This window comes from Malus sylvestris, chromosome 6 (assembly GCF_916048215.2).
Source record: "Malus sylvestris chromosome 6, drMalSylv7.2, whole genome shotgun sequence".
Lineage (NCBI taxonomy): Eukaryota > Viridiplantae > Streptophyta > Magnoliopsida > Rosales > Rosaceae > Malus > Malus sylvestris.
Window position 1 is genome coordinate 21,652,017 of NC_062265.1, and position 52,688 is coordinate 21,704,704.

At 36.9% G+C, this 52,688-nt stretch overlaps 2 protein-coding genes and 1 long non-coding RNA gene across 4 annotated transcripts; 1 reads left to right on the top strand and 2 right to left on the bottom strand.

The window, feature by feature from the left end:
- Positions 1-2,314: 2,314 nt before the first annotated feature.
- LOC126626512 (respiratory burst oxidase homolog protein A-like) lies at positions 2,315-11,642 on the top strand. Of its 2 annotated transcripts, XM_050295864.1 has the most exons (14): positions 2,315-3,331; positions 3,530-3,689; positions 3,919-3,967; positions 4,846-4,959; positions 6,459-6,881; positions 8,202-8,588; positions 8,692-8,787; positions 8,921-9,036; positions 9,165-9,332; positions 9,409-9,568; positions 9,714-9,911; positions 10,011-10,139; positions 10,520-10,598; positions 10,688-11,642. In XM_050295864.1, exons 1-14 carry the CDS (start codon positions 2,635-2,637, stop codon positions 10,795-10,797), a joined length of 2,886 nt encoding a protein of 961 aa, XP_050151821.1. In that variant the 5' UTR covers positions 2,315-2,634; the 3' UTR covers positions 10,798-11,642. The 2 variants fall into 2 exon arrangements, with proteins under 2 accessions (XP_050151821.1, XP_050151823.1); XM_050295866.1 differs by lacking the exon at positions 8,692-8,787.
- A 21,677-nt stretch (positions 11,643-33,319) lies between these two features.
- Positions 33,320-34,180, bottom strand: LOC126626858 (late embryogenesis abundant protein At1g64065-like). Its single transcript, XM_050296259.1, has one exon. It carries the CDS (start codon positions 34,100-34,102, stop codon positions 33,551-33,553), a length of 552 nt encoding a protein of 183 aa, XP_050152216.1. The 5' UTR covers positions 34,103-34,180; the 3' UTR covers positions 33,320-33,550.
- Positions 34,181-38,101: 3,921 nt separating this feature from the next.
- LOC126625245 (uncharacterized) lies at positions 38,102-39,118 on the bottom strand. The gene is made up of 3 exons (XR_007624363.1): positions 39,023-39,118; positions 38,828-38,891; positions 38,102-38,731 (listed from the first exon to the last, which is right to left on the bottom strand). It is a non-coding gene; the product is annotated as an uncharacterized LOC126625245 (long non-coding RNA).
- Between the last annotated feature and the right edge of the window lie 13,570 nt (positions 39,119-52,688).

Below are 52,688 nucleotides of genomic sequence, written 5' to 3' on the forward strand. Positions count from 1 at the left end.
GGGAATTTATGATAATTGGTTTGCCAATGATGAATATGGCAATGATGGTAAATAGTTTACTAATGATTGTGATTATGATGCTAGTATTTATCTAACCAGTGGTAGATGTGGTTGACAATCTAGTATTTATTTAGGCCTTGAGGATTATGGCTTGATGCTTGGTATTATTTTGCCAATGTGTATGGCTAGATTTTCCGATATTTATTCTACCAATTAGCGTGGTAGGAAACATGAGATTGGGGTTATGATTTTATTCACTATAGGAATGATGGAATTAGCGTTAATTACTTTTTAGTTATTCGAGGGTAGAAATCTCAAGGATGAGATTTATTTTAATGGGCTCGAATGTAATACCTTGAAAATTTTTAAACTATGTGGCTAGGTGAATTTTTTTTTTGACAAGTGGAAATGACAGAAATGCCCTAATGGGGAGGTTAAACGTAATTTTTTGAGGATGTATTTTATCCTCATGTATTTTGTTATATTTCTTGACATATTTGGATAGAGTTCGATCCTACGATTGCGTAGGCGAAAACCGTTCATGAAACGGAATTATAACGAAAGAGTTATTAACGTTTAAAACGAGGGTTGTATTTGTAATTTTTGCTTCATCTTAAAGGATCTAGATTTTTAGCCATTATCTGTGATGACACGTGGATGGCTTAGATTAAAAGAAAAGAAGAGAAAGGAAGAAAAGAGAGTGGTGGATAGGGATTTTTTGCCCAATGAGGAAGAGGGAAATGAGAGACGGGAGAAAAGAAAAGAAAGGGAAACTGGGTCTCCCTTAACCCGCGTGACCCGACCCAAATAACAAAATCCCGACGCCAATTCCAGCGTCCTCCCTGCGAATTAGGCTTCGCCACCACCCCTAAACAACTCCTAGTCATCCTAGCATCCATTTCCACCCAACATTGAAGACGGTGGGTCACAATTTCACGAAGAACAAACCCCGTTCTCTCTGGTGAATCCAAGGGCACCCACGGCGGTTTCTGCCGTTTCTGAAGCTACCACCATGGACCACCACCATGAGTTGACTTCTCTTGAACCCAGGAATATTTCCCAAGCTTTGGTTAGGGCAGCGGAGCACCGATGGTGGAGGATCAAGGCCACTCAATTTTCTAGGGTTCCGATAGGTTTTGAGTGAAATTGGAGCTTTTTCCGGCCAAATTGGACTTGGCCGCAGGTATAAAGTTTGTTCTACTATTTGAGATCTTCATTTCTGTAAATTTTGAGAATTTTTAGAAATAGTTGGAATTTTCCGGCAAGTCGGGACGGCGAGTGGCCAGAGGGCCGTCAATGCTATATTTAGGCTAATTCGATGTCTTGAATTTAGGTTTGATATTCTTATGACATAGGTTGATCGTTTGAACCTAAATTCACTACGATATCATTCCTGATCAAATTGTGAAACGACGATTTGACTGTTGGATTGTCACCAAACTTTGATACATTGAAATATGTAATATTTGAGGACCTTAGGAACTTACAGATCGGGAATCCGACATATGGATCTTCCCGAATTGGATTTGTAATTTCATAAAATAAAACATCGACCACCACTTGATGTTGTGATTGGCGGAGATCCGACCATTGGATCGAAATGAAATTTTAGTATGTTGATCTAGAAGTGAAATGTGAATTACGAATGACTTGATCTCTTAGTGGCGTATGTAGGCAGTCTAACGAGAAGTTTAGATGCAACCATAATGAAATACCTAAGATTTTTCTTTTAGTGAAATTTTGGCTAAGAAAATAATTTTGGGCCTATCTTAGTAATTAGCTTCCGAATTAGAAATTTCGGGTTGTTACACAACATGTCATTCTATTTTGTAATTTAAGTGTTCCAATACAATGTTGTATTTTTTTAAGTACAAGTGGACAATTATTTATAAGGAAAACTAATGAAAATAGCTTGAAAACCTTGAGTTTTAATGATAAGGACAAAATAAAGGGTAAAGTGAATAGTACCATGATTGACTTTTTAATGTAAAAATATGATTTTTCGTTAAAATGAACAGTATCAATAGCTTTTCATTAAAGTTCCCATTATTTATATGGTAAAAATAAAACTACCTAGACCCCCACCTAGGCCCTGCCTAGGCTCCGTCTAAACGTTTAGCCGCTAGATGCTTGTCCGCCGCCTGACTAATGCCTAGCACCTTTTGAAACCTTGCGTGTAACACATTCAAACGAACCGTAACCACATCCGAATAGAAGTTCATAACATAACAAATATCAATTTACATAAAATAAATAAACAAACGTACATATATAACACATAAATATGTACATGTATAATATACTTGTGGTGGTGTTATTGTATGGCCCCCGGAGATAATTGAGTACTTTTAACTTTCTTCCTTCTCTGCTACAAAGCTTTGTCTGCTTCTCTCTTTTCTCTGTCTAATGCTGCGCTCCGCGTACATGTCTTTTCCCTGAGATTCCGAACAAACCGCGTTCCACGACCAATTCACCCTCTTTTCACAAAAAAATAGAAGAAAACAAAACTCACTCAACACTCTCCTCACCTCTGCATTTTTACAACTCTTATAAACACCACAACCTCCCCCCACTCATTTTTAAATTATATACAACTGTTTCTGTTTGTTAATTATCATTCTGTTTTATTCATCAATGAGGGCTGTTCCGAGGCACGAGCGCCGATGGGCCTCGGACTCCGTCCCCATGAGATCGACGGTCAGCACCGGATCATCATCTCCGGCAATGACCGATGACTCCAACTCTGGGGATCAGGAGTTCGTCGAGGTAACTCTCGACTTACAAGATGACAACACGATTGTCCTCCGCAGCGTCGAGCCTGCCACCGTCATTCACATCGACGAACTCGCCACTGCTGGAAATGAAACTCCGACGTCGGCGTTGGCTTCGGCTTCTCAGTCGCCATCCACGATACGGCGAAGCTCGTCCAACAATCGGATACGGCAGTTTTCTCAGGAGCTCAAAGCCGAGGCCGTAGCGAAAGCGAAGCAATTTTCTCAAGAGCTCAAAGCCGAGCTGAGGAGGTTTTCGTGGAACCAAAGCCACGGCTCGAGAGTTCTCTCCGCTTCGACTTCTCAAAATGCATCGGTCGGTGGTGGCGGAGGCGGTGCGTTTGACTCGGCGCTGGCCGCTCGTGCTCTCAGGCGGCAGCGAGCGCAGCTTGATCGCACTCGCTCCGGCGCTCAGAAAGCGCTTCGGGGGTTAAGGTTCATCAGTAACTGCAAGAGTTCGAAGACCAATGGCGTCGATGCTTGGAACGAAGTAGAGGCCAATTTCAACAAGCTCGCCAAGGACGGTCACCTCCATCGCGCCCATTTCGGTCAATGCATCGGTACTACTGTTACTAAAACTACAATTTATCTTCACATTATGTATGCAAGAAAGATTTTTGTAAAATGATATTTCGGGTTTCAAATGATAAACGATAAAAAATGCTCGCGCAGTTTGCTGCAGTCAATAGTATTATGTTTATTTTCATACACTATTGATTTTTGTGTGTTTGTTGTTTTGTTTGATTTTGTTTTTGAAGGAATGAGAGATTCCAAGGAATTTGCGTTGGAGTTGTTTGATGCGTTGGGTCGTAGACGACGAATGAAGGTTGAGAAAATCAGCAAGGACGAGCTCTATGAGTTTTGGTCCCAAATTTCCGATCAAAGTTTCGATTCGAGACTCCAGATCTTTTTCGACATGTACGCAGTAATTCATAAATTATCTAATTACCTTTTGACAAAAAAAAGAAATTTTTTTTATCTAATTACAATCATTGCTCATTAATTGTTTGCTCAACCTTAATTGTATATTCATGTAAAGCAAACACTTGGACAAATAATGCCAAATCGTCATGTCGTATTGCACTTTTTCTGAAGTATTTAAACTTAAATGGAAATATTTTAATTCATAATTTATATATTCCAACAGGGTGGACAAGAACGATGATGGTCGAATTACAGAAGAAGAAGTTAAAGAGGTATTTTAATTATATTGATCAAAGGATTTTATTTTTATTTTATTATATTTTTTCTAATCAACTTTGAACATGCTTACGCAACCACGTTAAATTAATAATATAAATGATGTTCATGAACTTGCCTAACTCTGCGCCGACCAAACTCAATCGTCCATGAAATTTGATCTCCCTAATCTAATCGTACAAGTAATGCATGAGCTTCTTGGGGGGTTTCATATTTTCATGGTCAACATGGTGTCATTTGTTTTATTATAATTCATGGTAGGCAGGATTGGGTGACCATAAATCAATGAAAATTTCCAAAACTAACTACCACACTTAAATTATAAAATAAAAATAAAAAACTTAATAATTGAGTTAATTGAAACGTCTCTTTTTTCTTGGTTCGTAAGCATCTTTATTCATTTGTAGTTGACATATGACACCTCAAATTCTCAGATTTTACCAAATTTTTGGGAATGGTCTAACGGAGTTTTAACGTAACACTCCCTGTACTGTTCATTTTTAACAGAAAATCATAATTTTACATTTCTTTAGTACTATTCACTACACCTTTATTTGTCATTTTTTATTAAAACTAATTTTTTTTAGACTTTTCATTAATTTTCCTATGGTCCTCTAATTGTTTTCAGTGGGGTTGGTGAGGGCTTTGTAGTCAATATATGGTAGTAAGTATTTCGGTCGTTGTTTGGAAATTTCCTTTTTTGTTTGGATAGTTTTAGCTAATGTGAACTATAAATTTCCTTTTTTGTTCGGATAGTTTTAGCTAATGTGAACTATAAACTCAGTGTTTGCTGGAAAAAATTATAATTAAATTCTTATTTAATTTCTTGTAAAAAAGAATTATTATTTTATTTATTTTATTTCGAATGGTTTAGATCATCATGTTGAGTGCTTCTGCAAACAAGCTATCAAGATTGAAGGAACAAGCAGAGGAATATGCAGCTCTGATCATGGAAGAGTTGGATCCTGAAAGACTTGGCTACATCGAGGTAGGTCCCAATTGCCACAACTTTTAGTTACACAACCCTTTTATATATTTCTATGTATGTATTTATATATATATACACAACCCTTTTATATATGTATATATGTATTTATATATACACAACCCTTTTATATATTTCTCACTGGCCATAAGATAAGCATATGGATGATTAAATATCCAAATCTTGGAGTCCGTCATTGTTTGTAGTAGACTTTTTACTTTTAATGAAAAATGATTTATTAATGATAAAGAAAACTAGAACTGGTAGGAAATTTTGTTTAAATAGTCTTGGGCAATCCAACTACACATTCTTGAGGCATGGACTTTTATAATTTAATTTGCAAATTAGTTTTCCAAGTAATTAGTTGGGTTTACATGTCAAATAAGGCATTGACACAGTTAAAAGTAAGATGCATGCTTAAATTTCACCAACCAGAATTCCAGTTAATTATCAGATTTCCTTGTTTTATTGACAAACTTATTGACAAACATTTGGGATGGTTGAACCATTTTTTTCGTTACTGTTGACTTAATTATCAGATTTCCTTTTTTTCTCATTCCTTACTTATCTTGCCTGAATTTAATTATGTACCTGCTACTAAGTGTTTTGAGACATGATCTTTTTTTCTATGAAAAAAAATTGCATCAATAAGGTCGAAGAATAGTGGATGAATTATTCCAAAGGAAAAGCTAGTGAAATTTTTTCTTAAGCTGGTAGTTATATAGGTCATCATCCTTGCATCTTTTCCATTCTCAAAAGCCTTTCATGACTGTTTCAAACAATTTTCTTCTATCTATATATGAAAATAGTGTTTTATTTTTATTTACATCTTAAGTGCAGAGAAATATTAATTAAACTAAACTTAGTGGAGATGTTCGAACGATTGGAAGAGATGTGACTAACTATTACACATCATATCTTGTGAGGGTACTATCGTAATTTAATCATACACACGGAAAAACATCTTCACCTACTACACTTTGGCGAGTGCTATTCTGACGTACACATATAGTTGTGTGAGGATACTGTACGGATTAGGATCCATATGATCCTTTAATCGTATCCGTTTATCGTGAATTGTGCGATCAGTTTTCGTCATGTATTATTTGTATTTTATTTTAAATAAAATTTTTAAAATGATTTTTGACCATACAATATACAATAAATTGACAAAATTAAAGAATTCTCAGGATTCTCACCTCATCCTCCCACGTGGACCTTCTACTTCTACGCTTAATTCTCACCCAAACACGTAGGCACGCGTGCAGAGTTATGAGTTGACATCATGCAGATTTCTTGAAATCTTTCCTGCATTGCATGGTAGTCATCTTCATTCTCTGACAAGTTTGTCCAAAGTGGGTGTTACTAGTGTAGTTGAATATGATTTTACTCTTGAACTGCGTTTTGGATTCAAACCTTTTTTTTTTGTCTTAAAAAAAAAATGTGAAGATTTTGTTGTTAATAATGCGGATGATGAGGACGGCGATAAAATGTTGATGCAGTTATGGCAATTGGAGACGCTTCTACTACAAAAAGACACGTACTTAAACTACAGCCAAGCACTCAGTTACACGAGCCAAGCACTGAGCCAGAACCTCCAAGGGCTGAGAAGTAGGAGTCCAATACGCAGAATGAGCACCAAATTACTCTATTACTTTCAGGAAAACTGGAAGAGAATCTGGGTTTTGACATTGTGGGTTAGCATTATGATTGCGCTCTTCACATGGAAATTCATCCAGTACAAGAGGAAAAGTTCTTTTCAGATAATGGGTTATTGCCTTCTCACGGCCAAAGGTGCTGCCGAGACCTTGAAATTCAACATGGCTCTTGTTCTGTTGCCTGTTTGTAGAAACACCATCACTTGGCTCAGGTCCACCAGGCTTGGCTTCTTTGTGCCTTTTGACGACAACATCAACTTCCACAAGGTAACACGTGCATAACACACTCATTATACGAAAATATTAGCTAACTTGGTCCCACTTATCTTCGGACACATTTAGAAAATATTAGCAAATTTTTTTAGTATAATTATACGGAAATTTAGAATTTTGGGGCCAATAACACATTTATTAACCATTTCTTTAGTATAGTTATACGAAAGTTTGGAATTTTGTAAGCCAGTGATGACATGATCTCACATGGACAGCCGCCGGTCTATGTATATCTTCGCCCTGCATCTAGGGCAAACTTTATAATATTTAGTGCCAACGCAAGGGTATACTTTAGCCCTTGGAAAGCACTAGTTTCATCTAGAGACTATAGGCAGCAGAAGTTGACAAAATAAATAGCATTCTATACCTTTCTTTTGTTAGGGCAAAGGAAAGGAGAAAACCATTTAGTGGGTGGGAACCAGAAACGCATTGACTTAATTTGGGAAAAGTAACCAGGCAACCCACATGTTTAGGATATATAAGGTTCAACTTTTTTCTTTTCTTTTTTTTGAAAAATAAGGTTAAAGTATTACTACTGTATTTATACTTGATTCGTAGATATCTTTCTTCAATAAAAATAAAGGGAATAGGTATCAAATCACATGTCACCGAAAAAGAAATATAAAGAGGTATCACCGTCCTATGAGCACTGGTAGATCCTAATTGCTGTTGAGGTGCCAAAACTAATATAGTAGAAATATTAATTTAAATTTGTTTGTAGGTTAACATAGTTCTATGTGAATGAGGATCTTCTCCGGATCCTCAAATTGTGTCCGTTTATCGTATATCATGCAGTCATAATCATTTTAAATATTTTTATTTTAAATTAAATATGAATAGTATTCGATGAAAACTGACCACACGATATACGATAAATGGATACGATTTAAGGATATTCATAATCCTCACAAAGAGGCTCCAGAAAGGATCCTCCTGGGTTCTATTTTTAGGGTTTAGGTGAGGGGAACTCACTTGACTACATCTGGTTGACGTAATTATAGATGATTTCCTCTGTGCACTTTGATTTCTCTACAATATAATCGTAAATGCAATGTGCCTCATTGTGACTTAGAAACTTTTTTTTATGTACAAAGGCTTGGCAAAGATTCTTGAAGTAGCATCACATGACACATCCAAGTGAGATTGTTCAATGCTAGAGTGCCAAATTACTTGATTTGTAGAGGTCCCGAATTTATTTATTAATTAATCTTGTTAACTGAATCCCCGGTTGATTAAACTCAATTCTCACCTTCTGAAACGGATAATACTATGTGCCATCCGCTAAAATGTGCTTTCCTTTGAGAACCTTTGCAGACAATTGCTGCAGCCATCGTAGTTGGTGTCATTCTCCATGCTGGGAACCATCTTGCTTGTGATTTTCCGAGGCTTATAAAGGTTCCCGAATCAGACTACGAGAAATATTTGCATCATGACTTTGGAAAGCATAAACCCACCTACCTAGATTTGGTTAAAGGGGCAGAGGGGGTGACTGGAATTATAATGGTGATATGCATGATTATTGCTTTCACACTCGCTACACGGTGGTTCAGGCGGAGCCTCATTAAGCTTCCCAAGCCCTTCAATAGGCTCACCGGCTTCAATGCCTTCTGGTATTCACATCACTTATTTGTTATTGTCTACATCTTGCTCATTATCCATGGCGTTTTCCTCTATCTCGAGCACACATGGTACCTAAAGACGGTAATTATTTGATATCCTTGTATTGATTAGAAATATATCTTTAATTTGGGTTGTTAACATTGTTTAAGTTTCTCAATAAAGAGTGTTATATTCATGCCTTCAGACTTGGATGTATCTTTGTGTTCCTGTTTTACTATATGCTGGAGAAAGGATCTTGAGAATCTTTCGGTCCGGCTCATATATTGTCCGTCTTCTGAAGGTGAACATGTACACTAGCGCATTAATACAACTTCTATTGTTAGGAAACTATAATATATATATATATATAAGGCTGCTTGCTAGTAAGTTGCAATTATGAGTTATTTGATTAGATATTAATTCTGAACCTGCAGGTTGCTATTTATCCTGGAAACGTTCTCACATTGCAAATGTCTAAGCCACAACAGTTTAAGTACAAGAGTGGTCAGTACATGTTTGTACAGTGCCCAGCAGTTTCTCCGTTTGAGTGGTAAGTCACCATGGTGATACCAATTTCCGAAAAACACTCAATTTTAGTCCCCTGCCTCTAATTATTGTATGGATGTTGTTTCTGATTTGCTCATCCCGAGTGCTAATTTGTTAAAATATTTATGTCAGGCATCCATTTTCGATTACATCTGCTCCAGGTGATGACTATCTTAGTGTTCACATTCGTCAGCTTGGTGACTGGACACAAGAGCTTAAGAGAGTCTTCTCAGAAGCTTGCGAGCCTCCCTTAGCTGGGAAGAGTGGCCTTCTAAGGGCTGATGAGACAACCAAGACAAGGTGTATATCATGAAATTATTAGTATTTTGATCTCAATTTTAGTAAGATATTTAAACACAAGTTTTCTGGACACCAGTTTGCCCAAGCTTTTAATAGATGGGCCTTACGGTGCCCCAGCACAAGACTACCGGAAATATGATGTCCTTCTGCTTGTTGGTCTTGGAATCGGTGCAACGCCATTCATCAGTATTTTGAAAGATTTGCTCAACAATATTGTCAAGATGGAAGAGCAGGCAGTAAGTATATGTATAACTTGTGCAGCCATTCTGCTTATTGTGACTGCTACTTCACTATCCCAATGTTATCATCTAAATATGTGTTTCTTGGTCACCAAGTCCTTTGCATCAATGAGGACTCACAAATCTACTTTCTTCTTTTCAGGATTCCGTTTCAGATTTCAGTCGAACATCAGACCTAAGTTCTGGAAGTATAGGTTCTCCCAATCACAACAAGGTTTATCCGAAACGAAAAAAGCCTCTGAAGACCACCAATGCCTACTTTTATTGGGTAACGAGGGAGCAAGGGTCATTTGATTGGTTCAAGGGAGTGATGAATGAAGTTGCGGAGTTTGATCAAAGGGTAATTAGACATGTTCCCGTGGAATTGATTGCGTATATAGATAGATGACCATAATTAAGTTACTTATAACTTTGTCATGACTTTTTTATTTACTTTTAGGGTGTCATTGAGATGCACAACTACTTGACTAGTGTGTACGAGGAAGGCGATGCTCGATCAACACTTATCACCATGGTTCAAGCTCTCAACCATGCTAAGAATGGGGTGGATATTGTGTCTGGCACAAGGGTAAGATATTTGATCTCTTTCATTCTATAGCATCTCATGAATGTTAACCTTTCAAGCATTGGTTTTTACACCACAGAATTTTTGTGGCAATGAATCTGCAACCAATGCCTTAATTTGTCATTTTCTTTTTCTTCCAATACATAAACTTGGGAATTTTTTCTTTACATATGATTCACTCGGGATGTTGAGCCACCGAAACTGAGTGGACAAATGGTCCATTGTGCTTCTCTCTTCCTTCATAAATAAGATACCAGTTATATCCGTGGTACTTTATCATTACTCCTTTTTGGGTATAGCGTCGAGGTGGCGAGCACTTCCTCCGGTCGGACTCGTTGATCGTGAAAATAACTTTACTTACTACTCTTCATTCTTATACTTAGGTGCGGACCCATTTTGCAAGGCCTAATTGGAAGAAAGTTTTCTCAAAAACTTCCTCCAAACACTGTAATGCAAGGATAGGTAAGTCAATATTCTTAAACCTATAAGCAGAATTCGCTTGCTTTCTCCAAATACTGTTACTAATTAACCGTGTTGAAATATTTGAGCAGGGGTATTCTATTGTGGAGCACCAGTTTTGGCCAAAGAACTCAGCCAGCTTTGCTATGAGTTCAATCAAAAAGGTTCAACCAAGTTCGAATTCCACAAGGAACACTTTTAGAACACTCTTGGGAAATACTTATATATATACCATGACCTTTAGCTTCTCCTTTAAAATCCATATCCCTTCCTAACACCTTCGTTCACTTTCAGAGTAAGAAATTTTGCAATAATCTTAGATCAATAAAAATAAGAAACTGAATTTTGTACAGTCTTGGTAGAAAAAAGAAAAGAAAGACAATTGAAGTGCATATATATACATATTTATACAAAATAATCTCAATTTAGTATTTAGCCATATAAATTAAAGAAAAGAAGCATAACCAGAAGAAATATTCTGGTTAGTGAGGGAACTATGAAAAATTTGGATGCTGCTTTGTGCCTGCATTGTACACACGGCAAGATATTGGTGGTGAGATGTAGAAGTTGACCTAAAACGTCATTGTTGGGGAGCTAGTAGAGCTTGAGTGCGATACAGCTTCATGGAAAAGTTGACCAAATTGCTAATGATTTGATGACTTGGATGAGGGGTTAATGGAAGAAGACATTCATAGGTGGGTAGAAGAAGACAGTTTGGAAAAAGGAGAAATTACTAGAAGAAGGTTCTTTTTGTGGACTATGGAGGTGGTGGGTGTGAGATGCCTTTGTCTGTTGGGGTGATTGATCTCCTCCTTTTGTGAAGTGGGCACAGGAATGTCCTTCTAGAATGTGGTTGATGTAGTTGCCATGCAGGCTGAAGGACCACATGCAGATGCAGTGCTGTTACTTTTTAAGTTACTTTGCAGTAATAGAATTTTTCCAGTAAATTGGGATCATACTTCATGTTTTATTTTTTTCATTGAAACATAAGTGGAATTGTCTTTGGAAGATTTTGGAATCCAGCGTGAAGTACTGAATTAGTGGCCATTATTCTTTATTGGGTGGTGCTATCCAGACACCCCATTTTATATTTCACACACCTCTCAATTTTCAGGACACAGGATTAATGAATTAAAGATCAACACGGGTGTGTGAGAGGTAAAAATAACTGTGTAAATAGTATCACCTTTTCCTATTAATCTCATTTATTTTGGTCATTATAATTAACTTTTATATGCCACTTAGTACTATGGTTTAGTGGTATTCCTCTTCACTTGTAAGTGAGAGGTCTTAGGTTCGATTCTCGCTAAAGGCCAGTTGAACCACATTATTGCTAGCTTATTATGAGGCTAAGCCCACTCTCTCCCACTAGTATAGATAAATATCGGTTCTTAAAAAAATAAAAAAAAAATAAAAATAAAAAATAAATAAAAATAAAACTTTTATATGATTATTTGCTAAACTGTTGAAGTCTTTATTCTTTTTTTGGATGCTATAGTATTAACTTTAGGACAACACAATAAATTTATAATGTAAAAGGTGGAATCTCATTTTAAGACACTATGATCCATATAATATTCTGTTTAGGCCCAAAATTACACAATCGGCTCAAACAATCGAGGCCGTTAAATGAGTAGAGTTCTAGACCTTCGTGGAGTTGTTAAGCTGGTTGTTTATTCGATCAAGGAGACAGAATTACACTTCCAGCGGGTTTGGGATGTTTGGTACGACTCACGCGGCAAACAATTTGTGATAATGGCGGATAAGGATTTGCAATTGATTTGCAAATGGTGCATGGATAAGACGGCATGGAAAATGGAGCCTTGTTAATGGTCTCCACGTGGGAGATTATTTGAAATGGTGCCATGCAATAATGAAATGTCAGAGGAAGGGGTTTTGCTTTGGTTGTGTGTAGATGGAGGAAAGCATGTGGAAAAGCCACATCACCAAAGCAAAGCAAGAAGTGTAAGAGGAAGGTGTTTTGCAATTGATTGTTTCTGATGCGAATCAACTTCAGGAATTAGTGTTGCAATTAAACTCTTCAACATTATTTGACCGTGCAAGCCAAATACTTCAACCCTATAAATACAAGACATCGTGCAACATTTGGGGGACCTCCAATTCAACACACAATTGCCTTGCACAAACTCTCTCAACAACTGAGATTTTTTATTTTCTCTTTTCGCTGACACACCTTCCGTTGGCATCAACAGCACTGTGAAAGCAACCGGTGATATCTTAAGTCGGCACAGATAGCTCTGTCACCGTAGAATCAGCCGATCTCGCAGCATCTTCCGTCGGCATCAATAGCACTGCGACGAGGACGGTTGATTACCTATCCAAGTCTCGGTCGAGAAGGATTTCTGAATCCTTATTGGTCGAGGTCATCTCATCAGCCTTCTTGGCGAAGTGAGGTGTTACGAGTTACTACATTCGGCACATTGGAAGCTGAATTGGATATTGAACTTCGCTAAGTTAGCAGCCTTGTCTTCAGGCTCTAGAACCCGAAGGCTGAGATGTGTTCCTTCCTCGGCCACAACAGCAAGATCAAGAAGTCAGCAGCGCACCCAACGCAACATCAACAAATTTTACTCCTCCGCCGACGAGTTGGCACGGTCCCGCATTCACTGAATGACGTAGTTAGCTTATAGATTACTCGGCATGCGCGCCATGTAGGCTTGGTAGTTTTTAGTGTCAATATTTTGGCACGACCAGTGGGACCCAGTGCTAAAACTACGAAGTTCACATGATCTATCTCGATCAGGCTTCATGGGATGAGTGTCATCGCCTATTAAAGAAGCAAAAACAACTATTCGAGAGATTGGGAAGAATTTCTGAAAGGCAAGAGGCCGGGGGGCAAATTTCCACTCCGGGCACAACCAATATTCGGCCTAAAAAAATTGTCAAGGCGGCCGAAGAAATACTTAGGCCACCTGTTGTTTCGGTCAAGTCTGAAAGTGTGGTAGGCCTAGAAGAAAAAGTTCAAGTTTCTGAGTCACAAATCAACTTAGAAAATGATTCGTTAGAAAAGTGTTCCAATGACGAACAAGGCCGAGACATTGGCCTCGCCCAAGAAACCACGCCAATTGATATGATTATTGGTGATAAGGCCGATATAGAGAAATTCCATTCAGCCAAGTTATTTGAGTTAGAAGTTGAGATTAACAACGTAATTATGCCTGAGGGAAAAATCAAAATGTTGTTATTGCAAGATCTCAGCTTGGAATAAAGCATTGTTGGCCTCCTCCTGACTATGGTTCGGCCACTTTTATTTAGAAAAAATAAAAAACAATTATTTTCTTAATTATCTGGCTAATTAAGCCGATGCATAAGAAAATAAGGAGGGCAACACAGTGCAGCAATTCAAATATATATATATATTAGTTGGTCGAGGAAGCAATCCAAGCTTATATATATTAGTTGGCCGAGAAGAAAAAAAGAAACAAAGAAAAAAAAAATTTCGGCTTTGGCCTCGACCTCGGCCCCATTACAAAACAAAGCCTTGGCCGAAACATATATACATATATATATATATATACATACATACATATATATATATATATATATATATATATAAGCAGCTTTTGCCCGAATTGACCGAAAAAAAAAAAAAAAAAAAAGGTCATTCGGCTTGCCGTGTGTGTGTGTGTGTGTGTGTATATATATATATATATAAAGTTAGCTGACATAAGGACGCCATTGCCTTGAAGAAGGGTATTATTATTTACTCGACCGAGGAACAAAGTCTCACTCTACCAAGCTCGGCCAACTTGGCCGAGGAACAAAGTCTCGTTCTACCAAGCTCGGCCAACTCGTCAAGTTATATATATACCAGTCGGACGTGAGGTTATATATATATATATATTACCTTGCTTCAGGATGCACTCAACGTAAAGAATGGTTCTTCTCGGTTTAGTTTTTCTTGGCCCCATTTGCAAGTTTTGAGTCTTTCAGGTTTTTCTGGCAAAGTTGCCGAGCCTTGTATAAAATTGTGGCAGTTGATGAAGACCACAACGTTGGTAGATTAGACATGTTATTGCCGAGAAACAAAGTTTCTTTTTCGGCAATACGACGAAATGTTGTTGGCTACGAACAATTAATTTCCTTAACCATTCGGTTTACAAGCCGAAGTTCAAGGAAACTGGGGGGCAGTGTTTAGGCCCAAAATTACACAATCGCCCCGAACAATCGAGGCCATTAAATGAGTAGAGTTCTAGACCTTCGTGGAGTTGTTAAGCTGGTTGTTTATTCGATCAAGGAGACAGAATTACACTTCCAGCGGGTTTGGGATGTTTGGTACGACTCACGCGGCAAACAATTTGTGATAATGGCGGATAAGGATTTGCAATTGATTTGCAAATGGTGCATGGATAAGACGGCATGGAAAATGGAGCCTTGTTAATGGTCTCCACGTGGGAGATTATTTGAAATGGTGCCATGCAATAATGAAATGTCAGAGGAAGAGGTTTTGCTTTGGTTGTGTGTAGATGGAGGAAAGCATGTGGAAAAGCCACATCACCAAAGCAAAGCAAGAAGTGTAAGAGGAAGGTGTTTTGCAATTGATTGTTTCTGATGCGAATCAACTTCAGGAATTAGTGTTGCAATTAAACTCTTCAACATTATTTGACCGTGCAAGCCAAATACTTCAACCCTATAAATACAAGACATCGTGCAACATTTGGGGGACCTCCAATTCAACACACAATTGCCTTGCACAAACTCTCTCAACAACTGAGATTTTTTATTTTCTCTTTTCGCTGACACATCTTCCGTTGGCATCAACAGCACTGTGAAAGCAACCGGTGATATCTTAAGTCGGCATAGATAGCTCTGTCACCGTAGAATCAGCCGATCTCGCAGCATCTTCCGTTAGCATCAACAGCACTACGGCGAGGACGGTTGATTACCTATCCAAGTCTTGGTCGAGAAGGATTTCTGAATCTTTATTGGTCGAGGTCATCTCATCAGCCTTCTCGGCGAAGTGAGGTGTTAGGAGTTACTACATTCGGCACATTGGAAGCCGAATTGGATATTGAACTTTGCTAAGTTAGCAGCCTTGTCTTCAGGCTCTAGAACCCGAAGGCCGAGACGTGTTCCTTTCTCGGCCACAATCGCAAGATCAAGAAGTCAGCAGCGCACCCAACGCAACATCAACAAATTTTACTCCTCGGCTGAGCTCGGCCGACGAGTTGGCACGCCCCGCATTCACCGAAGGACGTAGTTAGCTTATAGATTACTCGGCCTGCGCGCCATGTAGGCTTGGTAGTTTTTAGTGTCAACATATTCCCATATTAATTTTTGAGTGGCAGGTTTAATTCAGAATTAAGGATTCCAAATCTAAACTTATATAATTATCAAGATATGGGAATCATTTCAATATAAATATACACCTTAATATGTAGATATGAGTTTAATAGCAAAATTTTGCAATGACATGAGATACAATAAAACTGGGCGTATGATAAACACACTCTTTTGAGCCTCTCACACACCCATGTTTAATTCTGACTGATGCTTTCATTTGATTTATTCAATCCGATAAGAAAAAACAAAAAAGAGTGTATAAAAACTTAAAAAAGTGTGTGAAAATCATCTCGCTACAACTTACCCTACACCAACCCCAACAAACAGGAAAGCAAAAAACAAAAAACAGTCTTTGATGGGCTTCGGATTTACAGGCTTTGTTCTAGCTCAACCTCGGTTTTAAATGGGCTTTTGGACTTTCTACTCCGGGATTGAATTCGGGGAGGGGAGGCTTGATACAGCTGGTAGCTGATAGCTGAAAGTCGCATGATTATGGATATTGATAATTGTTTTTGAAAAAATTAATAATAATATTATTTTATATTAAATTTATTAATTGAATCAAAATTAGAAGTGAAGCCTTTGGGTAAAAAGATGTGTCTATTCAAATGAAGAGTTGCAACTTTTGAATCTTCATGAATAGTCACATGTTTTTTAAAGAGTTATCTCAAATCTTATAAATAAGGAAGCCCCCTATAAATATAGAATAACCTTTCATTGTTTTACATAATTATACATATAGTACACTAAATATTAGAGAATCTCATTGAGTTCATATGAGAGAGTACTCAACACAATCGTGGTTTATGGAGGCTTGTGATTGGGAGTGCTACTATTATAAGGACGTGGTCGTTGTATCTTGGGAGACAAGTGCCGATCAACCATGAATATCGTAGTGGGGTGTAAACTTGTCTTAAGGACAAAGTGTCTGACACTTGCCTCGACCGAATTTTCAGGTTTTTCTAATCCATTATATCATGTTCATTTAACATTGATTACTCATGTGCATGCATTAATTTTGATATATAATTGCATGAATTATTTCTTAATTTTCTATGTGATTTAATATAGCAATTAGACCCTAATTTTTCCAACAATCTTAAGACAAGTTTACGATTTGGTTGCTATGTTTGTTTAAGATCGATATTCTATCATGTATGTTTAAGATCGATATTCTAGTTTTGGCAGTACATAGGTTAACTGTTTCCAAATGTATTGCGAGTTAATTTGATTCAAAAGATGCCAACTCGTAACCTTTTTATAGTTAATTGAACCAAATATCCTTACAAGTTTATTGGTTTATTGCTATTATAATTTGGCTCGTGGTTTTTAATTTTCTTGACAACATTGCTCATGCACTGCTTTGAAATCGATGGTGATTTTCTCCTGTTGTGCGAGTAATGATGGCATAGAAAAGTTATACTAATATATATACCTGCATATATGCATTTTATTTCCTGACATTACACTAATTAAATTCATGTATTTGTTGACTAATTTAATTTCTCTGAAATATGCATGCAGAAGGATAAAGGTTTTGTTTCACAACTTTTGTTCTCGTAGTCTGAAGTGTGTAACGGTTTTAAGATTGGTAAGTAGGAAAAATCTGTCTTCTAAAAGGATGCATTTTTTAGACTGGGTATATTTACCTTGCATTTCGCATAAGATACTTATCATTGGCACTGAATGTTATGTTAAACGTTACGTGCTACTGTTGGTATAACTGCATTTACAGTCAAGGCCTTTTATTCATGTCTGTTGTTCGATCACTGAATGTTGTCATTTCCTCATGAACCGGTATAAAGATAGTGTGGCAATGCGGATGTGATCCTTCGGGTATGCTAAATACGATCCATGTATAATTGTACTTTTGATTGGTTTCGTTTCGACCGACCGAAGGTAAGGGATCAAAAGGCACGATTGAGATCCTTGGTATGTATTATGTAACATTATAATTTCTACAGTTCAGGTTCTCATTGCTTTACAAAGCATTGTGATTTAAGAACACAACCTTTTTTGTTTTAAACAAATGAATAGACATGACTATCCAAAGGTCATTGTGATATATGATATGTCACTGCGAAGTGAGTTTTCCCCAACGCATGATTATTCATAAAGAAATCAATTTGATATTCTGTTGTGACAATAAAAGTGACGTTTTAAGTCAAAACATTTGGTCATTGGAAAGGAAAATACTAGACACTAAAACGTGGGATATTTGAAAAAAATATGCATTAGACATGATGATCGATGGTTATTAAGTAAGCATATGAAAGGTCATGCATGTTAGTCATAAAAAGGAAAGGATGAAAGCTAAGAAGTGTTTTTCCTATAATGGCTAGTGAGGCATGAAGGCCTAAGAAGATAGATATAAAAGGTCTATCTTAGTTGTTTCCTACTTCTTAAAGTAAAAAACGTGATCGATTTAACGATGACGTTAAAAATTAACCACAATTATCGAAGAATTATGGGGGTAACTTATCTATTTTTGAGATATGAGATTTACTTAAGAATGGACATATAATTTTTTGCTAATTCAATGAGACAATCAAAAGGTCATCTCTTTTATTGAGTAATTGTTTAAGGTATGGCAAGGTTGGAGACTTTCTTACAAATACCTTAACTGTGGGCGAGTTTACTCAAGTGTTAGCAAATTACTTATCAAGTCCAAACGCATGTTTGAAGGAATTACGTTGGAAAACAATTATTCTCAAATGAAATATAATTTCATAAATGGAATTGCGCACCATAAGAGATAGTCATCAACCTAGTGGATGCAATTGTTAAAGGTTTGACTAGAGAGTAAGTTGTATCATCGAGGGGAAGGGTTAAAAGCTTACATCTTAAGAATCGTCATAATGGAAACCCAACCTAGCTAATTGGAGATCCCAAGATCTAGGTTCAAAGGGACAACCAATGTCACGCCCCAATCCCGACATACATCCAGGATCGACACGTGACGTCGCCAAATACCCTTATCTAAAACATATCCCCGCCTCCTGAATATGGCAAATCACAACTCGAGAATCGAATCGCATAGTAATTTTTTGTATACTTTATGACTGCATTTAACCTCCTTTTTAGACTGCTTACATAACTTAAATAGGGATCAAGCCATTCGTAGTTCATCAGTTCAATAAACTCCTATTACTACTGCAAGACATTCCTACATACATTTAATCGGAATAACTATTAAAAATGGTATGCTTTCTTTGTACAGCTTGTCTAGGCATATGAGAAATGTGTGTGTGAGTGTGTGTGTATATATATATATATATATATATAGTGAATCAACTTGATTTTTGTTTCAGTATAGGCATGCGCATAGATATTTATGTTTAATGGCACATCATTCTACCATTTAAGCAAACAAGGTGTAGTACTTAATCGAATAGTAATCTTACCAAATTGGGTCAGTCCACTATTGATATCTATACCAGACATTGCTAACCAATACACTTCAAATATAATTGTAATCAACTACTATAAGCATATCCCTTTCGAATTGTGTACCAAAATACAAAGCCAATAGTACATATAAAAGCAACAATATAACTATAATCTAATGATAACTAGCTGGACTAGTTATAGCAAATAGAATGGTTCGTTAGAACTAGCCCAATTGGAGTATATAATGAAATTGAGTGAGGAAGATACGTATGATTTGATACATAGGCAGATAAAACTAGCTGCATCCATTTTCTCTATATAAGTAGTTATGTATTTAGCATATAATTGTTTGAAAACGACCACCTCACATAGAATCCAGTACATTTATAAGTTCACTAAATTTGATAACATTTATTTGCACTAAATAATCAAATAAGCATGCCAAACAAACCACAAGGACCTGACCTGCCATGTTAAATTGGTCTTGAACTCAGAACTAGTTATACTCAATTAGAGAATGGGTATAATGTTTGATATCAAGGAAGTAGTTCTCAGACCATAGAATAACATGCAATCCCTAAACTAATACATTCGAATAATTATTCGTAACTAGTACACCAGCCAAACCATATCGATGATTCTTAATAATTAACATGGAAAACCAAACTGTTTTTTCAAGTGCCTGAAAATAAAAATAAAATATAAATTCTTAGCAGTCTTAGGCTCTTCATCCGCTGAAAGAATGAAATAATGAACCACCAATCAATCAATCAATGACCAAAACCAAGAGTGATATACTTCTCTAGTAATAGCATTGTCCAATCAAGTATTTAGCATCAGCATCTGACAATGCCATGGAAAAATATAGAACCACTCACTAGTTTTAGAACTAAATTATCTACACAAATCTAGGCTACAACACATACAAATTCAGCAATGTTCTTCATGGGTAGGACAAATATGGAACACAAAATATTCAAATGTATCTAGCCTTGATTATGGAATAACATTAATACTTATAAAACAAACCCAACCCTTAAATTTCTAAAGAGAACCAAATTGAGGTTAGGATTTCAATGTTCTTCCCTATATATGCAACCAATCATGACTACCCGATTCCGATTCAACTCCTAAACTATACAACAAGCATCATCTCAAATATGCAAACAAAATATCGAATTAAAATTCGAAACCATGAATTGACCCCAAAACTAAAAGTTAAAACCTTTGGAAAATACTTACACTAGAGGGAGCCCACAAGTGAAGAATCGTTAATTTCACTTGGGTCGAGGCCAGATTCCAGCGGGATTGCTCGAAATCAAAGAAAAGTTGCCGGAACACGTTAATATGTTTGGACCTCATTTTCTTTATACAATGGTTTTCAAAGGGTGGGTAGGGTAAGATAGAAGACAGCTTCGCTATGAAACTATAGCTTCTGACCTCATGTGATTTCATTATCGTATGAGGAAATTATAATGAAAATAGTTTGGAAGGGATCTCGTGAGTGAAGGAGGAAGAATAAGAAGAGGTTCCCTTTTTTTTCTTCCCCCTTCTCCACTTTTCCCCTTCTTTTCCTTTTTTTCCCCGATCTTTCTCCACCTTTCATCTTTTCTTCTTTCTTTCCTATCTTTCCATCCTAGCCCCACACGTGGCTTCACAGATCTTTGCTCCAGAAATCTGGAGCCTTCCAAGTTGAAGAAAATAACCAAAATATCCTTAACTTTAAACATTAATAATTCCTTCGTTATAGCTTTGTTTCACGAACGGTTTGCGCATACACGTTCGTGAGATCGAGTTCTATTTGAAAATATAATTTGTGACCTCGAAAGGTTTACAGATTTTAAATAACCAATTTCCAAACTTCACTCTTCGTAACTAGTTTAATTAAAATCTAAATTCAAATAAATCAATATAAATTTTAAAAAATAATATGAAATCTCAATAATACCAATACGTAGATTATAACAGTGAAATCTAGGAACGGGATTTCACAACCAAATTGTGGATGATTCAATGGAAGCACTATGGAGATAATCTCCTACCCATGTCCTATGATGAAGCAGTGCTATCTGCAGTGAGTTTAGGATAAACTTTGCTTTTTTAATGATTCCTATAGCTTGGAAGACTTAGAAGTCTAAGTGGCGTATTGCAGGATACTCCTAATGGGAAGTCACCTATCTTCACAATAAGGAATGGGGTCGTTCCTGTGAGAATTTTCTGAAGGGTTTAATTATCTAAAAGCATTCATGAGAAACTGTTGACCCCAAAAACTACCAAGCCTATGTGGCCCGCAGGATGAGTAATTAATAAGCTAACTACGTCCTTCGATTATGTGCGGGGCATGCCAACTCAACGACTGAGCTCGGTCAGGGAGTAAAATTTGTTGATGTTGCGTTGAGCGCGCTGCTGATTTCTTGATCTTGTGACTGCTGCCCAAGAAGGAACACGTCTCGGCCTTCAGGTTCTAGAGCCTAAAGACAAGGATGCTAGTCTTGCGAAGTTCACGGATCGTCGGCACCGGGTTCGGTCACGGTGATTAAATTCATGAGAGTATAAGCACGCCGAACTGGCACCAAATTATACGGACACAAGTACTTAAAAAAATGTATGTCTTGATAGTAAATGTCGTTCGGCCGTCAGAATGCCAAACTCTAAAATATGCCGAACTCTAAAACTTACTTATGAATATCCAATCATAAACAACTCGTCTTTCAATGTGCCGAGCCTAATAATCTGTAACACCTCACCTGATCGAGAAGGCTGATGAGATGACCTCTGCCAACAAGAACTTGAAAATCCTTCTTGGCCGAGACTTGGATAGGTAACTTGTCAGCCTTAACGTTGTACTATTTATCCAAACTAAAGGTGCTCTGCTATCAGCTGATTCTACGGCAACAATGTTGTTTATCCAAACTGAAGGTGTTCGCCGGTTGCCTTCATAATGTTGTTTATCCAAACTTAAGATGTGTTGGCAAAAGAGAAAATAAAAATCTCAAGGTTGTTGAGAGGTTTCGCGTAGAGCGAGAGTTTGCGCAAGGCAGTTTATGTGTTGAGTTGGAGAGGTCCTTCAATGTTGCATGCAACTCTATATTTATAGTGGCTTGTCTTTTGCTTGACACAACCTGATAACCTTGTAGAGTCCAACTGCAACTCTAACTCGCGGAACTGAAATTGATTCGTAAATGCCAAGGCATATGCTTCATATTTTGTGACTTTCAAACAAAATAAAGCCTATATAGGCTTTATAACATCACATCAGAAACCTAGCCCACCTAAGCTTCTTATCTCATTAAAAACTCCATCAGAAGCCTTTAAACTCATTTGATAACTTCCATCACCATGGAAAAAGAGCCTAGCCAAGACCATCAAATCTTAGACTTATCACATCACCACCAAAAGCCAGGCCTATCTAGGCTTCTTCATAATATATTCATGCATGCATTAATCCATTTGTAGTTGTATGACAATCATCCCATCCCGCATGCTTCATTATCTGATGTCGTGCATATCCTAATATTTCATTCATTCAAATCAATTGGGATTTAGACAAATATTAGGTTTAAATAATTTAATATATCACTAAGAGATAATATCATGATTAAAAGCAAAACATTATTTCTCAGTAATAATTGAAAATCATTTAAACCACTTTGTCATTCAACGGTATAAAATTCTGCTCATTCAACGACCTCGATTACTCTGGCCGATAGTGTAATTTTGGGTCCAAACAGAAACCGAGAATTGTTCAAGGCCAAAATGAACACAACCAAGCAACCAAGGGGTGTCTGGAAGAGGATTGTGTGAATTGTCTTGGTTTACACAAACAGCTGAGTAGTTCAAGACATCGCGTTCACTAGCCAAGTAAATCTGATAGTAATTCACTATGGAAGGTTCAAAACCAAAAGCTACCTATCCCAATGCGGTACTTTTCCTACTGAGTTCTCTCTTTAGTGTCTACATTGTCATTTGCATAATGTTGAGTCAATTTCCATTCATGTGGGGGATTTTTAGAAAATTTAATAATAATATTATTATATATTAAATTTATTAATTGAATGGAAATTAGAAGCGGAGCCTTTTGGTAGATAAATGTATCTATTCAAATAAAGAGTTGCAACTTTTGACTATTCATGAATAGTGACATGTTTTCTAAAAAGTTATCTCAAATCCAATAAATAGGGAAGCACCCTATAAATATAAAATAACTTTTCATTGTTTTACATAATCATACATATAGTGTACTAAATATTAGAGAATCTCATTGAGTCCATATGAGAGAGTCAACACAATCGTGGTTCATGGAGGCTTGTGATTTGGAGTGCTACTATTATAATGGCGAGGTTATTGTATCTTGGGAGACAAGCGATGATCAACCACGAGCACCGTTGTGGGGCATAACTTGTCTTAAGGACAAAGTGTCTAACACCTGCCTCGAATTTTCAGGTTTTTCTAATCCATTATGTCATGTTCATTTAACAGTGGTTACTCATGTGCATGCATTAATTTTGAAATATAATTGCATGAATTAATTCTTAATTTTTTATGTGATTTAATATAGCAATTAGACACTAATTTTTCCAACAAGTTGATTTTTCTATGATTGCATCAAACAAATGAATTGTATGCTTAAGAGAGAAAAAAACACTAGGCTTTACTGCACGAAACTCATTTTTAACTTACCATATTAAGGGGATTTACATTCTAACTGATCCCACATTTAAATATGATTCTCGAACACAAATGTGTTTCTTACATACATTTAGTCGTGGGAATATTGTCATGATACAATTACTACTTTTCTCAGAAATCATACTTTTAGTTCAATCGTATTATTTGACCACTCGTAGTCTAGAATCAAAACCACTGCTGCTTGTAGAATTCCACAAACTAACAATCGTATATGTCAGCGAGTAGAGACTATGTATATTATCATTTGAGGAATTTAAGGGTTACAATAGTTTCACATACTCTTTTGGGCTAATATAAGATGTCGGAGTAAATTAAAAAAACTCGCAAACCAAATATTTTAGCTATAGTAAATGAGCGAAGAAGGGTATGAGAGAAAAGCATATTGGCTCGTGATTGTGAGGTCCAAATTCTTGATTGGAAGGAACGCCAAAAGCCTCTGCCCTTTCATCCTTGGATAGATAGAAGGGAGGGCAGAGCTTTTGGTTTGTTATGTTGCCAAAGAGTTGAATAATAATTTTTTGTGTTGTAAAAAAGTTGAACAATGAAAATAGATGGTGAGTGCCTGATCGAATGATTAATAGTTTCAGGTAAGAAAAGATATATGCTCTTGAAATCTTGGCTGATGGTACGTAATATAATGCAAGGCTTGTGGCACAGGCCTTCTATCAGGAACAAGGTATTAACATAAAGATTCATATTTGCAGAAACTTAGAAGAAGAGAAAAATGAAGATGAGCTGAGAAAGAAGAAGCTTAGGAGAGAAGAAAACTTGTAAATGTGTAACTGAATTTCTTACAATCAGCCTACAATACAAGAGAGGGAAATTCCTTTTTATACAATCATATTCAAAACTAATTAGCTTATCTCTTAAGCTACTGATGATGTGGCACAAATATACAATTCATCTATATCCAATATTCCTCCCCCAATCGTAACTGGGATTTCCCAGTTTAAGGTTACCACAATGTCTAAGAAAACCAGGATCATGTAAACATTTAGTTAGCACATCTGCCACTTGGTCCTTAATTGGAACATACTGAACATGAAGATCACCTTTCTGTACTCTTTCTCGAATGAAGTGGAAATTAGTTTTCATGTGCTTGCGCCTGGAATGTTGCACTGGATCCAGAGTTGTTTATTTGAGAAAAAAAATAGGAAGAGGAATTTAGCTCCAAAAGCAAGGCAACGAGCTTTGTGGGATCACACAAGCAATCATGAATGGCAGCATTGACATTATCAACGCCGCAGCCACCACCATCTCTGCCGAAGCTAGCTCCCAACCCACCACTGTATGTGTAACTCTCTCTCTCTCTCTCTCTTTATTGCATTCATATCTTTATGCATGTGTGCTTTTTTCTCTTCTCATTTGCACCAGAAAAAGTAGAGTTGTTGCAATTGCAGGGGCTTGAGAAAGGCTTATCATCCGTCCACGCAGTGCATTAGGGGCATACATGTGAACAAACAAGTAAAAACATGAAAACTATCATATAAAAAGTCCACGTAACGAAAATTGAGAGAAGAGATATCAACTAATATCACTTTTGGGTCCTTGTTATACTCTGTTTGGTTGCCGAGATACTTTGAGAATCTAAAGCACATATATATGTTATGGACAGTTGGATCTTGCGTTCTTACACGTATTTTCAATCCTAAAAGTGAAAAGTATCAACCATTGAGTGTTTTGGTACTATTTTACTTTTTTGGTTGTTATAGGAAAACTTAATTTAAGAGTACATTAGTACTTTCATATCATAAACTTAAAAGGATAGTCATAATTCTCTATAGAGTCTAAAGAGAATTGTTATTAGCACTCCAAAAATCTCATTCTACACTCCTCACAAGTGTATTTTTCTTTCTAATTATAGAAAGTTTGGAGTACCAAATGAGATTTTTATAGTGTTAATAACAATTCCTAGCCTAAATTTTGATTATTTTTCCAAATTTCCCTAAAGAAAATACATATATTCTCATTTTAAAGGAAGACCGATTGATACATCCATCGGTTTTTTAATGGGACAAAAGTAGGGAGCAAGTTACCTACAATTATCTTGGGGAGCAAGTTGCATACATTTCAGGACATTAATTACAACAGAACTCTCATATGTCAGCAATGTTTATTTCCAATCGGCTTTTTAACTAAAATTGTCACGCCTCGATCCCGACATACGTCCAGGATCGACACATGACATCATCAGATAACCATATATCTAACATTCCCATCTCTGGGATAAGTAGCAAGCACATCTCATTCCTCGAATTGCGTAGTAATTTGTCGTACACTTTATGGCTGCATCTAACCTCTTGTTAGACTGCCTACGTACCCTTAATAGGGATCAAGCCATTCGTAGTTCGTCTATTTAATTTAATTTTGTCTTTCCAAGAAGAACCCACAATTACCAATATCCACCAACCAAATCTATTCAATCACAGCCAAAATTCCATAACCTTTAATTAGCAACCTAAACGATTTGTACTAATATTATTGAAAACGGGACTTGAATTTCCAAATTCGATGTCCGAAACCCACATTCTCTGCCGCACATATTTTTATTTTAAACACTAGATTGGAGTGCAAAATACATTTTCAAAGTGCTAAACACACTACTTATAATCAAACTACTAATCTTTTCCCTTTCTTTTGGTGGTTTTCTTCGAGTTACCAAAAGTCATGTTGGCAAGTTGTAATAACAGCAATTCTAACTTTAATAAACTCGTGCTCGTCATGGAGGTATTATGTTCATTAATTAATTATTAATGAACCATGCGAAAACTAAATGCACTTCACCATATTTTTCTTGACATTACATTATTTTGTCAGAGATATCGATCAATTATTGGGATTACACAGGATGATCAAATATGATATATATCTCCTTCATGTAAATGGTAAAAGACTCTCTAACTTACTAAGCATAATTGGAACGAACAACTGAAAAATCGAACAATTAATTTCCAGACCCTCACATCCAAGAAAGAAAACAACGAAAGGAAAAAAAAAAGAATGATCACCAACCCAGATGGTTGAAATTATCAATATCAAGTGAATTATGCAACAAATGATCATCATACTAAAAATCTAAACGAATTAATTTGAGAGAAAAGTAAAGGGGAATGGAAGAATTGCCTACCTCCTGATTTTGGAGGGAAAGAAACGCAACAGGGAGAGAGAGACAAAGTAGCAGATTAGATTAAGGAACCCAGGACACTGATATGGAGATATTTGTGGGAAGTTCTCCACTCATTCCTCCCAGAAAAAGAGAGCGATCCCAGAGATTCTCACCCCCCCTTCTTTTCCTTCTCCCCTTTTTTTTCTTTTCCTTCTTTTCCCAATGGTTCTCCAACCCTCCTCTCTTTTTTTTCTTTTATTATTAATATATATTCTATCATTAGTATTTTATATCTAGTGATATTATCTTTTCCCTCTACTTCGAATAAAATAATTGATACTTGTTTTGTAAAAGCTTTCTAGTTCCAAGTTCCAATTTTCACTATGCATGTACCCAGTCATTTGTAATAACCGGATACGTAATGAATAGTGAAATTCTGGGGATGAGATTTCATATCCTTCCCCCCCTTAAAAAAATTTCGTCCCCGAAATTTTCAAAACTCTCTACACTTCCAAACTGTTCTCATATTTAGTTAGCATCGGGTTCGACACTTTCCAACTTCAATTCACAAGAATAACATAACATCATCATTCTAGCCCAACACATCACTAATCTATATACGAGAGCAATGCCACTTCTAATAATAATTTAACCATACAAGTACTAATCAATTCACAATCATCTAATTAATTAGTCCCATGAATCACAGATGCACGATATTAATATATAACTACATTAATCAATCATCAAGATCACATATCACTTCTCGAAATTTAATACGGGAATTCAACATAATTCCCCCGCATGAATTCCAAATAATAATAAGGTAAATATCCTATTTATAAACACAATGTCTACTATGAGCAATTCCTACTCACTCGAATCTAGGGTTGAACTAACTTTATGAAAATGAGCAAGAGCGAGGAATCCGGACCGCTCAATGGAATCTACCCAGACCTATCACATGTATAATCAGTACCAACATCATGGGAATGGTGAACTGGCCAACCAAAACTCGAATAAGCTGCGAAGCTCGGGTGAGTGATAATAATACAAAGTATGTGATAACAATAATAAAACCAAACATCAATCACAATTTATATACCTTGAATATAAAACATTCATAAGAAATCAATACCAATCCTTTGAAATCTCTGAAGGAGTCACCCAAACATCCTACGGCTTTTCTAATTCAACCACAAGATTCTCAAAAATCATCATTCATATGTACATTAAAAACTAAGGCTAGAGTGATGCAATTCGGCCAAAGCCTACATAAGCAACCAAACAGGAAGTGGCCCCCCAAAGCGGATTAACCAAGCAGAGCCACTCATATAGCTGTTAGGAAGTGATCACCTAATGCGGATTAACCAAGCATGATCACTCCTAAGCATACATGGCCATAAGGATCGCCCAACGCAGATTAACCAAGCGCGACCCAAATATAATATGGTCCCCCAACGCGGATTAACCAAACAGGACCACTAGTGACCCCCAACGAGGATTAACCAAGCAGGGTCAAGATAACCAAGTACGTAGTGACTCCCCAATGCGCATTAACCAAGTAGAGTCACACCTACAGAGCTGTTAGGCAGTGATCACCCAATGCGGATTAATCAAGCATGATCACCACTAACTATAAATGGCCATAAGGATCGCCCAACGTGGATTAACCAAGAGCGATCCATAAATAGTATGGTCCCCCAATGCAGATTAACCAAGCAGGACCATCCATGTACCACTGCTACATGGTGCAGACTCAGTATCACCTAACTCTGTGACACTAGGGTAACGGTCCTCTACTAGTCCTCATCTTTATATCAACAATCAAATATATATTTTAAAACACAATCCATCAACAGTTCAAATATCCAAGTCACATAATGCTTCATAAAGTAGATCGATGACAAACTTTATAAAAACAATTATTTAGCATAAAACATATTTTAGAAATCCATGTTGTATCCACAAAGTATACTAGTATGGGAGTTTTCAGGGTATTAACTACATCACATATATTAAAGTCACTCACTGAGACAAGTCCGCAAAGCTTCACTGAGTTTCTAGTAATACTAATTTTAGTTTTATAAACGATTCGAGACATGGTGACCAAAAGTCAACTCTCGATTGACAGTGGGGCCCACAACTCTATGTAATTTGATCCGATAGATCCACACATCACATGGCGTGGTCCCCTGATGCGGATTAACCAAACAGGACCACCCATGGGCCACACTGATACATGGTGCCTTCTTATCACCACATATCATAAATCAACCCCCATGATTTGCATAGTAAACACATATGTTTCTTCCCACGTATCAACTAGCTTTGCTAACACACACCCTCCAAAGTTTCTAAGAACTCCCGAGCCTAATCCAATTTATAAAAGCATGAACAAATGATAACTCACACCAATAATGGATATTACTAAGCAACAAAGCGACTAATTACAAATTATAAACATGCCTAGCATAGACATAATCTTAGTACAACTTATAATGCCAATAACAACACTGATACAAGGCAATGGTAATTTAAAAGAAACTGGGTGATGAGTTGAGTAAGGTGAAAACAACACTCGTCTCTCCCCATAAGCTACATAAACAGCTGTTTTCATCAACCAAGTTAACGCTCACTTTTGGATGCTCAAAACTGAACCAAAGGGTACAAAATTAAGAGAGTTTTGAAGCTCGTTTTGTGTACTTTAAAACCATTGAAGAATTGTAGGAAACAGAGCTCTAGATTGAAACTTATGCCAGGTATAATATGGGGACCCAAAACTGGAAATGCAGAACTTGTTGCTATCTGGCTGCTCTGTGATTCAACTTTGGACATGATTTTTTGTCAATCAAAACTCAACAGAACTTATCGAAATTAGATGGGTTTAATCATGGACATGCCTAGTTTCCAAATACATAATATTGGACCAAAAAGGAATCACAAGGACTGGGAAATCAAGAGCTATAGTAAGCCACTTGTAATAGTTTTTTTGCAGTAAAATAAGTTTTCTGAAATTTTTGGAACCCATACTCGTTTTATTCAAATTACAACTTCAGAACACTTCCATACACTCCATAAATCATGTTTCAAACCTCTATCTATATTATACTCAACTATTAGCAAGAATTGACCTATGAACCCAAACCCAAGGACATGATATTTGATCAATACACCCAAAAAAAAATTGAAAGTAACGAGAATTTCAATTACTACCTTAGCCTTGTGATGTTCAAAACCTTGTACATGTATACATAACTAAAATCTAGGAAACAGCCAAAGTCTTACATATATTTTTCATCCAAGTAAATAGTACAAATTAAAGCATTTGAACACAGATATATGCACACATGTCAATTCGTCAAAAGCATATATGAATATTTATCCTTTCCAATATATATGAGAAGTTATAATATCAAATGGGTTTCAAACAACAACAGTAGTCAAGTATATCATTACAAGAAAGAATATTAATTGGCTAGCCACACATCATATTATAATTCCACGAAGACTCATTTATTTATAATGAAAACTAAATATTTGGCAACAGAAGAAAATTGAAAGTTTACCCATGAAGATCGACATGAGTGGACACTAATCCAGAAAAATTCACAAGACTGGGTGTTCATAAGAATCGATAATTGGGAGACCAATAGGACCAATGATTCAAACAAAATATAGGTGTAATCCCTATAGAGAGCCAATGAGCTTAACAAACGTGGATATATAATTATATATATAGACTAGCAGTTGGAATATTCTATGCTAGAGAACAAAAGTGGTTGATCATCACTCATCATGCATCATACATAGTAAGTAGTAACCACACATTATCAATACTTTCGTCTCCGTCAAATACTATGTATAATTCCTGAGTTCAATAAAGCATTTGAATTGGTCTACAATCATTTCGATAATCTGTGTAGGGTAGTTACTAGTCCATTCACCAACACATAAACTGATTCGGACAAGACATAATTAATTTGGGTAAGCTAGATCAAAATGAATAACAACTTCAATAATAGATAATTCAACAAAATAATGGGTTCAGTTAACAACCGCAACCAACAGATCACGTATATGCATTTATTTTCAGCTTCTTGTACATTATGATAATTACTTTACATTGTTACTCAGAAACACCTTGTTTGATGCTACTTCAAACATGCATAGCTTCATTTGCAAAATTCAAATAACTAAGCATTCATGCATCATGGTATTTCTCCCAATCATATTCCTTGGTCCAAGTTGTTAACCTAAGCTCTGATACCACTAAAAGTTGTCACGCCTCGATCCCAACATACGTTCAGGATCGACATGTGACATCATCAGATAACCATATATCTAACATACCCGCCTTCAGGATAAGTACCAAGCACATCCCATGCCTCGAATTGCTTAGTAATTTGTTGTACATTTTATGGCTGCATCTAACCTCCTGTTAGATTGCCTACGTACCCTTTATAAGGATCAAGTTATTCGTAGTTCGTGTATTTAATTTAATTTTGTCTTTCCAAGAAGAACCCACAATTACCAATATCCACTAACCAAATCTATTCAATCACAGCCAAAATTCCATAACCTTTAATTAGCAACCTAAACGATTTGTACTCATATTATTGAAAACGGGACTTGAATTTCCAAATTCGATGTCCGAAACCCACATTCTCTGCCGCACATATTTTTATTTTGTACACTAGGTTGGAGTGCAAAATACATTTTCAAAGTGCTAAACACACTACTTATAATCAAACTACTAATCGTTTCCCTTTCTTTTGGTGGTTTTCTTCGAGTTACCGAAAGTCATGCTGCCAAGCTATAATAACAAAAATTCTAACTTTAATAAACTCGTGCTCGTCATGGAGGTATTATGTTCATTAATTAATTATTAATGAACCATGCGAAAACTAAATGCACTTCACCATATTTTTCTTGACATTACATTATTTTGTTAGAGAAATCGATCAATTATTGGGCTTACACAGGATGATGTATATCTCATTCATGTAAATGGTAAAAGACTCTCTAACTTACTGAGCATAATTGGAATGAACAACTGAAAAATCGAACAATTAATTTCTAGACCCTCACATCCAAGAAAGAAAACAACGAAAGGAAAAAAAATAGAATGATCACCAACCCAGATAGTTGAAATTATCAATATCAAGTGAATTATGCAACAAATGATCATCATGCTAAAAATCTAAACAAATTAATTTGAGAGAAAAGTGAAGGGGCATGGAAGAATTGCCTACCTCTTGATTTTGGAGCGAAAGAAACGCAACAGAGAGAGGGACAGAGTAGCAGATTAGATTAAGGAACCCAGGACACTGATATGGAGATATTTGTGGGAAGTTCTCCCCTCCTTCCTCCTAGAAAAAGCGAGCGATCCCAGAGATTCTCCCCCCGCTTCTTTTCCTTCTCCTTTTTTTTTCTTTTCCTTCTTTTCCCAATGGTTCTCCAACCCCCCTCTCTTTTTCTTTCTTTTATTATTAATATATATATTCTATCATTAATGTTTTAAATCTAGTGATATTATCTTTTCCCTCTACTTTGAATAAAATAATTGATACTTGTTTTGGAAAAGTTTTCTAGTTCCAAGTTCCAATTTTCACTATGCATGTACCCAGTTGTTTGTAATAACTGGATATGTAATGAATAGTAAAATTCCGAGGACGGGATTTCACAAAAAATGTCTCCAAGATTTGCATAACTTATTACTTTGGCCCTTGAGATCTGAAATCAATAAAAGTGGTCCTTGAGTTTGTCCACCATCAATCATTTTGATCATTCCATGAAAAATTATATTAAGAAAGGACCAAAATGACAAAAATATACTCAATTTAACAAACTATAGGCCAAATGATTTGACAAAAATTGAGGGTATTTTTATCATTTTAGGTTTATTTAATGTAGAATTTTCATGGAAATATCAAAATGATTAATGATGGACAAACTCAAAGACTACTTCTATTGATTTCAAATCTCAATGATCAAAATGAAAAGTTATGTAAATCTAAGAGACCATTTTGCCTAAAAAGCCATTTCTAATCCAACGTCTATTTACATTTGGGCTATATTTTTGTTTTTTTATTTTTCAGAAATAGTGTTCGATATTCATTAAGATAACGGATAGATATTACATAAAGAAAGCGTCTTAAAAAAGCATGATGGGACTCTCACCAATTTTCTTTTCTTTGGCTTACTCACTTAAGTATAAGCATACTAGAATTCATTTTTCTACCAGGAAAAAGTATCTTGAATTAATTTAAAAAGTACATTTTCTAATTGTGCTTGCTTTTGTTGCCTTTCATTCCCCACAAAAAAGCATAAATTACCCTCAACTCCAAATGAATATGAATATAAAAGAATTTATAATCAATATAACACAAGAATCCAAAAGGCATTACAAAAAACAAGGTGCAATACCACAAAGAAAATTACCCAAAACCACATAAAATTTTGATCACTCGCACTTCAAATCCTGGACAGCACGGTTGGCCAAATTAACTGACATGCTGCAGCTCATTTTGCCTGACTTGTTCTTCTTGATAATCTTCATCAATTCAACCTTTCCTTTCAAGGTAGCCTCACTAGTCAGAGGCACAAGACCTGAGTTAATGTCATTGCCAAGGTTTGTGGATCCTGAAAGCTTGTCTGTGTTAATGCTAATGACAACATCGGTTCTTTGTGTGGATCGAGCTCTGGCTCTTCCCTTAGGAATATCAGCGGACCCAATTGCCTGTCCTGCATAGTAGATTGTGACAGTGCTGTTTGGATATTTGAAGTGACCAAAGTTTGTGTTCTTCACTGCAAATTTGGTTACCAAATTCAAACTCAAAGATGGAGAGTTGGAGCTTATGGAGCTGAAATTTTCTACTGCAACTGTGCCAAACCTGACTTTTGGACCCTTGATTTTCATCACAGTAAGTGAAAAGGCTGTGATGACTATGATCTGAAACACAATGAAAATAGCAACATATGCTAGGCACTTCGTGTTCTTCCCCTCTCCTTTCATTGTGTACAAAAAAAAGGATGAGTGATTTTTGTCTTTGCTCTTAGTTTGGTATGTATCAAAGAATTGCAAAAGGCTCTGAGTTGAATGAGTTGAATGACTTGGGACCAAGAAGCTGCTGTATTTATAAAATTCTTATGGTGTCAGATACGGTAAAAATGTTTAAGAAATTCAAGTGGAGACAGGACACATGGTTTTTATAGATTTGGAAAAAGCGTATGATAGGGTCCCAAGAGACATTCTTTGGAGGATTTTAGAGAAGAAAGAAGTACGAGTAGCATATATCCAAGCTATAAAGGATATGTATGAAGGAGCAAAGACTGCCGTAAGAACTTATGAAGGACAAACCGAAAGCTTCCCCATAACTGTAGGATTACATCAAGGCTCATCCTTAAGCCTCCAAGGGCTTTGCTCCACACCAAAAGGAATCTTGGTGGTGGAATGAGGAGGTACAAACAAAGGTGAAGGCTAAGAAGGAATGTTGTAAAGCCTTATACAAGGACAGGACCGATGAAAATGGTGAAAGGTATAGAAGAGCGAAGCAAGAGGCGAAGAAAGCTGTGAGAGAAGCTAAGTTAGCGGCTTATGACGATATGTATAAGCGACTAGATACCAAAGAAGGAGAGTTGGATATCTATAAACTAGCTAGAGCAAGGGAAAAGAAGACAAGGGACCTAAACCAAGTGAGGTGCATCAAGGATGAGGATGGAAAGGTTCTTGCTACAGAGAACGCGGTCAAAGACAGATAGAGAGGTTATTTTCATAATCTTTTCAATGAAGGACATGAAAGGAGTACTTCTTTAGGGGAGTTGAGTAACTCAGAAGAGTGTAGAAACTACTCATTTTATCGTCGAATCAGGAAGGAAGAAGTGGTTGTAGCTTTGAAGAAGATGAAGCATAGAAAAGCAATGGGCCCAGACGATATACCGATCGAAGTGTGGAAAGTCTTGGGAGAGACAGGTATAGCATGGCTCACTGACCTTTTCAATAGGATTTTGAAAACGAAGAAGATGCCTAATGAGTGGCGAAAGAGCACTTTGGTGCCTATCTACAAGAATAAGGGTGACGTACAAAATTGCATGAACTATAGGGGTATTAAGCTAATGAGTCATACAATGAAGCTCTGGGAGAGAGTCATTGAGCATAGATTGAGGCAAGAGACACGGGTTTCGGACAACCAATTCGGGTTCATGCCAGGGCGCTCAACCATGGAGGCAATCTATCTCTTACGAAGATTGATGGAAAGATATAGAGATGGGAAAAAGGATTTACACATGGTTTTTATAGATTTGGAAAAAGCGTATGATAGGGTCCCAAGAGACATTCTTTGGAGGATTTTAAAGAAGAAAGGAGTACGAGTAGCATATATCCAAGCTATAAAGGATATGTATGAAGGAGCAAAGATTGCCGTAAGAACTTATGAAGGACAAACCGAAAGCTTCCCCATAACTGTAGGATTACATCAAGGCTCATCCTTAAGTCCTTACCTTTTTGCGTTGGTAATGGATGAGTTAACATGACATATTCAAGATGATATTCCTTGGTGTATGCTTTTCGCAGACGATATAGTGTTGATAGATGAAACTCAGGAAGGGGTAAATGCGAAGCTTAACCTTTGGAGAGAAGTGTTGGAATCTAAAGGTCTTCGCCTAAGCCGATCAAAGACAGAATATATGGAGTGCAAGTTCAGTGCAAATGGAGGCCAAAATGAGTTAAGGGTGAGGATCGAAGATCAGGAAATACCAAAGAGCGATCGTTTTCGCTACTTAGGATCTATCTTGCAAAGGAACGGAGAATTAGATGGAGATCTCAACCATAGAATACAAGCTGGATGGATGAAGTGGAAGAGTGCATCCGGCGTGTTGTGTGACCGCCGTATGCCACTGAAGCTCAAGGAAAAATTTTATAGGACGGCAATAAGGCCGGCGATGCTGTATGGCACAGAATGTTGGGCGGTGAAGCATCAACACGTACACAAAATGGGTGTAGCGGAGATGAGGATGCTTCGTTGGATGTGTGGGCACACAAGAAATGATAAGATTAGGAATGAGGATATTCGAGGTAAAGTAGGAGTAGCCGAAATTGTAGGAAAGTTGAGAGAAAATCGGTTACGGTGGTTTGGACATGTGCAAAGAAGGCCTACTGACGCTCTGGTTAGAAGATGCGACTACGGGACAGAGGTTCAGGGCCGAAGGGGTAGAGGAAGACCTAGGAAAACTTTGGAAGAGACTCTAAGAAAAGACTTAGAGTATTTGAATCTAACGGAGGACATGACACAGGACCGAGCACAATGGTGTTCTAAGATTCATATAGCCGACCCCACTCAGTGAAGAAAGTTTTGGTGTATTTAACACAATACGTTGGAAATTAAGCAAAGCTTATTTATTGATATCTCCGATAAGTTACAAATATGTACATATATATAAGTCAAAATAAACAAACAAGAGGGAGCCTTCACAAATGTTGCTTAGGAGAAGTCTCAGCAGTCGGTAGAGCCCCAGAAAGAGAAGGCACCGGAGGGGGATCATTCGGAGCCTCAGTACTGGACAGAACCCTAGAAGGAGGAGGCATCAGAGGTTGATCATTTGGAGCTTCATTATGCGGTACAGTCCCAGAAGACGAAGGCAATAAATGCCTTTGGAACAAACCCACAAACCGCTGATGATCAAGTAAAACCTGACCATCAGATTCCTTCATCTGGTCAAGCTTCCTCTTCATGTTTGTAGCATAGTTATGTGCAAGCCGGTGCAACTATTTATTCTCATGCTTGAGCCCTCTAATCTCCTATTAGAGACTCATCACTTCAGCCGCCAATGATTCAACTTGACGGGTTCGAGCAAATAGGCGTTGGGCCATATTAGACACAGAACCTGCACACTGAACACTTAGAGCCAGAGAATCCTTAACAGCCAATTCATCAGACCGTTTGGAAAGTAGTCTGTTATCTTTGGGAGTGAGAAGGTTCCTGGCTACCACCGCAGCGGTCATATCATTCTTCATCACGGAATCCCTAACGGTAAGAGGACCAGTAGGGGATAAGAAGGATGTGCGCCATATGTTGTCTGGAGAAGGCGTGGCTGCCTCTTCAATAAGGTTCAAGTCAAAACGACGGTCGGAGGGGCCAGACATTTTCAAAGGTGTTGAAGAGAGAAGAGGTCGGACAAATCAAGATCTTAGAAGTGCAAGAAGAGAGCTTCTACTGGTGAAGATTCAAGTGTGCTTTGAAACTTAATGTCAGTCTCTATAAAAATCTGCACTCGACGGAGCTTCAGAAATCGAAGAGGCGTCTACCCAGAAATCGAAGAGGCGTTCGCTTTCTCCAAAGTTGGGCTGCTCAGGGACCACAAGGCCCGATCTCAGAAATCGAAGAGGCGTTTGCTTTCTCAAAAGCTGGGCTACTTTCTCAAAAGCTGGGCTGCTCAAAGACCACGAAGGCCGATCTCAGAAATCGAAGAGGCGCTTGCTTTCTCAAAAGCTGGGCTGCTCAGAGACCACGAGGGCCGATCTCAGAAATCGAAGAGGCACCTGCTTTTTTTAGCCTTGTCAGCACCTGTCACATGCACACTCAGCTTTGCTGAAATTACGGGCATTCTGTTGAAGATTTCTGGTGAAGTAGAAAGCGCGTGAACCTTACTGTTCAATCATCCACTTTTCACACGCACCATCAGCTCATGGGTACCACAGATAACTTTGCCAAAGATCTCTGGCAAAGTTTAGACACGTGAAGCTTGTAGCTCCCACTACATCGCTATGACCAAGAAGGGTAAAAGAATAGCAAAGAAACAACACTAACAAAGTTTAGACATATAAATTTTGAAGGTCTAGCTATCATATTATTACCCACAAGGGTAAAGGAACAACACCACTGCTGAATAATTGGAAAGTCCCTATGTGTCAACCTCTTTGCTCCGTGGCAAGGTAGACTAGCAAACATGCCCTACCTTTACTCACATTCGAGAAAACACTCTCAACAAGATTGCTTGCTCCAAAATCGAAGAGGCACCGTCATCCGAATCTCGAGAGCCAGACTCCCAACATGATTACTTTATCAAAAATTGAAAAGACATCGCTCTCCGAATCTCGAGAGCCAGACTCCCAGCAGGATTGCTCTCTCAAAAATCGAAGAGGCACCGTTCTCCGAATCTCGAGAGCCAGATCCCCGACAGGATTGCTTGTTCGAAAACCGAAGAGGCACCGCTTTCTCAACTTCGAGAGCCAGATCTCCTTGGATAAAGCTTGTCTGTAATCTTCACACGCAACATCAGCTTTCCAGATACCACAGACCACTTTTTCAAAGTGCTCTGACACACATGAAGCTGGCAGCTCCCACTACCGTGCTATGACCAAGCAGGGTAAAGGAATAGCATTACTACTTGTTGTTAGAGAGACTCCTATATATGTTGACCTCCATCCTCAATGGACAGGCAGACCTGCAAAAATGTTCAACCCTTCCTCATATCTAAGAGGGCACTCCCAACGAAGCCTCTCGAAATACTCAGCTTTCTTTCCCCCCGATAATACCTCTGCAAACAAGCTACACCAGAGCAAGAATATCTCATATCATCAGGGTTAAAAGCAAGAGTATCCCATATCATGCTTTTTCCCTGTCTTTTCCTTTGGCCTTGTTCTTACCTGCAAGACAAGGAGAAAGAGAGCAATCAGTCAGCACTTGGAATCAAGCTTCCAGTCAGGAATTGGCTGCCTGGAACTCTTTACTTGATTACTTACCTGGCATTGCTCTCGAGTACTCATCTTCAACATCTTATGCTTCCAGAGAAGATACCACATCTGCCTGAGGAACCGATAGGGAAAGTAAGAAGGATACAAGAAAGCATGTGGAGACAAGCGTAACAGAACACGTGCCGATACATCCACTACTTTGTCAACAGCAAAAGTATCCCATATCAGCAGGGTCGAACGTACTCTAGATTTGATGGACTTGTTTTGACCCTCAAATTCTTCAGTCGGCCCTATACTCTAGAGGAAACCAGAAAACCCTCCAGCCCAGTTCAAGAATAAGCCTGTGGAAATTTACTTCTTCAAAAGCAAAAGTATCTCATATCATCTATTCTTCTTTTCTTCTCTTTATCCTTCATGTTGCCTGCAAGATAGGGAGAATGAGAACAATCAGCCGGAACTCAAAATCAAACTTCTGATCTGGGACTGATTGGTTGGAGCTCTGATTGCTTACCTTGTCTGTCACCTCTTTCAGCAGATCCCCTAGCTCGGCGACTTGGGGGACTCCTACTACATGGTCTGTATCGCGCTTGACCAAGCTTGAAACTACAAGTAAGCTTCAAGTGAAATTGATACATTACCTTGTGCATCTCCACCAGTTAAAGATACCACCCCTGGATGGAGGAAGAGTACTTCCAGAGAAGATGCCACATCTACCTATGAGACAGATAAGGCAAGTGAAGACGATACCACACTTCGGTACTTAGAAGTTTCGTGATTACGAGATCATTCTCCCACAATATTTCCTAATGTCATTTGTACTAAATCCTTCATTTGTACTCACTAAATGAGAGCTTGAACCTATGTACTTGTGTAAACCCTCCACAATTAATGAGAACTCATCTACTCCGTGGACGTAGCCAATCTGGGTGAACCACGTACATCTTATGTTTGCTTTCCTGTCTCTATCCATTTACATACTTATCCACACTAATGACCAGAGCAATAACTTAATACTTTCTGTTGTACCAAAGTCCTTACTGATTTTGTGCATCAACAATCCTTAAGTCCTTACCCTTTTGCGTTGGTAATGGATGAGTTAACAGGACATATTCAAGATGATATTCCTTGGTGTATGCTTCTCGCAAATGATATAGTGTTGATAGATGAAACTCAGGTGGGGTAAATGCGAAGCTTAACATTTGGAGAAAAGTGTTGGAATCTAAAAGTCTTCGCCTAAGCCGATCAAAGACAGAATATATGGAGTGCAAGTTCAGTGCAAATGGAGGCCAAAATGAGTTAGGGCGAGGATCGGAGATCAGGTAATACCAAAGAGCGACCGTTTTCGCTACCTAGGATCTATCTTGCAAAAGAACGAAGAATTAGATGGAGATCTCAACCATAGAATACAAGCTGGATGGATGAAGTGGAAGAGTGCATCCGACGTGTTGTGTGACCGTCGTAGGCCACTGAAGCTCAAGGGAAAATTTTATAGGACGGCAATAAGGCTGGCGATGCTGTATGGCACAGAATGTTGGGCGGTGAAGCATCAACACGTACACAAAATGGGTATGGACATGTGCAAAGAAGGCCTACTGACGCTCCGGTTTGAAGATGTGACTACGGGATAAAGGTTCAGGGCCGAAGGGGTAGAGGAAGACCTAGGAAAACTTTGGAAGAGACCCTAGGAAAAGACTTAGAGTATTTGGATCTAACGGAGGACATGACACAAAACCGAGTACAATGACGTTCTAGGATTCATATAGCCGACCCCACTTAGTAGGAAAAGGCTTTGTTGTTGTTGTTGTTGTTGTATTAATTTCTTATTATCTTTGTTTTTTTTTTCTTTGTTAATATTTCAAAACGTATCTGGAAGACTTTTGACCAACAATTTGCAATGACATTAGACAACCTTTTTTTTCTTTTGGGAAAAACCACAAAAGTTAATCTAACTCTAGCATTAGTGAGAATCCAAGCATTTTATGATATCAAACTTTGTCGAACTATCCTTTGGTACTATTAACTATTTATCCTATCAATTGAAGGTAATATCTCTTTTTAAAGGGTTGCATATTTGTATTTAAACAAAAATACTACTTTTATCATATTTTTCATATCATATTTGTACCATCATTCTATCCACCATTCTATTAGAGATGTAGTATAGATATGATATGAAAAATGTCGTCCATTAGCAAATTTCATAATTTTATAAAAAGCATGTGATTTCTCATTTTAAAAAAGCATTAGGCTTAATCTTGTTGAATGAATATACAATTAATAACGTCGTTTAATTGTGCTAAGTAAATCTTTTATTAACAATGTCGAGCTAATTTCATTGCCTTCTCCGAGAGATGCTATAAAAAAAACCTAACAAAACTTCACTCTGACAGAATCTTTAAATGAATCTTATAAAGTGATTATTCACTTGCTAAACATTAAAAAAGTTTTAAAAGTCTCAAACTATTCGATTCTTTCTCTCTTTTTAAAAGTAATAAATATTAAAGGTTTGTTAAAATCATGGTCTAAAATATCGATATTTTCATCGAAATTTTCGTGTTTTTGGACTACTAATATTTCCGATATCATCAATATTTTAGACCTTAATAGGAACTCTATATGGTATTAAATCACTCATGTATCTTACCATGCAATGTATAAAGTGTAAAATATTGTACTAATTCATTATATATAAATGATTATGGTGTGTTTAAACTTCTTTCATTAATTACTACATATTTTCTACACTCACAATGTTTGCCAGCTCACTATATAATCAACTTAAATCAGTTAAATCTATCATGCAATGAATTTCCTTCAAATTTTTTGTGATAAACTAATAGATAATTGACTAAATAAACATCTTGCAAAGTTTTAATAAAAATTTCCAAGTTTTTCTTACAATTTCCATGGTTTTTATTCAATTTTTATCAATATCGATAATATTCTGATATTTCCATTGAAATTTCCGTGTTTTTGACACTATCGATATTTTGATATTTCCATTGAAATTTCCGTGTTTTTGGACTATCGATATTTCCGATATCATCGATATTTTAGACCTTGGTTAAAATAGAGTGCTGTTGGATATGTTAAGTTAAACTGACTAGTTAAAATAGTTTTATGACACTATTTACTAACTAATTTAGCAGAAAAATTAGAATTTCTCCTGAGTTGTTGCCTAATCAAATCTCAAACTTACCTAGCGCCTAGTAGCTCTAAGTTTCGAGTCTTTATTTGACCAAAAAAATAAAAAAAAGTTTCGAGTCTTTGAGAGATTAACTTCTTAGTGGATTTGAAAATAAACTTTAGAATTTGTCAAGTGGGGGCATTTCTCACGTAAAGATTAGATGCCTATTCTTATCTTCTGGAAGAGAAAGACGCCTTCAGAATAATACAGCTAACGACATAAACGTGCGGCGCGCCCAATTACTATATTATCTTCTTCCATAAACAAAGGCAACTGCCGAAAAAGGATTCACCAACTCAAGGCCGTCATGTTGGAAATGTCCGCGACTATTATATATCTATATTATTAAAAGAAGAGGGCTTGACAACTTTTTATCTCATTTTCTTCTAATTTTACCCTCACGTTTGAATATACCATGATGACATGACGAGGGCAAAATAGTAATTTTGTATCTTTTGAACTTTTTCCCCTTTTCTTCCAATTTTGCCCTCACTTTTAAATACATAGTGTTGACATGAGGAGGGTAAAATAGTAATTTTGTATCTTTTGAACTTTTCCCTTCTTTCCTATTTTGCCCTCACTTTTGATGCACAATATTTATATAAGGAGGGCAAAATAGAAAGTTTATAACGAAATATTTACATAAGCTAACAAATATGCACTTATTAAGATAAATTGTCCCACCATCATTTTTTCACACACGTAAGTAAAATCATGATATTTTTTGGATAGTTTGAACGAACTGAAGCGGTTGTGCTTGAGGAGAATGTAGGAGGAGGTGGGTGGTTTTTCCCCTTTTTTCCTATTTTACCCTCATTTTTGATACACACTATTGACAAAAAGGAGGGAAAAATACAAAAAAAAAAAAAAAAGGGGGGGGGAAATGTTCACAAGGATGCTTCTCTTAATAATAGTATAGAAAAAAAAAATATACACTTATTAAGAGAAATTATTCACACACACAAAGTGTGTGCTCCTTGCGAGTATACATGAAGCAACCGTCTTTGTAGACTATCAACACAGCATTAATTTGGAGGTTATATAAGTACGGATTGTTGGGTCCACTTATTATTTAGTATGGGAAAACTGAAAGAGAGCAGGTAAATGGTATAAGTGTTTTTTTTTTTGTTTAATTATGTAATTAATTATTTTTGTTTGTTGTATGTTTGTAATTGAATTGGAAGAAAATAAAAACAATGGTATGTATTTGTCTCTTAATTTAATTTTTAGTAAATTTTAATTTACACACACACATACATAAATATATATGTTGAAATTGTTGGTTACGTGAAATTTTGAGTTTGTAAATTATTGGAATATATGTAGATTAGGTGAATTTAATTTGTGCATTATTAGTCTTGGAAATCGTGATGTGAATATATTTTTTTTAATTTCATAACCGTTTATACATTTTTTTATTTTTTATTATTATTTTTTTTTTGTCGAAAGAAAGATTTTATTAAACTCGAATAAAAACGTTCACATCAGAAGCCAAACTATTTAACAGCCACTTTGGTTCAAACGAATCTCATGTATGATAGAATCGAAAAAACCTTATACTCATTTAAGAGTTTGTTGGATGTGCATGTAGACGCAGTATGTGTCTTTGCTATCTAACTGATTCTCGAATTGTCCAATTCAGATAGTTCAAGAATGCACTAGTATGTGGTTAGGGTTTGCAGTGAACAAGGCTAAATTTCAATTTTGGTTGTATCCTCCTAATGTTCATCGAGTACATACTACATATTTATTAATACAAGTCGTGCACTTGAGGAACCCTAAGGAGAGTTGTCGAATTTTTTACTATTGAAAATAGTTGCATGAATTGCAAACCGCAACATAGAATGCGCCCTTTCAAATGAGATAGTATCTTTGTCGTTGGCATAAGGGGACGAACAATCATATATCAACTTGTTATGATGACTAAATTTCTAAAAGCAGGCACAATGGACAAATAGGGATAAAGTTGCACGATAGATGTCGTGACGAATATTTGTATGGGATCGAGACACTTATTGAATTTACAAGCAACCATGTCAGTGTTTAGCATCGGATCAGGTGTTCGTGCGTGAAATATAACAACTGCGTTTGGATGACATTAGATAAAGTTTGTTATCATTTATATTGGAATGAGATGGTACACACTTACTCGAATTGAACTTATCACCGAGATCGCCCATTACAACATCAACATCTTCCAACAATGGCATAGTTAGTCACCAACCTCCTTTATCTAGTTGCATTAGTGATGATTGAGTGATGAACATAGTGAATGATGATTTCCTAACGCTACTCTCAATATGGACAATGAGCTAGACTTCGAGAACTACAATAGATTGCTGAAATAAGCTCAGTGATAATTACACCCCAGTTGTCAAGATTTCTCGGTTCTAACAACTATTGTGGAGTTGATGCACATGAAAGTATATCATAATATGACTAATTGAAATTACTATATAATGATGGGGAATGTTAAATGTGAGTTCGAGAAGCTAGACAATTGTCTCAACTGCAATGAGCCTAGATATCACAATAACAAGAAACTGAACGAGGTGCTACATTATTTTCCACTGAAGTCAAGATTACAAAAATTGTGCATGTCAACCCACATTGCTTGTGATAGGAGGTGGCATAAGGACAAACGGGTTGATGATGATGTAATGCTGCATCGGTAGATGACGAAGCGGGAAAAGAATTTGATAAATTGTATCCTTATTTTTCTGTAGTGATAGGATTAAAAGCACATCACAAAGTAGCACACAAATGTCCTATTGATTTTCCTTATTAAAGCTAAGATTTGTCAATTGTAGCATATGAAAATAAGGGTCTTTCCCGCAGAGGATTGTTTTATCTAACTACTTAAAACGTCACAAAAACTGGGCTGTTGTCCATACTGACCAGCCACCGAAAAATAATTATTAGACTGACTTACGCTTATCTAAAGTTTACGAAATTTTATATGACAACACTAGACACATAGAGCTACACTCACACAAATTTTTGGGATTTTTGGAGTTGAGTTTCTATTTAAATTAAATTGAACAAAAACAGGACAGAAACAAATTTTAAATAGTTCATAAATTAAGAAAAACGAGTTAGGGGTATTGCTATCCACCACCAAATAATCATGCAAACATGTTATGTTTCATTCAAATTCCTTTTATTTTTGGATGAAGATGCTCAAGTTGGCTCAATGTTAGAACTCAACCTATTACTCTTTCTTACGTAGTATGTTAAGAGAATGGCGTTTTCAACTTAACTTAGTCCCTAGCATGCAATCTAGAATGGCGTGTTCATAGATTTAACAAGTAGAAATCATTAAGAACGAAAAGAGTTTGAGTCATCACAAGGCATCGTAAGTACTGGCGTTGTCTTACTTCTCCTAGAAATTGGTTCACATGTTAATCGCAATTAACAAGTACTACTCTAGAACATATGTAGGTCCTCATTCAACAAGGGCAGGCACACACATATTCATAGTGTTAGAATCCTAGATATGCTTACTATGTATGCATCCATAGAAAACAAATAAAGAATTCATCAATGAGACAAGTAGTGAACCAATTTTCATCCATTCATAAAAGTAATTTAAACGAAATGTCATAACAAACTTGTAATCATATTCGGGGCTTCAAAACAGCCCCTAACTTCTAAAAAATTAGTTACACACAATCCTTAAGTTAAAACAAAAGATAGACATGAGTTTGAGAAGATAGAACCGAAAGAAATCGACCGAGGCCTCCTCTCTCTTTTTCCCTTCCTTCCCCAATGCTGCTTTTAAACCAATTCTTGCTGCATCATTTTCTTCTCCTTAACTCACCCACTAATAGCCATTTAGTGATGACAATAAGTGAGAGGAAATGTGGTAAAACAATTGTAACACTTTAGGTAGCCTTTATGCCAATTACTCCCTCTTAATCCTCATTTTTAATTCCATTTCCTCTTATATTTGAATAGGTGTCAGCTGACTTGTTCTTGGCTGCATCAGTTTTGGATGTTAGACTTGTTGGGTTTATTGCTTTCATTGCAGTTATAAACTGCTCAGCCTCTTAGTAACCTTTCAGTGTTTAAACAGCCATAACTTCTTCTAGAAAAATGATATTAACAATCCGCAAAATGCACCAGAAAATAGACATCCGTAGCTTTCCAAGCATATAAGGCTCATTCTCTAATTCATTCTGAGCTATTAGAAACTTGCTTCCAAAGTCAGCTGATCTGCACAGGCAGTTTTGACGAATTTGTTACTAAAAATCCTACTTGTGCTATTTTTCTTTTCTTTGCTTGACAAATCCCACAAAACACAAAAACAAAGTAAATAGCTCAAAAATATAAGGAACTAACTAAGAAAAGACAAGTGAATTTGATGTAAAATATATATAAATATGAGCTTATCATGTAGAGCCAAGAAATATCAGATTAGGGCTTGTTACCAACGACTTCAATCCATTTGGAAAATTTCAAATGAGAGAAGCACTTGGTCAGTGGTCGTTGTTCCTTATAACTTGCCCCTGGAGGTGCATGAAGAAAGAATCAACGATCATGAGTCTTTTAATATTCGGGCCACGATCACCTAGTGATTCCATTGATGTTTATATTTGGCTATTGATTGATGAGTTGATCGATTTGTGGAAAAAATGGTGTATGGACGTATGACAATTCCACTAGGAAACTATTTACTCAGCAAGCAACAATTATGTGGACAATTAATAATTTTCCAACTTATGGTATGTTGTCAGACTGGAGTACCAAATGTTATATGACATTGCTTTACATGCAATGAAGACAACTCGTCCTTTTGGCACGTAAGGAATGTATGCTACTTGGGCCATCGAAGATGGCTCCCTTAGGACCACGAGTGGCATAGCGAGCCTCAAGCATTTGATAGGAAAACAAATTTTGGGCCTAGACCAAGGGAATGGTCCGGAGGTAGGCCAGAGATCACTAATTAGTCAAATAAGCCGATCAGTATTGTCCAAGTTGAATAATCTCCAATTCAGGAAAGACCAACCAATGGAATAACTAAATTGGATGGAAAATAGTATATTCTTTTAATTGAAATGCTAGTCAAAGTTGAAAATCAAACACATTGTGGATCCTACGCATATTGAGAAGAACGTTTGGGACAATGTGGTAGGAACGACTCTACCTATTGAGGGAAAATTGAAGGACACCATTAAGAATCGTATTGGCATGAAAGAAATGGGGATAAGGCGCAACTTGTTAGTGGAATGTGTCAGTGGTACATATTAAGAAGGGACACACCAATTGTACCTCTAAGCCAGATGGCAAGAAAAGATTCTTGAAGTGGCTGCAAGGTGTGAATTTTCCAGATGGGTACACTAGCAATATATCAAAATGGACTATGGCACATTGCCAAGTTTGAAGAACCATAACTGTTATGTGTTACTACAGAGGCTCTTTCCGGTTGGTGTTTGTTCCTACTTAGACAATGAGGTTGTTGAGACGATTGTATATTTGTCTCAGTTCTTCCAGTAACTATGTGCTAAAGTGTTGCGAAACCCAAATATTTCGCTTTTAGCACCACCCTACAACAAAGAGAACTAGAAGAACAAAGCAACAAACTTTTAACAAGAGTAAGGCACTTGAAAACGAGTTTACAACTCAAATTTGAGTATTATATGTTAAACAACTTCTACTTCTTTTTTGCCTAAGAAATACAAGTATTTATGGCTTACAACTTAAAGTGAGAAATATAAAATGACAAATGAAATAAAATTTAGAATAAAATTCCTAAGGAACTAAAAGATTTCAGTTACTATTGGAAATCTCATAAGCCACAAGAGCACAAGATGGTATCCAAATTAAATGTGTAACATTCAGTAGTGTAACAGCACGAATACATGTCTATGTTTGTATTTTACTAATCAAGTTGTCGAGTGTAAAGGCAAGACACCAACTGTAAAACTTCCTTGGAATCTAAGAAATTAGCGAAAGCCTTGCTCAGAATTGTCTCCACTACCATCTGATAAAGTTCATTTCCACTCCTTCCTTGATATAGGATTGTTTTTGTTGCCTTGTTCTTTCACAGATGGATCTGCGCGGAAATGTTTTTCTTATCACAAAACTTGTGTGTGATAAAAACATAATATCTGCACAACTTCTTTATAAAAATTAAATTCATGGTAGTACATTTAAAATGTCATCGTTTGTGTTTTTCTTTTTCTTGTTAAAAAATCATCGTCTTTTTTTGCACACACACAATTCAATGTCTTTTTGTTATTATAGAAATTTTTTATTTTGAAATATATTGAAATAATGGGACATAAATTAACAATATTGTCACATTACGGCCCGGGCTCCCACCACATCCTGGGATCGACTCCACCGTAGCACGATATTGTCCGCTTTGGGCCCCGACCACGCCCTCACGGTTTTGTTTCTGGGAACTCACACAAGAACTTTCCAGTGGGTCATCCATCATGAGATTGCTCTTGCACGAACTCGCTTAACTTCGGAGTTCCTACGGAACCTGAAGCCAGTGAGCTCCCAAAATGCCTTGTGCTAGGTAGAGATAGGAATATACATATAAGGCTTACATGACCCACTCCCCTGGACGATGTGAGATGTTACAAATATCTTCTTTTGCAAGATTTTAGGAATTTGTTATATATTGAATTTAATTAGTAAATTCATTATAATAACAATTTGTAAAATTTGAAATTAATTAGTAAATTAATTAAAATTGTAGAAAAGTAGTTTTATCAAATCTCTAAAAGCCTTAGATGTTTGGTCTAAGAAATTCAAAAACCAAGCATCTAGATCAAAATGCCCCTATTTTTAGTAGAAAACCCAGACCAAACACCCGCATTAACATATTGGGAGTCTTAATGAAAAGGGCTTCTCTAAACATTTTTTTTAGGGTAAATTACATAGTAGTCCCTCAGGTTTGAGGTCTATTGCAATCTTATACAACATCTTTAAAACATTTCACTTTCATACCTCAAGTAATATTTTATTTCAATTTCATACAACCGTTACATTTTTCATCCATGGATCTGTTAAATGCTGACGTGGCTGCCACATGTATGTCATGTGGCTGCCAAATGTCAGCCACGTGGCAAATAAAATAATTTTTTAATTTTTTTTTAAAAAACTTGTTATCCACTTTTTTCTTTCTTTCTTCTTCTTCTCTTTCTCTTTCTTCTCTTTCTCTTTCTTCTTCTTCTGGGTTCGAACCCTTCTTTTGTTTTTTTTTTTCTTCTTCTTCTTCTTCCCTATCTTCATCTTCTTCCCTGCAATCCAGAAAGAAAAAAAAAACCCCTTCAGTTCGTCTTTCCGGCCCCCCTCTTCCCCTTTCTTCTCCCTCATCTTCATCTTCTTCCCCGACCCCTACCTACAACCCAGAAAAAAAAAACAAAAAAAAAAACCCAGATCCCGTCTCCAAATCCCCCATCCCATCTCCCCCTCTGCACCCTACCCACCCTCCCTCCCTCCCTCCCTCCCTCACAATCCCTTTCCACAGCTAGCGCCCAGAAGAACTCACACCCATAAAAATGGCGCCCTCCTCCTCAGATCCCATAGGGCCGTCGCCTACCTCACCTTCCCCACCCCTTCTCATTCGTTGACAGAACCCCAAACCCCAAAAAATCCAATCTAGGCTTCTACATTTTAGATACAAAAGTATACCATAAGATCTACAAAGATCAAAGCTTCAACATTTTAATCAAAATCTCATATGGGTTTGATCAGAATGTACCCAAAAAAGTTTAAAAATTAAAAAATTCAAGGGAAAAAACAATAAATGTTGATTACAATGCACCCAAATTTCAGATTTGGTACAATGTTTTGATTAAATTCGGATGAAAGCAAAAAAATACATGAGGAGGAGAACCAGATGAGTTGGAAAGCTGAAGGTGTTGAAGACCAGTTGACTGAAGCCACCTTTCGTTGGACGAAGTCTCCAAGAAATTATCAGAGTATTGTCGCTGGTGGTGCACCCCCGCCGCACCAGATCTTTGCCCTTGTCTCCCAACTTCGTTCATCTATCTCTTTCACTTCCACCCGATCCAAATCTCAATCGGACCCCTCCAATAAAAAACCCAGATTGGAACCTCAACCCATCTCGGACCATGTGACGGAATACGCAGCGGGAGAGCTGCTGTCGTTGTGCTTAGCTTCGGAGAAGAGCCAAAATGAGGCCATACCGGCGAGGGTTCTGACGTAGGTGAGGGAAACGAGGGCGCTGGCTGTGGGAAGAGACGGGGGCTCTGTGGGATCTGAGGAGAAGGGCGCCATTTTTATGGGTGTAAGTCCTGGGCGTCGGCTGTGGAGAGAAAAGGGAGGGGATGGAGGGAGGAAGGGTGGGTGGGGAGCAGGAGAGGGAAGTGAGTCTGGGGGAGGGAAGATGGGTTATGGGGAAATTTTTTTATAATTAATTATTTTTAAATGTATAAAAAAAAAAAAATTTTGCCACGTGGCATAAATTTGGCAGCCACGTGGCACAAATGTGGTAGCCACGTCAGCTTTTAACGGATCAATGCATGGAAAATGTAACGGATGTATTATTTTGAAATAAAATAGTAAGTGAGGTATGAAAGTGAAATGTTTTAAAGATGTTGTATGAGGTTGTAATAGACCTCAAACCTGAGGGGTTACTATGTAATTTACCCTTTTTTTTAACCAAAAACATCCTCATAACTTTATTTAATAAAAAAGACACAAAAATTTAATGAAAAGGACTTCTTCAAAATTTTTCTTAACCAAAAGCATTAGAATAACTTTACTTAATGAAAATGATACAAAGGTTTAATGAAACGAGCTTTTCCAAACTAATATACATATAAAAAATTAAGAGAATAATCATAACAAAAAAAATGAAGTGGCAGTAATCATCTTTGTGTTGTTTTTTTTAGAATATAATGTTGTATGGATGAAATGTTGCCATTTGTAATTAGGTTAGGTGGTTTGTTAGATTAGTTAGTTTGTTAGGAAGTCTGTTACATACTCTTGTAATTACTTCAATATTAAGTAAACAATACAGAAATCCCTTTTACCTTCTTACTTCTCTCTTTGTTCTCTGCTACTCTCTCTCTCTCTCTCTCTCTCTCTCTCTCTCTCTCTCTCTCTCTCTCATAACTCTGTTTTTTATTTCTTTAATGTTAACATGGTATCATAGTCAGTTTGTCTCACGTGTGAAGCCAAATGGTCACACGCACTTCATGTCACCTCGTTGTGTTGCCCACGTGTTAGGCTTGAAAATTCGTCATATGTGAGAGGCCGTATTGAGAATGAATCCCATATTGATGAGATCAGGGATCTTGCATGGGATTGTGTGAGGTTGGGCTACTCTCCATATTGCCAATTGGTTTTATGGGGAGTAGTTAGTTTTATGGAGAGTAGCCCAACCTCTCATAAGCCAAACCTCTCATAAGCTCATGCAAGGTCACTCCTCTTATCAATGTAAGATTCATTCTCAACACAATTTTAGTTCGTGCTCTCAATTTCATGTTGGTTTTAATGGTGGTTATGATGCTCAATACAATTTTAGTTCATGCCAATCAAGCTTAGGTAATAATGCTGATAGTTATAATGGTGTGTATAGAAATTTTTTATTCAAGAATCGTGGTAAAGGGAGGTTCCATTACAATAATGGTGCAACTTACAAGTCTTTTCCTCAATTTTCACTTGGAATTCTTGGCTCCCCTCCATCTCCATATCCTAATTCTCTACCACCTAAAATTACTACAAGTCAAATTTCTTTACGAAAGTGTCATCTTGTTGCCCATTGTTCTGCTCAAGCTATCAACTGATCCATTACTCGAGATACAACTTGCATGATAAGCTTTAAGTTTCTGATTTGATGGATTCCATCGAGCAGGACTTTGTTATGGTCAATTCTTTCTCTCATTCCCTTGAATCTTCCCTGCCACTTAATTCCACTATGAAAACTGAGGAGCAGGCAACTAGTTTAGTTGGTGTGGAAACTTCATAAAGTAGCGGATCAGCTAAATTACCAACATCTTGTCATTCAACTCAGTTACTAGAAGTGCAAGGACCATCTATGTTGCATCCTTCAATTAGGCTCCACATGGTACATTAGTTTGCACAGGTTCTTGCAGACATGTCACAGCAAAAGTACAATACAGTACTTCTAGATTTTTTGGTTCAACTTGTTGTTTTGACCATATAAGAGAAATATATTCAAATTGTTGCACATGAGTTCAGAGGATATGTTTTGCTTTGGTGGATGTATATTTGATATTCAGTTAGGCTACTATATGGGCATTATGATAAGGGTGGTGGCACCAGCAACCTCACTCTTCAATTGCAAGGAATACTACACTAATGTTCTTTGACAACCTGATGAATACTACATTTATGATGATACTACTTCAACCTCATGATCGGGTGCCCCAATCTTGAGTTTGAGAGGGGATGTTAGAATATAATGTTGTATGAATGAGATCTTGCCATTTGTAATAAGATTAGGTGGTTTGTTAGATTAGTTAGTTTGTTAGGAAGTCTGTTAAAGTGACTAGTTCACTATAAATACATACTCTTGTAATTACTTCAATATTAAGTAAACAGTACATAAATCTCTTTTACCGTCTTACTTCTCTCTCTATGTTCTCAGGTACTCTCTCTTTCATAACTCTGCTTTCTATTTCTTTAATATTAACATTTTTGTTTCCTTAGCATGGCTGATCAACAAATAGCCCAAATCAAATTTGCGGAAGCCACCAAACTATCAATTATGAGGAA

Excerpts from the sequence above, each read along its gene's own strand:
- LOC126626858 (XM_050296259.1), bottom strand. The coding sequence starts at position 34,102 with ATGAAAGGAGAGGGGAAGAACACGAAGTGCCTAGCATATGTTGCTATT.
- LOC126626512 (XM_050295864.1), top strand. The coding sequence starts at position 2,635 with ATGAGGGCTGTTCCGAGGCACGAGCGCCGATGGGCCTCGGACTCCGTC. Across the intron at positions 9,037-9,164 it reads GCAGTTTCTCCGTTTGAGTG|GCATCCATTTTCGATTACAT; the intron begins GTAAGTCACCAT and ends TATTTATGTCAG. Across the intron at positions 10,140-10,519 it reads ATATTGTGTCTGGCACAAGG|GTGCGGACCCATTTTGCAAG; the intron begins GTAAGATATTTG and ends TCTTATACTTAG.